Genomic DNA, 72,089 nt, shown 5'->3' on the forward strand with positions numbered 1-72,089 from the left:
TCAACCATGTTGTTGTGAAAGGCTGAATTTCATTTGTTTTGTGGCAGAGTAATATTCCACAGTGTATGTATACCACACTTTCCTTATCTATTTGTCCATCTATGTACATTTAGGTTGGACTCAACTCTTGAGTATTGTAAATAGAGCTCTGAGGAACATGGGAGTGCAGGTATCCTTTGGGTACGGTGATTTCCATTCCTTTAGGTATATACCTAGAAGTGGGATTGCTGGATTGTGTGGTAGATCTGTCTTTGTTTGAGAAACTTCCACACCATTTTTCCTAATGTTTGTACCAGTTTACATTCCCACCAACTGTATAGGAACTTTTCCTTCTCTCCACATCCTTGCCAGCATTTGTTATTCTCCATCTTTTTGATTATAGCCAGTCTAACTGGGTGAGGTGATATCTCAATGTGGTTTTAATTTGCATGTCCCTGATAATTTTTGACGTTGAGCATTTTCTTAAGTGGCTGTTGGCCATTTCTATGTTCTTCTTAGGAAAATGTCTATTCAGCTCGTTTACCCATTTTTTAACTGGGTTTTATATATATATATATATATATATGTTTTTTTTCCACTTTGTAGTTGCTAGAGTTCCTTGTACATTCTGCATTATCCCTTGTCAGATGTATAGCTTACAAATGTTTTATCTCCACTCTGTCAGTTGTCATTTCACTATTGATTGTTTCCTTTGCTGTACAGAAGCTTTTTAGTTTGATAGAATCCCATTTATTTGTTTCTTATTTTGTTGCTTGTGCTTTTGGGCCCTGTTCGTAAAGTCTGTGTCCAGTCCTACTTCCTGAAGTCTTTCCCCTATATTTTCCCATAGTAGTTTTATAGTTTCATGTCTTTAATACATTTGGAGTTGATATTGGTGTATGGTGAGAGGTGCAGGTCTAGTTTCATTCTTCTGCAAGTGGATAGCCAATTTTCCCAGCACCACTTATTGAAGAGACAGTGTTTTCCCCAATGTGTGTTTTCATTGCCTTTGTAAAAAATCCATTGGGTGTAAGTTTGTGGGCTGATTCTGGGTTCTCTGTTCTGCTCCACTGATCTGAATGTCTATTTTTATGCAAGTACCATGCCATTTTGGTTACTATAGCTTTATAGTATAATTTGAAGTCGCATACTGTTATGCCTCTGGCTTCATTTTTATTTTCATTTCTGCTCAGGATTTCTTTGGCTATTTGAGGTCTTTGCTTGGTCCATAGGAATGTTAGGATTTTTGGCTTTTGTATTTCTGTGAAGAATGTCATTGGTATTTGATAGGTATGGCATTGAATCTGTAGATGTTTTGGGTAGTATGGACATTTTCACAATGTTAATTCTTCCACTCTGAGAGCATGGAATGTCTTTCCACCTTTTCATGTGCTCTCTAATTTCTTTCAACAGTGTTTTGTAGTTCTCATTGTAGAGATTTTTTATGTCCTTGGTTAAATTTGTTCCTAGGTATTTTGGTACATTGTACTTGGACTTTCACTTTTTTCAATAAATTTTTTGATTTCCTGCTTTATTTCTTCTTTGATCCATTGGTCATTTAGAAATATATTGTCTAATTTCCATGAATTTGCATAGTTTCCAAGATATGTTGACTCCAGAGAGCATGCTTATAATGCTGTTTAAAATTTTAGCAAATCTGAGAAAAAAAAAAAAAAAAAACCCAGAATTCCAAGTATTATGTATTGGCTAGTTCCCTTAACTAACAATGTGAATGAAGTTCTCACCAGCTGATACATAGACGTTTTGAGGGATCACAAGGAATGGTGCAGGCTCACCATTCTAGTTTGGCAATGTTACCTAATTTTATCTACATACAGTATTTATACAAAGTATTTTATTATTTTAGCATACTTTTCATTTTATAAACAACAAATTATAAAAGAAAGGCAACATCAGCCTTGAGACTAGTAAAAATTTTATAATTAATTTAATGACTCAACACTCACTTCTTCTGTATATAACCAGTTTAAATGTTTTAATATGAATGAAAATAAATTAAAATATTAAAAGAAAGATGAAATATTTTTGTAAGAATCTGAAACGGTACACAGTGAGAATCAGAGTAAAATATTTTTGTGAATCTTGCAAATGTCATGATAATGAAATCAATTTTCATATAGATTTAAAAGTGACTCTTGCAGGAAAGTGTGTTCATTCTCTTTGATTTTAGGAGGTACTTTTTTGGTGTGGATAAAAAAGCTACTCTTGTATCTATTATATCTTTGATGAACTTTGGAAAGGACAATTCTAGTCATTGAAAAATTAGTGATGCTGAGACAGGCTAATTTGGAGAGTAAGAAGCCAGCATCAAACTATTCAGCAATAGGTAACCTCAGGATTTAAGACATATGAGAGGCTAGTCGTGACTTTCTGTGGCAATGCCACCTCAGCATACATGGTGATTGCAAAATTACTATTAACAAAGTTTTCGTGCTTAATGTATTCCCAGTATTGAAACCCATTTTGTTCAGGTTTAGAGTTGTGTATAATGAGAAAGCAATTCTTGTAAACATTTACTGTGTCATGGCAGATGCCAAAGTCTGATCAAATAATTCTCATTCAGTTTAAACTATAATATAGTTAAATTCCCTAATCCATTGCATTTTAAACTATGCTTCTTACATCACCTCTTTCTCAAACTTTCTTTCTCTTTTTCCTCTATCTCTCCTGAATTATTCTTACTATTATTTTATTTTCTCTTTCATCTTTGGCTCACTAAATAGTAACTCTTTTTGGGTTTTTTGGATAAATGGTTTTCAAGTTTTTTAAATTTCTAATTTACTAACTCTTATTTTAGTTTCATCATGTTCTTTCCCCAACGTTATTAGGCTGAATTTATTGTTCTTTCACTAGCACCTATTAATAACTACTTGACTTATTTATTTTTGCTACATGATAAATGATACTAGAATTTAATTATTTCCATTATTCATCTGAATTTCACTTTGCTTTTCACTTATATGTATTAATCTGGATTATTCCTATTCTGCTACATTATACAGACAGCATGAAGTTAATTTTTTTAACTTGTTTATTGAAAAATAACAAGTTTATGATTTTCATTTTATTTTTATGATTTTGAGTTAAAAGTCATTTTGTTGTTGATCTTTCATATCTCAGTTTTAAATTGTATTGCATCATGATCAGAATATATGATTCCTTTTAGTTAAGTTTCATAAATTTATTGCATTTTATTCATTACTTGTAACCAACTGGTGTAGACTCCTCCTAGATTCTGGGAAAGAAATACTCAAATGCTGATATGCAAGCCAGGCTTTATCATTTATGGCTTTTATAGATTATAAGTTCTCAGCAGAGGAAGGAAGAAAAATACAAAAACTAGTCATACAGTCACGTTACAAGGTAAAATGCACTACTAAAATAATAAAGTGGAAAACAGCACAGGCTATGAGGGTTCACTGCTGTGGGCATGTGGAATCAATGAAAGAGAATATGGTCAACAGAGACCTCAATTAAAAGTTGATAACTGAACAAATATTTGAAGGAGAGAAGAATCAGTGATTCAGGTCTATGGAAGGAAAGTGTTCCAGTCCAGGGGAACATCAGTGCAAAGGCCCTGTGCAGAGGATGGCCATGTAGCTTGAGGAATAACAAGGAGGACTACATAGTAAGAGTGTCATTCTGTGGTGGTGGTGGAGGGGACTGATGAGAGAAAAAACAATGAAGAATCTGTACTGATGGTGACAGGGCTGTGAGGAAAAACAGAGGAGACAGTGCATGGAGATATTTGAAGTTTCTCTCTTAAAAAAGAATGTTCAGGGAAGTCTTCAGTGAGAGGGTCACACAAAGAAGTAGAGAGCCATAAAAATACCTGTAGGAAGGGAGCTCCTGCAAATTGATTAATTACTTTCTCCTAATGTTTTGTATTACTTTAATTACTAAAAATTGTGTAAGCAATAAAATATACTAGATTTTGTATCTTGGTTCACCCTGATAATCTTTGGCTCTGTAGAGGAATTTATTACAATTAATAATTATAAGCAGTTATATTTTCTCTCTCATACTTCATAATACCAATATCAAAATACATTCTTTTTTGAAGTACATTTTCTTCTTTCTTATCTGTTGTCTTTAGCTATTTTTACATGTCTTTTCAACCCATCCTCCCTTTTCCCCCATATTTTGAAAGGCAAGTATCCTGTGCAAAATGCTCAGTTATCCTACACTACTTTCAATAATTAACAGACAATAATCTGCAATACATATTTTAATGACACTCTAATTTTATATATGAGTGTTAGAGTTTGTCTGAATCTATATGACATCAAAAATCAATTTTATTCAAATTATTTTATTTTCCGTGACTAATTTGTTTCTCCATAAGTTCCTGAAATACTTCTTAAAATAAAAGAAGTAGAGAAAAGTTACCTTATACGTTTTTTTTTTGTAGAAAATGTATCTTAAAGGGATGAAATAGAACAGAAACTCAAAGAATGCAGATGGTTAACAGGATCATTACAAGGGCACCACACATTTAATTAACTGAACAAAAATTAAATATCTTTATTTTGAGTCCTAATACATCGAATATGTTTAAGTGGTGTGTCTTTTCTCAGCATATTAAAAATAAAAGACAATATCTGGAAAATTTCACACATTTTGTCACTGCTGGGGACATACGCCCAAAGATGAAGGAGTTAATCATCTGGCATGAGAGAGACCAAGAACGCCGGGAGAGTGAGAGAGAGAGAATGACTGGAGAAAAGGAAAGATTCATTCTGGAAAGATGGAAAGATTGGTATGACAGCATCTAAAGCGAAGGTGCAGAGAGAGTGACTGACGTTCACAGTTAAATCTAGTTTGTTTAGGCAGGAACACTGTATTTGAGTAACTAAAGTAACTAGATATTTATGTTAAATTAACTTTTCTGGGGGGGGGGTCATTTTTCATGACCTGGCACTCAGCCAGTGAGTGCACCGGCCATTCCTATATAGGATCCGAACCCGCAGCGGGAGCGTCGCGGCGCTCTCTAGGGCCGCACTCTCCGGAGCGCGCCACGGGCTCGGCCCTTAAATTAACTGTTTTAGTGTGCCTCAAGTTCACAAGGTTCCTATTCATTCATTCATTCATTGAACAAGCATTTGTTCAAAGAAGGCATTTTGACTTGCCTGTCATTAAAGACACATTTCTTAAGGCCTACTGGAAGATGCAGACATAAAAAAAGAAAAAGTTTTTCAATGTGAGAAACACAAACACATTTAAAAAAAGAGTATAGAGGTATAGAGGTACAGAAAGAAGAGGATAATAAAGTAAGACTCATCTGGGATTCAGGGTATGATAATGAAATGTCATTAGAAAGCTGCTTGTCATATCCTATTGACTCCTTTCCTTTATTAGGCAGTATTTTTGCTTTTGAAAACTTGGCTATAATAATAATGGCGATTATTTATTTTTTATCAAATGCATGTGCTGTTATGGTGATACATGATTAAAATATTTGACAATTTGATTATTCTGGAAGAAACCATGTGCTGTACAGAAACAACAAAATAAAATTTGCTCTGACATGTTTAGTTACATATTTACATAAGTTTAATTGCTGAGCTGAGCAATAGGAAAAAAATCATAGACTTTTATAGATTTAACAGAGCAGATTTATTGCTAGGTGCTGTCATTCCACCTAGAATGATAGAAGCATTCTTTTCAGAAAACGAAAACCATTGTTCACTACATAATACAAAAGTGTCATTTAACAAAGGCTATGTTTGCTTTCTCAACAATTGTGGGAATAATGCTGGTGTTGGACTGAGAGTTTAATGCATGTCTAAGTGAGCAGAACTATAAGCACCATATGGATGATGTATGAAAATAAGCAGTATGGGGTTCTCAGCGCCCTTTTGTTAAAAAGAAAATATAGCATTTAGTACTTTCAAATGGGTATACTGTATCAGGGAAGTTTCCTAAAGGCTGATTTTTGATGAATTCCTTTGTACTCAAATATAATAGAATAGCTTTACACTGTAATTTTCTTATTTTTATTAATTGACAGAAGTGGAGTTGCCATAAAAAGAAACTCTTCTGTACCTGTGGAATTATTGTTTTCAAATCAAGATGACACGCAAAATACATACAGCATATTCTATTCATTAACGTAAAATGTGGAGGAGGCATATGTACAAGTGTTGGGGCTCAGAAAGCAATACCCCAAAGTATGGTGAAATTTAAGGGCCTTAGAGAGCCTCAGACCTAAGGACTTTATGACCTTGTACTGTTTCTCCTCCCAAATATACTCTAGAACTTCCTGAAATTCTATCTGAAGCTCCTCCAAATTAATTGCCTTTTGTCCCCTCTCTGAAATTCTATTAACCAAAAAGAATTAAACTCATATTGACAAAAGTCACCACACCTAGACACATTTTGTTACAAGCTATTTTCTGTTCTTCGGGTTCCATTCACTTTCCAAAGAGAATCACTTACTACTTATTATCAGTTCTTTCTGCTCATTCTGTTCCCTTGAAAACCGTTTTCTCCTCCTCAGAATTGCCTGTATTTTCTCATCATCCTCTCCCCCATGGAAAGGATGCTACTTAAGTTTCAGCCACCTGGCCCTTCTTTGGGTTCCATATTTTGCATGGTTCCTGGGCACACTTGCACGTTAATAAATTTGTATCCTTTTCCTCCTGTTTACTCTCAGTTCATTTCAGCAAACCTTCATAGGGCAGAAGGGAAGCTTTCTCTTCAACCAGCCGCAGGTATATGACTGTACGTGTGTTTGAACTTTAGCTCTCAAACACTGATGTTGTCTGATCTTGGGTAAGCTTTTAACTCCATTGAAGCTTGCTTTTCTCACCTGTGAAATGACTCTGCTCTCAGAAAGCTGTTAAGAGAGAGGAAGATTCTGTTTACTTTCTGTAACCAATTCTCCTCAAGAGAGGGGTGTGTGTGTGTGTGTGCCTGTAAGTGGGTGTGTGTATTTCCCCTTCATTTCACCTAGCAAAATAGGTATATAAACCCAGATCTTGATCTGTAATTATTGGATGAGCCGGTTTTATTGTGTGCTACCATGTGCTTGTGAATGAACTTTGTTTTGTACTCTGGTTAATATATCTTCTTTAAGCTTATTTTTTGGGGGGGGAGGGGAGAGTTATTAAATTTTTATTTCGAAAGCTTTGATAACTTCAAAATCCAACTCGTGGCAAAATCAGGACACGTGTAAAATACCTTACAATACATTAGATTCCCCAAAGGCACCAAAAAGTACAGTAAAATTAGCACTTCCATTACAGGAAATGTATGACACAAATAATATAAAATTAAAAGGTGAAAAAAGGTGACACTGGCTTCCTAAGATCAGTTTACTCTTTACAACCAGGGTCCACAGGTCCAGGCTGCAGAACGGCAGCAGGAAGCAGGCCCTCCAATCTGGTTCTGCGTAACCTGGTGATAAAATCAGCCCATAATGCCGCTCTGGCTTCTGAGACACCACACGCTGCCTAAAACAACTAGAGCTCAGGAAATAGTAAACAGGAGAGTGATTTCCAGGGGTGGGGGGGAATTTTAAATAAGATGCACATGGGACAGGCCATAGTAAGTTTGCTAAATTAAATTTGGTACATAATTGTGTTCACTCCATATCCAAACAAAGCGTGTGCGGTTGGTCAGTCGGTTGTTGCTCCTGCCGCCGCCTCAGTATGGCTTGTAGTTATTCTGATGGCCACCACGTCGCTGGCTTTTCCCATAATTTGTACTACCCTGACTGTAGTCGTAGCCGGGCCGTAGCCGTGATAGCCATAGGGCGAGTAGTCGTAGCCGCCATAGCCGGCCCGTAGCCCTGCTGGTAGCCGTAGCCCTGCATCCAGTAGTTGCCGTAGCCCTGGTTCCAACTCTGACCCTGACCTCCACCGCCACCACCGCCTCGGTTCCCTCGGCTGCGATTTCCACGGCCCCCAGAGCCACACTGCTGCTGCTGATAGACCTCTTTGGGCTGGGCCACCGTGATTTCACACTTGCTTCCACTAATAGTATGGAACTTTTTCTCCAGGACTTTCTTCACAGGTTCTTCTTCTTTCAAGGTGATAAACACAAAACCTCGTCTTTTGTTCGACTTTGGATCCATTGGAAGCTCAATGGCCTCGATCTCCCCAAACTCGCCGAAGTATTCCCTGATCTTTTCTTCAGTGGCTTCGGGATTCAGACCTCTCACAAAGATTTTCTTCACCGGGTCCTTCTTTATAGCCATGGCCTTTCTAGGGTCAATGACACGGCCATCCAGCCTGTGCTCCTTCTGGTCTAGGACCTTCTCCACACTTGCAGCATCTTTGAAAAGGATAAACCCAAATCCTCCTGACCGTCCAGTGCTGGGATCCATTTTTATTGTACAGTCACGACCTCTCCAAATTTTGTAAAGTAGTCCTTTCAGTCTTTTTTGCTGGTATCCCAGCTCAGGCCACCAACAAACATTTTTCCCGCATCCTCCTCGTTCTTGCTGGCGTTGATCTGGTCGCCTTCGGCGCCGTTTTGATTCCCGCTCGGGGGCGCCGCGGTCCCGCCTCCAGCCCCCGCCGCGACCCCGGTGCCGCCCCGGCCGGCGACTCGCCTTCGGGGGAGGCCTCATGTCCGTTCTCGGTGACGCCCGTCAACATGGGCTGCTCCTGACCCGCTTCCGACATGCTAGGCCAGGGCGCGGCGGCTCCTCGTCGCCGATGACGCCGCGGGGCCCGCTTGTCCCCACCCGCCGAGGAAGGCGCTGCGGACTCGGCCGCAGTCAAGCTCGCGCCGCGGGGGCCTCGCCTCCGTCCACCGCGTTCCCTCCTCAGCCGCTGCCGCCGAACCGACCCCACCAACCCGAAGCCCCGCTCTGGCCCGCGCGGTGCCGCCGCCTTATCTTCTTTAAGTTTAATTCAAAGGCCTCCCAACTAGTGAACCTAGGAGCATAAGGAAAAAGCTTTCCCTGTATTTATAGTGTGTGTTTGTGCATGGTGCATGTGTGTTTGTGTGTCCGTGCATGGGTGTGTGTGTTTCTAAAGCCCAACTATTAATGTATTTTTGAATATATGCTGCTTTGAGAATACCTCATTTTACCCCTCAAAGTCCCAGATACATTTAACAATGTATCTTCCTGCTGCATCAATAAATATCCCTTAAATATTTCTCCCTGAAAATTTATGTTCACTGAGAAAGTATTTTTCTCTTCATGAGTCTTTTCATGGATTCTTTGGCTTCCCTGTTTCTCACACTGTATTTTAGAAAATTTAATATTGGCAGAAAAATGGTATAAAACACAGACAGTATTTTGGCTCTGTCATGGGGATAGCTAGAGCTGATACCCATAAAGGAAATATTACAGTTGCATAGAACAGAGACATCACCATTAGGTGAGAGGCACACGTGGATAAGGCTTTATATCTGCATCTGTTAGAGTGTATCTTCAGGACAGTGAGAAGGATTCACAGATAGGAACAAGCTACTACAAAAAGGTAATCACAGATATTACTCCAGAGAGGACAATTAATAAAACCTCACTGTGTTGGGTATCAGAAGAGGAGAGTTGAAAGATCAATGGAATATCACAGAAATAATGGTTAATAATATTGGGCCCACAGAAAGATAGACTGAGCAAGCTGCTCAGGTGGGTGAGTGAGTTGGCACAACTGGGCAGATAGGAAGCAGTCAAGAGGTAGAGGCAGAATGTAGGGGTCATGAGAACTTTGTAGTGAAGTGAGCATCAAATGGCAAGATACCAGCCGTACACCACTGCAGGCAGGAGGAAGCATCCAGAAGTCAAGAACATGCTGATAAAGGAATACTGAAGAAGGCAACCATGATAGGAGATAACTTTCTGTCCTGCTGTGTAGTTCAACAACATTTTAGGAATGAAGACTGAGGAATAGCAGAAATCCAAGAAAGCCAACTATCTAAGGAAAAAGTACTTGGGAGAATGGAGCTGGACACTAGCCAGAATTATTGCGATAACCAAATGTTGCCCACCACAGTAATGAGATAGATCATGAGAAACAGCACGAAAAGGACAGTATTCAGTTCAGCGTAATCATTCAGCCTCCAGGGGATGAATTCAGTTTTCACACTGACATTTCTGTCAGCCATTTATGTGGGTCACCTATGAAAGACCTGTAGGCAACAAGAGGAATGAGAAAATAACCAAAGAGTACAGCTTGGATATATAAATTCAACGCACTAGCTTCTTAAGAAAATCACATGGTTGTAATTATCAATAATAATATTCCATCTCACCCCAGTTAGAATGGCTATTATCAACAAGACAGAAAATAATAAATGCTGGAGAGGATGTAGAGAAAAGTGAACCCTCCTACGTTGTTGGTTGGAATGTAAACTGGTACAGCCATTGTGGAAAACCATATGGAGATCCCTCAGAAAACTAAAAATAGATCTGCCTTACAATGCAACTCTCCTATTACTGGGTATATACCCCGAGGAAATGAAATCAGCATGTCAAAAAGACACCTGAACTCCCATGTTCATTGCGACCCTATTTACAATAATGAAGAGATGGAACCATCTTAAATGCCCGTCAATGGATGAACAGATAAAAGTACTGTGTATACATACACAATACCATTCAGCTAGGAAAAAGAATGATATTCTATCATTTGCATCAACACGGGTGGAGCTGAAAACCATCATGTTAAGTGAATCAAATCAGGAACAGAAAGACAAATATCACATGGTTCCAGAACAGAAAAGTGGTTTTCATAGAAGTAGAGAGTAGAATAATGGTTATTGGAGGCTGGGGGGTGGGAGGAGAAGGAGTGGAGTAATGGGTACAAAACTATGCTATGCACCCTAAGAGAATCATTGTGCAGTGCATACATGTATTGAAACAGCAAACTGTACCCCATAAAATACACATAAATAAAATTGAAAAAAAAAATATTCCATAGTAAACTCACATCTTGAAATTATAAAAAGATAGCATAAAATCAAACTTTAGTTGGATCTCACCAAGAAATATAAATTGGCATTATGCATCACATAAGAAACCATGAGAAACTAGAAGCCTCCTGGGGAGCCCTTATGGGAATATTTATTTAGCAGAAAGAGTTCTGGAGATGGATCCTGGGTAACAGTATATTCCAGATTCCAAAATTCAAGGCTGGAACCTCATCTTTTAAGGAAGAAAATCCTTTAACAAAAAACAAAGCAAATTAACAAAAACATTCTCAATATTTTGTTGCTTTGCCCCCTACGGATTTGTCACCCATTTTCCCCTGGGTGACAGAGCCATAAAGTATTACTCTAAGCCCATCTCTTCTGAGCAGTGAGAAGACCCAAAGTGGTTAATCTCCAAGAACCCTCAAAAGAGATGCATTCCTTCCTTGGGAAATTAACCACAAATTGGGGTTCCCTTCCTGTATTTATTCTCCTGCCCAGGAAGTTACAGCAAGAGACATAGATGGGGTTATAGTTTAACAATATAGGCTGGTAACTTTCAGTGAAACAAGCCAGATGACATTCTATTAGGCAATTAAGTGATCCACCAGCAAATGCTTGATCTTAGCAAACATTCCCTTCTTACAGCAATTTCCAAGTATCTTTACATATCAATCAGTAACCTGTCTGTCATTGAGCCAGCAACCTTACTGTGTTATAACTCTTCTTCTTCCAACAGAGACTCAACAGCCTGGGGAAAATTTCCTGGGTTTTGTAAGGTCAATATTTGAAACTGCAAGGCTTTGGAAAACCAGGCCCTGTGAATTACATATGCTTTATAATATACTCTACAATATTTAATAGGAAATTTTTGAGATATCTAACAAAATTATTGTGTATTATATTCAGACAATGAATACACATCACACATACATTAATCAATAAAACACTTAGAATATACTCATATGTTTGTGTGCTGAATATGAGTATATGAATTTATATATGTGTGTATACATATGCATACATATTAATATTGCCTAATAAAACTTACAGATTGCCAATAAAAAAAGGAGAAAGAGAATCAGGGATGCCTGGAATAAAAAATGATAAAAAATTAAACATTTTTTATCATAATAATATTATTTATTTTTTAAAACTCACTTCCTCCAGTAAGTCATTTTTTGCAATTCCAAATGATATTTGTCAATCCATTTTCTGATTTCCAATAGCATTTATTATCCAATGTCTTGAATCTGTGTAAATCAGGTTTTTTCATTATGTTTGGATTTTTTTCATTATTATTGATTCAGCAAACTTTTTCAATGCATGTAAGTTCCTGTAGTGAAAAGCTGAAATCTAATTTCGAGGCAATTCATATGCTTTCTGCACATTAGATCATGTTTAAATCTTTCTTTCTTTCTGTCTTTTTTTTTTTCTACAGCGAAAGTTAGATGATTGAATTAATTTTAATTTAGGCTTTGTCATAAGATGCAAAATACATGAAAATTAAGGTTCTGATATCTAATATATTTCTGAAACACTTGGTTAAATGATGTTTAGGGAAAACTTTCTTTACAGTGGGAGTTTTAGGAGTACATAATATGCTACTCTTGTTTGGAAGTTTTCAATAAGACAAAAAACTATAGAGCATTTTTCACATTAATTTGACAGCTGAATATATTTTCACTGAACATTTACGAATATGGTATTCCACAATCAATAATCCAAAATTATTTATGAATAAAACTTCCCTGATATCCAATAAAGAGTGATAAAGGCTTGAATTTCTGACCCTTACTATCAGTGAGATGTAAATAAAGTAAGCTACAAAGTAACAATTCAAATACTGGAAATGCCACCACGAGATAGCTTTGATTGTGTCCATATTACTGAAACTGCAAGAAATTTGAATAGAATGACCAGTCATTTTTTCACCACAGAAACCTGTCATTTAATGCCAAACTATTAGATTCATATATAAACCTTCCTCAACAGGCAGTTGTGACATTTAAATAAGAAAATATGTAAAAAATGCCTGGCATAGATAGCATAGTTACTCTCCAAATGTTTGTCGCCTATTCAAAGGAAATCAAGTAAAGAAAATAGACACTAAAAAAATAAAGACTATCTGTTTACATACTTCACAAAAAGCTTTTTGACTAAACTAACTTTTTGACTTTTCTTTTTGTATTAATATTGTTGCAGAAGCTTTGCCTTGATTGGTTTTCTTTTTAAACTAACCAAATTTACTTTGAATAAGAGTTTCTTGTTTCACTGATTTCATATTTGTTTTCTTAAAATTTTTATTTAATAAATTGTAATTTTTTTGTCTGAACTACTTTTCTTGTTGTTTCTCTTTTGCTATAAAACCAGCTACAAAACAATTCATTAATGTTTTAGTCTAAAAACTAGCCCTGGTAACAAAGCCAAAAAAAATTGCTGCTCTTTTCCTCATATTTAACAAAATTTAATGCTTTACATAATCAGTCAGAGATTTCAAAAACTATCTTTAAATACATTCTTTTTTGGCAACTTGCATGAATCATAGATATGAAGATTTAACTACAGCTACATGAGGGAATATAAAACAAACTCAAATTATTTCAAGAAAGCCAGCTGACATTGGCAATGGTCTATTTCTATTCCACTTATCTCGATAATTGGAATGTATATGAGACAGATTTTTTTTTCACATTTTATTTACAACATGTATTGAGAGTTACTCTTTTTGAAATCCAGATAAGGCATTTGTAATCCCTTTGTTGGAGCACATAAACATGATGCCGACCTAGTCCTGAAAGGAAGCCCTGGCTTTTTTCTCTGAATTTCCTGACTTTTGTGTTTATATTTGGCATAGGGCCTTTGGAGGATGAAATCCCCAGTGATTTTATGATTGCTAGGTTTCATTAAGACAGCTGAAGATAGGCCTGGGGAAAGTAAGGCCGTAGTATTCTTTCTAAAGTATAGCAATTCATGTATTTAGCCTTCTACAATTTTAGAGAAAAATTGTCGCACATAATTTTTTCTCACATATTTGAAGATTCACAAGGAAAAACCTGAAATATCATGTTATACCCTGTAAAATTGTACAACTAAAAATGGAATTTAAAAAATCAACACCACCAGTGTTTATAACCATAATTTACATGATTTAATTATACATACACATTATATGCAATATATTATATAAATTACTTTTAAAGAGCCCTAAATTCCATGTGCTAATGTTCATATGCTTCTATCTCTGTCCTACATATGTTTTACAAGAAATAAAAATATTTCTTTTTATTTACATATGAATAGTTCACACCTAGGCATGTAGTTTCATCTTTATAAGTGGGAAATCAATCGCATGAACTTTTTAGTAATATTTATGCTTATGTACAATACACATGTGTTTTTATTCTAATGAATTAGTTTTTCAAGGTAGATTGGCTACACAAATAATTTTATTTCATGATGGTGGACTAAAAAACCTATTCACTCTCTCTATGATGTAAACAAAGTCTCATAAATGATAAAAATGATGAAAATATACCAAAAGTAGGGAATTAGGGAACATTTATGGAGGAAGTATGTCTAGAGGACATGATAAATACATAAATTGCTACATATAATTCTACAACTTCATTAGAATATAGCATTGTCCGAATCATGGGTTTATCTCTTCTTTCTCCAATTAGACTTATCAAGCCAGTGTAGTCAAACAAATGGTCCTAATCAAAATATAAGAAACAGTCATATGAACCAAATTTGAGGAAAGCCAGCCTCACTGAAAAGGAGCAACGAAGCTTATTCATCATAGGCTTCTTATGCAAATATAGAAAAACAATTAAAACACGATTTTAAGCAATAATTATTCCAGTTTTCTGAGAAATAAGAAATAGTAACAATCAAGTAGGGAAAAAACAAACAAACAGAATTTGAAGAGGTCTGGCAAGTTAAGAGTGGTATGGTCAAGGAGGGAAAAGGGGAGGGGGAGGAGGAGCTAGCAAGAAATTCATAAAAGACCACAAAAAATGATTAAATTGCGTAATGATAAATATACTAATTATCCTGATTTGAGCATCACATATTGAACATATGTATTGATATTCAATGCTCTACCTCTCAGACGTATACAAGCAATGATGTTTCAACAACAAATTTTTAAAAAATCAGGTAGAGGAAAAAAACAAAACTCTGAAAGCTTTTATGACAGAGCTTAAGAAATGTATCTTTTAAAAAAATTCTGTATATTTAAGGTGTACACCATATTTGGTATACCTATACATAGTGGAATGGTCACTATAATCAAGCAAATTAGAATATTCATCATACCACTTAGGTAATCTTTTTTTTTTTGAGGTAAAAGCACCTAAAATATACATTCTTAGTAAGTCTCCAGTATACAAAACCATATTATAACTAATTTCCTTATGTTGTACATTAAATTTCTAGACTTATCCTACATGTATGCAATTTCCTACCCTGTGATCCACATCTTTCCATTTCTTGCTGGTCCCCACCCCCATCCCTGGTAATCACCATTTTATTCTCTGTTTCTATGTATTCAAACTTATTATCTGATATATATTTGTCTACATATATATATATATATATAATTTCACATACACGTGAGATCATGATGTATTTTATTTTTTATTTATTTCTTTTAATTTACTAATTGTAATTGTATATATTCATGGGGTATAATATGATATTTTTGTACATGTATATGCTGTGTAATAATTGGGTCAGGGTAGTTAATGTATCAATTACCTCATGTATTTATCATTTCTTTGTGGCTAAAACATTCAAAAGCCTGTCCTCTAGCTCCTCTGTAATAATCAAAACTTAACTGTTAACCACAGTCATCCATGTGCAATAGAACACCAGAACTGATTCCTCATATCTAATTGTAATTTTGTACCTGTTGGCCAGCCTCTCCCTCCCCTTGTCTTCTTTCTCCAGTCTCTGTTAACTACTACTCTATTCTCTGCCTCTATAATATCTACTTTGTTTTTTTTCATAGATTCGTGTGTCTGACTTATTTCACTTAGCATAATGTCCTTCTGGTTCTTCTGTGTTGTCTTAAATAACAGAATTTCCTTATTTTTTACAGCTGAATAGTATTTTTCTTTATATGTAGATATATAATAATTTTGTTATTCATATTTGATGGGCACAGGTTGTTTCACTGTCCTGTCTATTGTGAATGATGCTGCAATAAATACAGGAGTCTATGAGCTGCTGATTTCATATTCTGTGGGTATGCACTGAGCAGAGAGATTGCTGAGTCATGTGGTTGCTGTATTTTTAATTTCTTTGAAAAACCTCCATACTGTTTTTCATACTGGCTGCACCAGTGAAACTTATCTTAATTGTTATTTTCCCTGATATGGACAAATGAACTGACTTAGAAAAATGAAGAGGTTGCATTGATCCTGTGGGTTGCTAAATTGCCAAGCATATTAATTTGCTAGACTCTCTATGGTGTCTCTGTGAAAGTAACAGCATCAATAGGAAAAAAGAAGCACTATAACGTCCCCGTGTGGAATGTGAACATTTGAACAATTTCAGATGCCTGATCCTCAAATCATCACACTACAGTGAGCTTCCTTTACCACAATCAAGTTCAATTTTGACACACCTCATAGAAGACAATGAAGACTAAAATAGGAGGAATATGTTTACACAAAGCACATTCATATATAAAAACACCACATATAGACACATGAAAGTTTATTGTAATAGTTGAGAATAACACAAAAATCATTGTCACTCCATTTTATAACTAATCCTCTTCCTCACCTCACACGGATGCGCATTCTCCTTGCTTGCTCTCATGGTCTATAGTCAGCTCAACCAGTCAACTACATTATAATATTCCCTTAATTTTTATGTTGGTAATTTATCTCTCTCCATGATAGAAGGTAAATCTTTTAATTGTTATGATCATAAATGTGTATTCAGCATGTAGATTTCTGACTAATATGTAGAGGGAAATTTCTAAATATATGTAGAAACTATTTGTGCTTGCTATTCCTTCTAAAGGCAGACAGAGTAAAGTTTGATGCCTATAAAATAATTTATCACAATCACATTGTACATAAACTTTAATACAAAATATTGGATAGTTTTTTACAAATCCTTTGTAGGGCACATTTTACATCTTTGTTCCTCAAGCTATAGATCAAAGGATTCAATGTGGGTATAACCAGGGTGTAAAATACGGAAGCCAGTTTATCAGTGTCAGAAGAATGACTGGACTTGGGCTGCACATACATGTATATCAAAGTCCCATAGAATGCTATGACCACGGTCAGGTGGGATCCACAGGTGGAGAAAGCCTTTTGCCTGGATTCAGCAGAGTTCATCCTGATAATGGCTATGAGGATGAGCAGGTAAGACACAACAACTATACAAAGGGGTGAAATCAAATTAAAAGCTGAAAAGACCAGAATTATCAACTCAAGCTCATGGGTGTTAGAGCAGAGCAAAGATAATAAGGGGATACAGTCACAGTAGAAATGACGAAGGACATTGTACCCACAAAAGGATGAAGTAAAAATCTTTATTGTGACTAAAAGAGAAAGAAACACGCTGTAGAGATAGGGTATTGCCACCAGCACCCGGCAAACTCTCTGTGACATGATGACTGTGTAGAGCAGAGGGTTATATATGGCCACGTAGCGGTCGTAGGACATTGCTGACAGAATATAAAGTTCACTTACAATGAAAATGATGTAGAAAGCTCCCTGCATGGCACAGAGATGATAGGAGATTGCATTCTGATCTACAACAAAATTTACTAACATTTTGGGTCCCACAGTTGTTGAATAACCAAGATCAGAGACAGCCAGATACCTGAGAAAATAGTACATTGGGGTTTTCAGCCTGGAGTCCACCTTGGTGAGGATTATAATGCCCAAGTTGCCGATCACTGATATTATGTAGATGATGAGTAATAGCCCAAATAATGGAGCCTGCAGCTCAGGGCGATCAGTGACGCCCGTCAGAATGAATTCATTCACCACTGTTAAGTTGTGTTTTTCCATGCAGGTGTATCAGAAAACCTATTCTTGATAGAGACATCAGCATAATCAATAGCTTTCAAATAATATCATCTGGTAATGCTTCAGAATACAGACCTAGTATAAATAAATAAAATATATTCAAATTTCCAATTTAGAGTCTCTTAAAATAAATCAACACCCAACACGGAAAGCATACCTAAAAATAGATACAATCAGAGATGGCGATGGTGATAGACAAAGAAACACAGACAAAGGTAGAGATACAGTTGGTTTTCACTTGTGGAAGACTTGTCCTTCAAAAACATTTGAAGATGTTTGCAGGCATTTGGGGGGTCACAACTGGAGCCTGGGTGCTACTGGCTTCTAATTGTTAGAGCGCAAGGGTGCTGCTAAATGCCCTACCGTGTTAAGGAAACCATTCCACAACAAATTATTATTCAGCCAAAAATTTCAATATGGCCAAGGTTGACAAATCCTGATTTTACAGGTATAGATATAGAAACAGGTAAAGGTATAGGGAGGGAGGGAAGGAGAGAGAGAGAGAGAGAGAGAGAGAGAGAGAGAGAGAGAGAGAGAGAGAGAGAGAGAGAGAGAGAGAGAGAGAGAGAGAGAGAGAGAGAGAGATACAGCAAAAGCAAAAATATGGTAGTAACTTTAAGTGTTAGGTGTATAGATGATTATTCAAGTTTTCTGCTTCTCTTCTATGTAATGAAAATTACATAAGTACATTCACATAATTACAGTCACATAAGATAATATAATACATATGTTTATTGCTTAATAACATTTTAAAACTCATATTACAATAATGTGTGTAAATCTTTAGACCCCGTTCACATTAACACATAGTCCTATGAAATCCCTTATGCCTACAGGTGGTATAGGAGGAAACAATTACCACACTTGAGAGATATTGGACAGAAAATGATAAATAAGAAAATTCTAACAAATCATAGTAGAGATTATTTATTTTTGTTCAGGGAAACATGCCAGGAAATATACACATGTAGATATAGTTTCTGCTGTACCTACATTTGTGATATATTCAAAGGAGTATTGGGGCAAATTATGTAAATCATCTTAATCTCTTTATCTGCATCAACCAAATTAGCTCTTCACTGTAGTGTTCTTAAGAAACTTTAGATAAAGTGAAATGTTTTAATGTATTTGTGGTAACTAGAATTATTCCTTAAATATCAAGTACATGGTGAGCTTTCTGTTGTATTTTATTTTGTTTTGTTTTAATTGAAGACAATGTGTCACCTGAAATGGGTATTCTTTATTTAATACATATAAATTATTCGTGTGTGACTTAACTTCTTTGTGGGGGCTGTGGTAACTATTTGATAGAATAATGTGTTATCCAAGTAGCTGACCCCAGTACCTGACTTTCCCCAACTCCATGGCCATAATTGGATTGTCAACATGCTGATCTTTTGGATAAATTATCTCCTATCTTATTAAAAATATTTAATATAAATTTACCTAAAATCTAAAGTATATCCTCCCCCCCAGGCATTTTCATTATAATTAGCATATATACTAAATTGTTTGTAACACATCAGATATGTTTTGTAATGGAAGGATGCAGGAAACTGAGCAGATTGGGAGAAAGTGAGGTCACTGGAATTGGTTTTCTATAATGAATTTTCACAAAAATTCTTTTCAAATAAATATATCCATTACCTTAGAGAAAGAAATAGGTTTAAAATTGCTCTATGCATAATAACAATCTGACAAGATAAAATATACTGACAACTCTATATGTGTGTATAAGTGTGTGTGTGTGTGTATTATACATGCATATACATGGATTTTGAGATGCTATTTTAAGTTTGTCTGCAAATAAGGTCAAAATAACTCGTTCACACTATGATTTGTAATATTAGATAATGTTGAAAACTGAGGTATAAAATAATGTATATAAATATCCGTACTAAGCCACTATTTAAAGAAAAAAAAATAAGAGTAGAAAGAGGATGACAGGCAAAAAAAAAAAAAAAAAAAAAGGTTAGTAGTTACAAAAAATTGTGAACATCAATGAATGCTTCCTCAAAAAGAAAAAAAAAAATAGAATTGATCCTCAGTACAAGGAAAATATTACTTTTAGGATACTCTGAGTGATCTATTAGAAAGCAAAAAGAAGAAAAGGATTTTATAGCTCTAAGCTGTGAAAGTACTTCCAGGAAATCTAGCTTATTTAACATAAAGCACTGCTTATAAGGCTGTGAGCTTTTGACATCCTACCCTGTCACCATCCATGTATCTTTCTTATGTCAGAATCATTGAGTCACAATTGGGAAAAATATATATTTTAATTTTTGTAATAAGAACAATATAAGTCTTGTTTAGTAGCTATGATAAAAGGCTAAAGGAAAAATTTGCATTGGTAAGTGCTGGTTTTCCTATAAGACAAGGAAGGAAGAAGAACTTTTTCCCACCAGTTTTAGAGTTCTATGGAATGTATTAAATTAATCTTTCATAGTTTACTTTCTGGTTCATTACCTGGTTTGTATTTCCGTAAAGCTGTACTCTTTCAGAGAGTTCTGTCTGCTTTCTGTCAGAATCCACAGGAAATTGAACATGATGTTCATTGTACATCACTATGGAGGGTACTTAAAAGACTCCTAACCTCCAAATCTTGCTTTCAGTATCTCAGTGTGATGTATAACCACCCCCTTTTTTTCTCATCAAGATATCAGAAAAAAAAACCCACAATTATTCATTTCTTTAAATATTTATTAATTATTATGATATTTTTGAGAAGACTTCTTGAAGAGCCTTGAGTTACCAAAATGACTAAGAATTTGGAAAAATATCCAATTGGAGACTGAATACTTGCAAATTCATAATTCTACTAAATGTATATTTTTAGTTTCTGAATTTTTAGTTAGGTTTTATTTACTTTTATTTTGGCCTATTGTCCATGTAATTAAATGTTTATAAGAAACATAAATACTACATAAGCCATGTAATGATGACATATCAAAGTGCTTATTAGCATTTGTAAAAATATTTGAAAATTAATCTGAAGAAAAACAAGAGCAATCCTCTTCTGCTTGTGTATTATCAAGTTCTAGATCACACACAGACGTGAATCAGACATTCCGGTATCTTCCCATGGCTTTGCCATGGAATAAATGGGCTGTCTTGCCTATGCCACTGAAACTTTAGATATTTGGGTATTGGCAACATAAAGCATCATGTGAAACATAAATATTCTGTTTTTACCTGCAATGAAGCCTCTTTCTTGACTCGCCCATGTGCTCTTTAACATAAGATAGTGAGAGCAATTTATACATTTGTTCCCACCCTTTCAGACTCTCCCTCAGGAAATGCAAGCAATTTGTTGATCACCCCTGGAGCATTTGGAAACTTAACAAGAATGCAGGGGACTGCTTATTAATTGCCCAGGTTAATTTCTAGTCACCATAAATGAGATGTGTATGTTTGTTTGCTTATTGCATTCCTGCCTTTTATTCTTGATTAGTTTTTTTCTTCTTTTTTTTTCACTATGATGTTTAACTTTTTATGTATACATTTGGCTACGCTATGGTTTCCAGTTGTTTGGTCAATCATCAGTCTGGTTGTTACTGTGCAGGTATTTTTTAAGATGTGATAAAAGTTTAAATTGGTAGAATTTGAGTTCAGCTGATGACCGTTCAGAGCGTGAATGGGCTTCATCCAATGAGTTTAAGGGCTTGAGATCAAAGACTAAAGTCCCCCAAAGAAGAAGAGATTCTTCCTCCAGGTGTGATAATGAAATCCTTCCTGAGTTTCCCACCTTTGTACCCAGGATTCCAGCCTTAACTCTTGCCCGAATCTCCAGGCTGCCAGCCTGTCCCCAGGGTTTCTGTCCTGCCAGCCCCCATGATAGTATAAACCAAACCCTTAAATCTTATGTATTTATGTGACCACAGAAAGAGAAATTCGTTGCTCATATCTCTCTTCTCATTTCATAATGAATCGTCATCATCTGTCTGTTTAGGATTCTCTTTTGTTATTTGCCTTAGTTGTATTTCAATATTTCTTTTTTTCCCTAATGTGTAAAGCCCACTCCTCTTATTCATTGGTGCCCACCTGGATACATATTCTACTGTGCTTGATATAAACTCTGCATTCTTAGTATATCTGACTAAAATGTATGTTTATGTGCATTGTTGTACTATGCATTTGTTATTGTGCTGTAAATGTATTGTTGAATTTTAAATGACAGTATTTGTCATGTATTCATGTTGTGACCTTATAGGATGTGTTTTTCTATTATTGCCTTTTCTTTTGTTTTTGGTCTCATTTCTTGGCTTGTTTTGCAAATAAGTAAATTAACTTTACTGAGATATCATTGAAAATAATAAACTGCACATACAGAAAATGTAAAATGTGACAACTTTTGACATACATATGCACCTGTCAAACAGTGAAATACTCTTAATTAAGTGGTGTTCTAGGCTTCACTTGAGTTTGCCCTTTTTGCAATACAGTCTGGACACTCTCTTAAGACAGGAAGATGAGCATATCACAGGATTCACCTCATCTCTTTTCCATCTCTCAGAGAAACTGTCCTTGGTTGCCTACTGTCAGTATTTTGAAAGCTATTGTTTCACATATCTTCCTTTTTACCCTCCTTTTCTTGTTTTAATGGGAAGTTAAATACATTCTCTATTACTCCATACTAAATAGTAGCTAAAAGAATATCCAACATATAGTTAAGGTGAGCTCTGGAAATATTCTTTCTTTTCCTTATTTTAATAATTAACTTTTTAAGTGTCATCTCTAGTCTTTAATTTAAATGGTTTGGATGGAAATTACATTTTTACATAAGCCTGTGATCTTCCCTCAAAGGATATATAAATATTGTAATTATAAACTGATAACTTTTACGTTTTGTGTGGAATTTTATAATCTATAAGCACTGTACTTGTAAAAGGCATGACTGAATTGTTCACTTTTATTACCAGCTTCTAAAATAATACCCAGAAAAGAGTAGATATCTGACTGACTATCTGATGGAATAAAAGGATGAGTGAGTAAATGAATGAATATAATATTTATCTTAAATTTCTAAAATCAAATATGAATTTTTCATTCCCAGTGCTATATTCAATCTTTAATGTGATTTTAATTTTGGTAAAGAAATACTGACAAGTTTCCTATCATTCTCTAGAATCTTTACTACTATAGAGCAGAACACAACTGTTTCTTCTTCATCTTGTTGTTCCTAATATTTAACAAGCAGCTGGCATATTGTAGGATATGAAATAATACCTATTAAAATAATAAAGTAAGATACAAACTGTGGAAAATGAAATTTACCAAGATTTTTATCAACTTAAACATTTTTTTTGCAATAAATTAATTTAAATCCTTGAGATTCTTTTTCCAGAGTTAAAATACCCATGTGGTGGTAATGTTGCATCCTCTGTATTGTAGTTTCTATCTTGTCATTCTTGTGGACAAAGACAAAGTCTGCACCACATAAGGTACAAGCTCAGTTCATAATAATGTCATTCTTTCACTAGCTCTGCCAAATCCCTGTCTTTTTGGCATTCCATTAGCATTGCAGAGATATTTTAAAAACTATTGCTTTTAAGCTTTCTATTGTCGTCATTGCCTTCTGTGATAGCTAGAACTCTTATTTGAAGTTTGTGCATTTTACAAGAGGTATTGTCCACATCCTAAGTCATAAATGTGCTCTGTAGTAAACTTGGTCAAGCAGACAACACTGTAAGACTAGGGGCATCACTGGATCACAAAATCTTACTTTAAAAATATTTGTAAGACACACAGAAAAGTTATATTCTAGACACCATATTTCTATCACCCACATTAAGCAACGTGAGTAGTTTTATGTTACATGCTTTATTTTTTTAAAGTAATATATCATTAAACATAAAGTAGATTTTTATTTATCCAAAGTACCCCCATCCCATTCCCTCCACCCTTTCTAGAGTCAAACATAATTGACTATCACAACAGTTTCCTCTCTTTCCAATTTTTTTTTTGTGTCTGTATATATGTTCGGAACACCTTACATGAGATATATCAGCTGAAAATGATTTTAAGTGTACAATACAGTAATCATAACTATAGAGGAAATAATTTACAACACATCTCTATAATTTAATCATCTTGCATAAATGAAATGACACATCCTTTGAACAGCAACTCCCATTTGCCCCTTTCTCAATCTCTGGCAACCACTGTTGTCCTCTCTGTTTCTACGTGATTGGCTATTTTATATACTTCACATGGGTGGTAAAATACAGTATTGGTCTTTCTGTAACTGGCTTAGTTTATGTAATTTCATGTCTTCAAGGTTAGCAGATACTGTATATTTTTTAATAAAATCCATTTACTGTTATATTGTTTGGCATATACATGATATATATTATTGCTAGTTAAGTGGTTTGATTTTCATAACTGAATTTATGAAGTTTACATCATTTTGTGATTGACTTACTATTTTCCTCTTAACCATAAGTGTTCAGATTAAATACCTTGATTGCTATCAATTTGGTTAATGTATTTAAACTAGATGAGAATTTTCGTTGTGTCTGAGTCTTTTCTTTTACAAACAATAGTATAATTCACATATTTTTTCTCATTTTTCTTATGTAGAAGAATATAATAAGTCTGCATACATGGATGATACTTGGAAATTATTAGGTTATATAGTATCAATATATTCAAATCCAGGAAATGCAACAAATGTGTTTTGATATTTCTATTTATAATATACTTTAACATCTATGGTAATAAATATTTAGTATTTATACATTCAGAAAGAACTTAGGAGCATTTTTCTATTGTGGGAGTTTTAATAATTCCAGGAATCTCATATTTTGCAAAATGAAAGGATACAATAAAATATTATTGAGGTTTTACTTTGATCACTGATTAAAATTAAATTTAGTGTACTGGGGAAACTGGACATACAAATATAAAATAATACAGTTGGACCCAAACCTCAAAATAAATAAACATTAAAATTAATCAACACCCTAATTATGAGTTAAACTGTTAAACTCTTAGAAGAAAATATAGATGTAAATCTTCCTGACCTCAGACTTGACAATGAAGTCTTATGCATGACTTCAAAAGAGCAAACAACAAATAAAACAAAAAAGTGAATTTAACTTCATGAAAATTAAAAATGCTTGTGAAACAAGGACATTCTCAATATAGGGAACAAATGACATACGTAATTGAAGAAAATATTTTCAAATAATATATTTGATGAGCATTGAACATCTAGAACTTATAAAAAACTTCTATAACTCGACAACTGATCTTTGACAAGGGTGCCAATAATATACAATAGGGAAAGAATACTCCCTTCAACAAATGGTGCTGAGAAAATCAGCTGTCAACATACAAAAGAAAGAAACTGAACATTATTGTACAATCTCCAAAAAATTAGCTCAAAAGGGATTACAAATGTAAACATAAGATGTGAAACTTCAAAATTCCTAGAAAAAAAGATAGGGGAAACCTTTATCATAATAATCTTGGAAATGATTTCTTGGATATGACACCAAAAGTGCAGGCATGAAAAGCAAAAAATAAACAAGTGGGACAACATCAAAATAAAAAAGTTTCAGCAAAGTGAAGGAAACAATAACAGAGTAAATACACAATATAGAGAATGGAGAAAATTATTTGCAAATCAAGATAAATAATCAATACATGCTACGGCAGGCTTTAAACTTGAAAACATTATCCTAAGTTAAAGCAGCCAGGCTTCAAAACTCACCCTTACTATGATTCCATTATATGAAATATTCAGATTACAAAAATATATAGAAATTGAACATGGATTGCCAGGGGCTGGAGGAGGTAAGGAATGGGAAGAAAGTGCCAGGATAGCTCAAAAAGTTCATAGAAAGATTCATATATCCTTTTAATTCTATTTTTCCAAGAACTTCTTGAAATAAGCTTATTATACTTAATGGATATTTTGCAGTGATGACAAATTTTTGGAACTACAAAAAAGGGTCAATGTAAGAATTGCCACTGAATCATTCCATTCAAAATAGTTATTTTTATGACTTGTGTATGATACATCAATAAATTATTTTTAAATGAGTTTTGAGATATTTTTACACTTTTGTTATTTGTGTGTCTTTTTAGTGAAGTGCCTAAATTTATATTTTGCCCATATAATTTTTATGCATTCTTTGTAATGTATGTGTCTACTACATGTCATAAAATAGTTGTCCTTTTAGTTAGCTGATGGCACCTTTTAGTTTAGGAAAGTTTGTTTGAAATTTGGTATAGTCACAATACTTTGTATTTGCAAATTACCAAACTTTACAAAAAGTATAATTAACTAAGGAGATTCCATCAACCTTAGGAGATGTGGTAAATATTAACAATGTAACTATGTACTTTCCTAAAATAAAATGTACTTGTTCTTCATAGTGGATATTACATATGAGTACAATTGACTTTACATATTCATATTAGTTAGGCTTTATTTTTACCATGCAAATCATATTTCATAAAATTGAAATTTTATACACCCCTTCCCCTTCCTATTAATCCTGGTCCTGATCCTATCAGGTTTTCTTTTACCACAGGTAAACCCTATCATTTGTCATTCACATGCTGATTGTCATTGTTTCATTATATATTTATGTACTCATAAGTAAAAAATACTCAAAGCTTGAAGATATTTTAAATATATTTGAAAGATATATTCCTGAATATCTTATTCTGAATTTTTTTTAACTTGGATGTTTATTTTTTGCCTCATCAATATTAATTCACTTAGTTATATATTATTCTCTGATTCTGCTGAATGTATACACTTATTAGATATTTGCAAATTGTTTCCCAAAGTGCTTGTAACTTTTACATGCCACACCAGCACAGTAAAAATGTTTCCTTTACACTATCACATAACTTTCACATTGAAGTTAACAACTTGTAAATCTGTCTCAGTTTTATGTGTATAAAAAGATTTTATTTCATGCTACAATTATATTTCGCAAACCATTATTAAAGCATATGGGTTGTTCATAATAGGTTTCTTCCTTTGTGAATTGTCTGTATGTGTAGTACCTTGCTCATGGTCCTATGGATTTTTCATCTATTATTTTTTAATTCAATAATTATATCAATTTTCTCAAGTATATTGTTTCTTATTTTACTGTATTTTGTACTATTTTCATGATGCACACTTTAAAAAATTTTAAACATAAAATGCATTATTCTTTATGATTTTGAATGGTGTTTAAGGATCTCTCTTTCATGCTTAATTATATAAACCCATATAAACACACACATACACAGAGTTGGTCCTTATCTGTATGATTTCAATATGCACAGATAATGAATATCTATGACCATGACTTAGTTTTCTTTTTCTTTGAAGGAACAATACATGTGATATCAAAAGGGAAGGACTGCTAGACAAATGAAACAAATTCTTAGGTTTTGTGTAGAAATGTATTGTGGTAGGAGATGCTCTGCTTTGTACTGCAGAGGTGTTATCTAAATTTATTAATCTAAATTTAGGAAAATATCCATTGTTTGTATTCTCTTTTCTAAGGATATTGTCTTCGTGTGATTAGTGCACAAAGGGAACTCTTGAGAAAGAGATGTGTTCCCAAAATCATAATTTAAAGTATTGAATAAAGATGAAGGAAAGAAAAGAAAATACCACTACTAAAACTTATCTTGGAAGGAGACAGATTATTATGATGAAAATAAAGTCTGCTGGAAGGAGAGTTAAACGTGAATGTAGTCTAGATCTTTTATATGCCTTCCTTCCTGGGCCTGGACAATGAGGAATGCTGGCATCTGTAAGAGCTTCAAAGAGTGGTAGGAACCAAAGGTAAACAGAGCCAAAAGCTGAGTAGTTGCCAGGCCTATAGGAAATCCCGCAAAGATGGGAGGGAGCTTAGTTCTGGGAAGAGCCAAATCTGCCAGCCTGTTGTACTTTACTCTGAATTATGATTTTCTTTTGTTATTCTTGTATTTAAGTATAATCTTGATAAGTAAACTGTCTAGTATCTATCTTCTGTGAAAAAGGACAGAGTTGAATTTCTGTCCATGCTCTGGATAATACACTAAAAGAAGCAGCAGCACACCCTCACCGATCAGCCCAGGAATGACACCTAGGAATTTGAGCACATTATCTATGGTATCTGAAACATAGACAGTGATTAGATAGCTGCAAATGCAGAGACCTAAGGATGGAACAGAATGCTTTGAATTGGGGTCATATGCAAATGACTCCATGGACAATGATCTGAGATTATGTGAGCAATGGCTTTTTTTTTTTGTGGACTAGGCCATATTTAATCAAGTTAGTCAGACATAGCTATAATATTATTTATAATTTCAACTTAGAGATTGTATGTAATTTGAGTTATACAGAAATAAAATAAAATGATATAAAGAATTTTAAAGTAAAAATTACATACACATAAGCCTGTGTGTTTCAATTTTGCATATATCAACCAGTCTTATCTATGTACATATATGTGTAAATATGTATATATACACATATATTGTGTATATTTATGAATATCCCTAGGAACATAGTAAAAGAAAAATGGATGACACAGTTTTTTATGCATTTAAAAATAGTAACAGTATAGGTAGAGGGTTGCCAATGATCTTTGTTTTAAAATGTACAAGAAGAACATATTAAACTATTTAACTAAAACAAACATCTCACCATACTCTCTTAATGTTGAGGTGCAGAATATCATTCTCAATTTCTTTCAATTTAAGTTTCAGTGTGAATACATACTTTATTGATAAACCAATTTTTCTCAGACACTTTTTGCATTGCCACTTTTACATCTTTGTTCCTTAAACTGTAGATGATGGGATTCAGCATGGGACTAACAATGGTGTAGAATATTGACACTATCATGTCATCTTCCAAAGTGTAGCTGGAAGTTGGTCTCACATACATGAAGAGAAGTGTTCCATGAAAAACTGACACTCCTGTTAGGTGAGAGCCACATGTAGAGAACACTTTTCGTCTCCCTTCAGCAGAGTGCATCCTCAGAACGGCCACCAGAATGAAACCATAGGAGACCAGGACTATTAGGATAGTGAATATCTCAATAAAGCCAGCAAAGTAGAAGAGTAAAAGCTGGTTTGTGTGAGTGTCAGAACAAGAAATAGCGAGGAGAGGAGGGATATCACAAAAGATGTGTCTAATTTCATTGGATCCACAGAAGGACAGGCTGAATGTGGCCACCGTGTGTATAGTAGCATGTAAAATGCCACCACCATAAGAAGCAATGATGAGTGGCACATAGACTCTGGGTGACATGCTCAATGAATACAGAAGTGGGTTGTAGATGGCCACATAGCGATAATAAGCCATTGCAGCCAAGAGAAAGCATTCTGTGGTTCCCAAAGAAACAGCAAGAAACATTTGTGCTGCACATCCAGGGAATGAAATGACTTTATCTTCTGACATAAAGTCTACTAACATATTTGGTGTAATAACTGAGGAATAGTAGGCATCCACAGAAGACAACACACTGAGAAAATAGTACATGGGGGTGTGAAGCCGGGAATCCCCAATGACCAATACAGTCAGTCCTAAATTTCCCACGAGAGTAAAGAGGTAAATTTCTAGAAACAAGAAGAAAAAGATGATCTGCAGTTCAACATTGTCTGTGAGGCCCTTCAGTACAAATGTGGTAACTTCAGTGACATTCTCCATGTTGAAATCTCAAAGAACAAAATTGAAGGTATTTATAAAATTATAGTTCACATAACTGTAAACAATTAAAAATATTGTGACTCAAGAGGACATGAATGGTCTTTGTGTAAACACATTCTTGCAATCACGAGTTTCTAGGTGCATATCAGAAGACAGCGACTAATATTAATGTCATTCTCTACAGAATTAAATCAAAGACAGAGTTCATCACTCACTAGTTGAATTCTCGCCATTACAAATACCATCAGGTCAATTTACCACTGAATTCTCTTAGTTGTTTTCATGTTAAATGATATTAAAACACCGAGTGACTAAAAACAATTCTTGCTGATATCCAAACACATGAGATAGTGTATCAGTGGACAGAGAATTGGAATAGACACCAGATTTCAGCAATTGGGTTTAATGATTTTCTATACTCTGTAAAACTATAGACTCTATTAGGAGTACATTTATTTACCTCTACAAACATAAACATAATATGTATTTTTATTTATTTTTTCTGTTTTCCAGTATGTGTTGATTTTTAATTCTTAGGCAGACTCTGAATAAATTAAATTTTGATGAGTATATTGGATTCACATATATAATAGACAAGAACTAGATTGGTAGTACTTGGTGTTTACTAGGTAAAAGGCTTACTACAAAACAAAATAGTGGCACTTGACATATTCCCTTCCTTTCTCAAAATATTTTTTTTTTGAATACTTGAAAATGTCTCTTACCTGTGGAATGGCACATAATGGTTTAGGTATACTGTGAACAAGGTTAATTTAGATTGTTTATATGCTCTTACTCAACTGTTGATGAAACCCACAGGAGATGTCCTGAGGGGAATATACCCCTATTATCATCTGGTTCAAAATAACAATATAATGATGTACTTGATAATAAAAATGTAAATGTTTCTTTAATAAGGCACTACATGCTGAAACTCATTGAATGAATCGAGTTCTTTGGACTCATTTAAAATGCTTTAGATTTGCATTCAACTTATGATTAGTGATACTGAAAATCTTTGCGCACATCTGTTGGCACATCTCAAATTATTATTTTTGTTGTTGTTACTGATATAGAGTTGTAGGAGTTCTTTATATACTTTTGATATTAATCCCTTGTTAGATACATGGTGTACAAACATTTTTCTGATTTTGTAGGTTTTCTTTTCATTCTGGTGATTGTTTTCTTTGCCCTGCAGTGGTTTTCAGTATGATGCACTGCCATTCATCTAATTTTGTTTTTGTTCCTTGGCTTTTGGTGTCATATCTATAAAATCATTGCCAAGCCCAAAGTTCTGAAGCTTTTTCCTCATAATTTCTTCTAAAAATTTTAGTTTCATGACTTACATTTAAATCTTTATTCCATTCTGAGTTGTTTTTCTATATGGTATATAACAAATATCTGTCTTCTTTATTTTGCATACATGTGTTAAGTTTTCCCAGTCCCAACTGTTGAAGAGGCTACCCTGTCCTGATTCTTGGCACCTTTGTTTAAGATCAGTTGCCATGTATTTGTGGAACTGTTTCTGGGATCTCCATTTTGCTTCATTGCTCAACATGTCTGTTCTTATTTCAGGACCACAGCACTGCATTATCACAGCTTTGCAATACACATATTTTTTAAATTTTATTTTCATATTCCAGTATTTACTTATTTCCCTTTCCTTTTCTTTTTATTATTATTTTTGATTGTACATATTTATGGGTTACAGAGTGATATTTTGATGATGTATACAATGTGTGGATGCTTAAATTGAAGTCATCACAAACATTTATCATGTCTTTTATTGAGAACATTTGAACTCCTCTCTTCTAGCCATTTGAAAATATACAGTAAATTATTATTAATTGTACATACCTAGGACAACTGTAGAACACTAGAACTTATTCTTTCAATCTAGCTGTAATTTTGAATACATTAACAGCCCACATTGACAACTTTTAGTGAAATCTATTTCTATTCAAAATAACTTTGTTGAAAGGACATCTTAAATTTCATGAAGGAGGGATTTGGAAAAGACTCTTTGGAAAGCAGAGATGACAGGTGTGGCCTATGACAGTAGAGACAACTGGAATGAAGGCCTGTGGACTTCCAGGGAGATGGCAATAGCTGCTCAAACCAAACATTTGCAGACTGTAAGGTTAATAAAACTCCACTAGAGACCTTAAAATTCCTAAATGGTGCTTTTGAATTTAAAAAATTGTATATGTTCTCGAGTGTGATCATTTTTTTGGTTCTTGACATAATGAAAAATCTTTAATACTAGAAAGCCTTGGGATCTACACAAAATATTGAGCTATATAACCACAGTCCTTAGAAATAAAATGGATTTCTAGGTAAATAACATGATCCTTCCATCAGTTTTGTGTGTTTTAATTTGTAAAATGTCTTTTACTATACTTCTGAATTGAGGGAAGTTTGATGATTTGACTAATACTCAAGTTCACAAAGGGATTCAGTGTGTGCCCTGCCCAAAATTTACACACTTGCAATGTTTTCTGTCCAGCACAGCCCTGGATTATGGAACTGGGTCAGAGCTATTGCCATCTCTGCAGCTACAGAATGAAGGGCCTTTGTGGTTGCTTTTTGAGGTCTTTACTAGTTTCACAGGAATCCTCACAGAGGGCATTGCTCCACCACTGTGTCCTGCACCTCCTCTGTCCCCTAAGCCCAGCAAGATTTTGTTGTTAATATTTGAATACAATATACCATGAACCTCCTGGGAACCCAGGTAGGCATGACCTGGAAGAGCAGGTGAGTTAATGCCCCATGGGGTGAACTTTGACCTATACAAGATGAGGGTTGAGAAATTAGTTTTCCTATCTTGCTGTATTGAAAACTTGTGCTTGGCAGTGGTGTCTGGTCAGTTGATTGAGCTGATTCATACATCTGAATAAATGTGTGATGAGTGTGGTATGAGTGGGTGTGTATGCATGCTCACACTTTTGGAACTTTTGAAATGAATGGTTTTGTTTCTCTTTTATTCAAAGACAGTTCTGTGTATACTTTGTTTAGCACAAACTTTCAGCTAGATAATGTAAAAAGGGTATACAGTGTTTAAACTTTATTAAATTACATTATTGAGCTCTGGTATATAAGAAAGTTGCAAGATTGTTCAGTTTCACAAAATATGCCAGAAGAGATGCAATAGGCAGAATAATGATGCCCTCAGACAATGCCCATGTTCTTACTCAGAAATAGTGAACATGTTACTTTCCATAGAAAAAGAAATTTGCTGATGTAATTAAGGACTTGAGATGTCAAGAGTCTCATGTATTAGGAAACTAATACAAGAGACAACATAATTATTTTTAGAAAATTTAAATGTGTAAACCAAATTAGAAGATAAAAAGTACTGTTCTCACTATTGGTCTTAGTTTATCTAACAATATATATAGGATTGCTATACAGACAAGTGTGAGTTTAGTCCTGTTACTCCAATTCTGTTCACTTAGCCAGACCCTAAAAGAATCATTTTCTGCTGGGAAAGATACTTCTCCATTTGGAAGTATATCAGCTGGTAAAGCTAAATACACCCAGAATAAAGTGACATTTTTAAAAAATCATAAATAAATAAAATGAAAATCTTAGAGGTTGATGCTATCAAACTATTGCCAAAGATTCCCTTAAGACTGTACATATTCACGATATAGTGCGATTTTCTTGTTGCTTTTAGCGATTCTTCTGCTTTAAGAGTGAAGTTAGAAGTTGACTCACTGATCTAAATAACACAGCCTCTAAATTTTGGTCATTTCCAACCTTACTGAAAAACATTATAAATGCGGTTTCTTTTCAAACACTGAGTTTTCCTCACTTTAGTCCCAGTTTTTCTTATTCCACTGTATGTTAGTAGCATTTTACATGTATAGAGATGTGGCACATAATAACTGTTAAACTTTTTATTTTACTTCGGCAAGGAATGCCCTTAGAATTGGTGATACTTTTAGAACAATGACTTTGGGGGGGGGGGGACTAATATATTTCACTCAAAATCACACTAAATAAAAATGCTAGAAATATTGATGTTTGATGTTATGGTTTCATAACAAAGACAATTAACTCTACATAACGTTTGAGAACCCTAAAGACTTCACAAAAAAATTTAGTAGAACTAGGAAATAAATTCAGTGAAGTGGCAGGAAACAAAGTCAACACACAAAATTCAAGACTTCCTATATGCCAATAATGAAATAGCCAAAGAAGAAATCAAGAATGCAATCACATTCATTATAGTTCCCCAAAAATGAAATACCTAGGAGTAAACTTAACCAAGGTGGTGAAAGCCTCTACAATGAAAACTATAAAACATTGGTGGAAAAAAAAAAAAAAAAGAAAAGGTCAAAAATGAATCGAAAGCTATCTCATTTTCATGGGTGAGAAGAATTAATCATCAAAATGTTCACATTACCTACAGCAAATTATACATTCAGTGCAATCTCTGTCAAAATACCAATGACATTCTAAACAGAAATAGAAAAAAAATCTTAAAATTTGTGTATAATCACAAAAAACCTGAACAGCTTAAGCAATTTTGAACAAAAATAACAAACTTGGAGATATCACGCAACCTGACTTCAAAATACAAGTTGTAGTAACAAAACAACGTGATACTGGCATAATAGCAGACAAATTGACCAATGGAATATAATAGATAATCCCCAAATAAACCCACACATTTATAGCCAACTGATTTTCAACAAAGGTTCTGAGAACATGCAGTGGGGAAAGCATGGCCTCTTCAATAAATGGTGCTGGGAAAACTGGATAGCCACACTTAAAAAATTGAAACTAGGTCCCTATCTCTCACCATACACAGGAATCAACTCCAAATGGATTAAAGACCTAAATTTAAGAACCCAAACTATGAAACTATTAGAAGGAAACTTAGGGAAACACTACAGGAAACGGGAGTGTGCAGTGTTTTTTGAGGGAGACTACAAAGGCACAGGCAACTAAAGCAAACATTTAAATTGGACAACTTCAAACTAAAAAGCTTCTGCACAGCAAGTGACACTATCAAGAAAGATACAACCTACAGAATGGGAGAAAGTGTTTGCAAACTACACATCAGACAAGGGGCTAATATCCAGAACATAGAAGGAACCTAAATGACTGAAGAGCAAAAAAATTTTAAAAAGCTAATAATCCAATGAACAAATGGGTAAAGGACCTTAACAAGCATTTCTTGAAGACATACAAATGCCCAAAGAAGCACATGAAAACATGCTTGACATCACTAATCATCAGAGAAATGTAAATAAAATGAAATATCATTTCACTCCAGTTAACATGGCTATTGTTAACAATACAGAAAATAGAAAATTCTGAAGAAGGTGCAGAGATTTAGGAACTCTCCTACATATGTAGCTGGTAGGAATGCAAATTGGTACAATGTGGAAAACAGTATGGAGGTTCCTCAGAGAACTAAAAATAGATCTACACTTAGACCTAGGTATCCCACTGCTGGGTGTATACCAAAAGGAAATTAAATTACTTATGAAAAAGACACTTGTACTCCTTTGTTCATCACAGCACTATTCACAGTAACTAAGAGATGGAATCAACCAAAATGCCCATCAATGGATGAATGTATAAAAATCTTTGGTATATATAGATATAAAATGGAATACTACTTGACTATAATAAAAATGATATCCTATCACTTGCATCAACATGGATGGAATTTGAAACCATCATATTTATTGAACTAAGTCAAAACCAAAAAGACACATACCACATGACATCACCTGTATGCATAATCTAAAAACAAATAAACAAACAAACAAAGAGAAAGTGGTTCTTTTAGAAGTAGAGAGTAGAATGATGGTTACCAGTGGCCAGGGAGGGGAGGGGAGCAGAGAGAAAGAGGAGGAAAAGTTGTAGACTAATGGGCACAACATTATGGTATCCACCCTAAGTGAATCATGTATGTATTGAAACAAAACAGTGTACCCGACAAACATGTACAAGTAAATGCTAAAATATATGAAATTTTAAAAAACCAACTAATTATATATCCACATTCTGGTTTGTGTGCAGGCACCAAGTGAGAAGGTTGAAAAAGGAAAATTTTCTTCAATATTCATTTACCATTTTCCAGCATGTCATATTTCCACATGTATTGACCACTTGTTTAATTTTTATTTTCCCCTAAAAGTTTATTTTTGTCTCATGATATAAAATTATTTACCAATACAAAATAAAGATGATTCCACAGAAGTTGAGGATTTCGTTTATATCATACTATAAAAATAAATGTATAATATTTAATAGTTGAACAAAAGATGTCTGTTTCAAGGAAGATGATCTGTGTCTTGAGGACTTTCCAAGAAATGATCCCTTCACACAGCTCTACCATCTGCTATCATGATTCATCTTCCTTCACTAGAAATTATACAAACCCTGTAGTAACTTATATTTTATTTATAAAATGTGCACCTTTTCAAGTTATTATTCATTGTTTCCCTATGTTATATTCTTGTTTGGAATTATGAGGTTGTGATAAAAAAAAATAAAAATTACTCCACTGAAATTAATGAAGTGTCTAACCATTTATGTCTACTTCTTTTAGCAGCAGTGCTTTCAGGAGGAAATGAAAATTCTTAAGTGAGGATAGTTTTAGTTTTAAATGTACATTAGTTTAAAGGGTCGCAGTGGGTTATCCAGGAATCTCTTCAATGCAGGCTTCACATCCTTGTTACTTGGGCTGTAAATCATAGGGTTCAGCACTGGTATTACTAGGGTGTAGAGAACCGAGGCTATTTTGTCAGTATCTAAAGCATGGTTGGTCCTTGGTTGCAAATACATGAAAAGAAGAGTCCCGTAGTACACAGAGACATCCATCATGTGAGAAGCGCAGGTGGAGAAGGCATTTTGTCATCCCTCTGAGGAACTTATCCTCAGAATGGCAAGGACAATGTTGAAGTAGGATATGAGAACAAAAATAATGGAGAAACGTAAGTTGGTCCCCGAGAAGGTAAATACTGCTGTTTCTGGAAGGTAAGTATCATACCAGGCCAAGGCTAACAAAGGAACATCATCACAGTAGAAATGGTTGATTATGTTGGAAGAGCAGAATGAGAAGGAGAACACACAGGAAGTGACAGTCGCTGCTGTGGTCAGACTTTGGAGGTATGTCAGGAAAACCACCAGATGGCAGATCTGCAGAGACACCACCATCATGTACAGCAGGGGGTTGCAAATAGCCTCATAGCGGTCATAGGCCATTGCTGACAGCATGAAAATCTCAGCCACAGTGAACACTATGAATCCACCCAGCTGGGCTACACAGCCATAGTAAGATATGGTTTTCTTGGTAACCAAGAAGTTAACCAACATTTTAGGGGCAATGGTGGTAGAATTGCCAAGATTGATGATAGCCAAGTGACAGAGGAAAAAGTATATGGGGGTTTGAAGTTGGGAGTCAACACTGGTGAGGGTGATGATGCACAGGTTTCCTGTCACAGTCAGTCCATAGATCCCCAGAAAGACCAGGAAGAGGGCAATCTGGAGCTCTGGATGGTCCGAGACACCCAAGACAATGAACTCAGTCACCCGGGTGAGATTGCCAGAAGGCATTTACTCTGTTGAGTTCAGCTTTGAATGGGAAAAATGGAAACAAAACATAGGTAATAAATTGTTTTTTCTTCCCTTAGATGCTAGGATGTTAAATATTTCATTTAGAATCAGATTATTTTGGCTGACAAACCATTAAAAGTTTCAGTTCTTAATTGTTTTTCTAACCATCTTTTGAAAAATTTAAAAATACACACTCACCAGAAACGAGGCTTGAGAAATATTTATACAAACTTTTTATTCATTTTTTCATGGTTGGATATAGTATATGTAGAGTGAATATTATTATACATGCATAAATTATATTAACATATGGTATTGGATGGATATGTATGCATTCATATATGTGTATATATGCATATATATACATATACATGAACGCACAAGTACACACATTTGTGGGGTGTGTGTGTGTGTTTACAATGACTAAGGACAGCAGGTTTTAGGAAGTTGATGTGCTACGGGGATCTCAAGTTATCTTTTTCTTAGCTTCCATAAGTGTCTTCTCCAGCCCATTCCTTGTCATCAGTCGATTTGGGGATATTCTTTTCTTTTTTTCTTTATTTTATTGTTACTGTATATCCAATGCTTATTACACTGGCATATTCCCATACACTTTACAAACCACAATTTATGCAAGTTCAATGTAAGTCCTACATTGTGGTGCTTTCTCTCACTTAGTTACATTTAATTCTTTATTTTATTCATTTATATTATTTATTATTTATTTATTTTTTATTGGAATATAGTTGACTGTACATATCTGTGGAGTACAGCATTGAATATAAATACTTGTTTGCAATACAGGAATTTCAATATTTCTGGTGGAAACACTTTCAGTACCCTGGAATTTTCCTTATCAATTTTTATCATGCCATTCTGCATCAGCAGCCCATAAAGAGGCCTATATGCCCCCATACTATTCCTCTGATGCATCGTTCTGAAACTAAATACTCTTTATTTAATCACACTTCGTTTCTTGTACCAAATAAGCCAGTTCTATCCTATCTCTGACTTCTGGTTACTCAGACTCCTCTAATGCTTTTGCCAGCAGCTCTTACTGACGTTCACTTTCCAGCTTATACCTTTACTTCTTTATTTGATTAAAGCCTTTTCTTTTTTTATTATTGGTTATTAATGTTCATGAAATACAAAGCTGATTGTCACCCCTCCTGACCAAGATGTGAAGGCCAGATCCATACTGGCAGTATGCACATTACCACAAATGTGTTTTTACCCCATGTCCCCCACTTAATTATCCCCAACTCCCCTGTCCCCCCCCAACTCTGTTCCCAAGGTATGTTCTCTCCCTCTGCAAGTCCAACACACCACTGTGGTATTTCTTTCCTTCTGATTTATTAAAAGTTTTCATTGCTTACATGTTTATTTGGTAAAGTTTGATTTCTTTGGTTTTCTTGTATAGAAAAATGAGTGGGAGAGAATGCTGATATTTATTTTACAAGTAATATGTGCCCAGAATTATAGTAAGCATTTTAAAGTAATTATCTTATCATTTTGTAGGTATGCCCTAGAATATGGATATAATTATTTTCATGTTGGATGAGACATTTGAGGCTCAATGAGGTAAAGTGATTCCAAGAGTCTGTGTAAGATGTTGGTTAACGGTATGGTCTAAACGTCCTTGTTTTACGGCTTTGTTTTCTCTGATTTTGTTTATGTGTTTGTTTGCTCAGTTGTTAGTCAAACAATTACTAGCTGTGTGTGACTTTTTTCAAGTGCTTATATTTTTGTATTATGCAAATTAAATGGGATAATGAACACATTTAAGTTTTTTTGCACAGAGCCTGGAACCAAGCAGATGTGAAATTGATGTTACCTTAATTTATTGTTATTAGTATGTTTTGAAAGATTTTTATTGAAATTTATTATTTCCATCTCAGTAACACATTCCACCCTACTGGAGGCTTTTACAATTGAAATGGAAATATAGAATCACATTTTGAATATACAAAAACTGGGACACACAACATCTACCTGTATATTTCACAAAACAGAACATGCTCTCCTAAAAACAGATTCTCTCAAGTCTTCAGTGTTTGTTTTAATGTAAGTATACTTTATTCAGTGCATGAAAATGAGTCTGCTGAGATGATGGGATTGTGTTGCACCAACCATCTCACTGCACATAAAAAGAATTGCATGTTTTATAAGCAGTTTGGCTTACGATAGAAAACACAGTGGGAATGCTTCAGTCAAAATATTTCCTGTCTGATTGCTACATATAAAGCAACTCAGTGCATCGTTCACTCTACGTATGTTTCATCATCTTATCCTTAATTTAACAACAAAAAAGAAAATGATCAACAATGGCATTTATTGATTGTCTACTATAAATTTGTTCAATTAGCTTTGGGAAGGGAGAGTATTTGCAATTATTTAATATCTTTATCTATTATTATTTCCCTCCTATACTAATGTATGACTGACAGCAGAGCTAGGTTTGCTTTTAATTTCAGTAAATATATATCACTAAAGTTGAGTTTCTGTAGAGAAGCCTCATTTTATTTTCCTTTTTTTTTTCAGAGTCTAATTTGAGTTCACATTATTTCCTGTTAAGAGCAATTATAATTTCTTAAAAATATTTTTTCAAATTAGTTTTTGAATAGAAATAATTTATATGTCAACCAATACAGTAAATTATTGGTAAATAAAAATTAAAAAAACAAATAAAATTAAACATTGAATGTATTTATGTTACGTAGAAGTATCCCTCAAATATCAAGTACGTAGTGGGATTTTGGTTATTGTATTTTGTTTTGTTTCATTTAATTGGAGACAATCTGGTCACTGACATGGGTATTCTTCATGCACTACATGTAAATTCTTCTTGTGTGACTTAATTTCTTATTCTCGCTAAGACAGCAAATAGAATAATGTGCCATCCACATCTCTGACCCCACTACTCACCTTCCCCCCTCTCCATGACTATAATTGGACTATCAATGTGCTTTTTGTATGGATAACTTATCTTCTATCTTAAAATGGTTAATACAACTTCACCTAAAATCTAAAATATATCCTCCCTCCAGGGTATTTTCACTATAACTGACATGTACAAATTTATTTATAATACGTCAGATTTGTTTGGTAGTAGAAGAACTAGGGATATTGAGTTAATTGGAGAAAGAGAGGACATTGGAATAGATTTTATATAATAAATTTTTATAAAAATTCTTATTAAATAAAGAGATCCACCACCTTCAAGAAAAAAAAAATTTTAAAATTGCTCTATACACAAGAACATACTGGCAAGATAAAATACACCGATAATTATATATGTGTGTGTGCATGTGTATAGGTGTATGTGCATATGTGCATATGTGTGTGTGTTTGTATAAATATAAATATATATGGATACTGAGATCGTATTTTAAGTCTGTCTGCATGTTAAGGCCAATGGAACTCATTCATACTATGAGTTAGCGTATAATGGTGAAAAACAACATAAGTATAGAAAAGGTGTATATCAGTATCCCTACTAAGCCACTATTTAAAAAAAAAGTTTAAAAACTTACCAGAGTAGTATAAGGATAGCAGGCCTAGAAAAAAAAAATTAGTAGCTTAAAAAATTTGTGATCATCAGTGAATCCTTCTGTAAAAAAAGAAAAGAAAAACAAATAGAATTGATCTGGTTACAAAGAAAGTATTACTTTCATAAGTCTGTAAGCTATGTGAAAGCAAATAGAAGAAAATAATTTTATAACTCTGAATTATAAAAGTGTTTATTGGAAATCCACTCTTAATTCATGTAAAGCATTGCTTATTAGGTCGTGAGCTTCTATCCTACCCTGTCCCCATGCACATGTCTTTCTCATATCAGAAACACTAAGTTATAATCAGAGGAAAAAATGTTTTAATGGATGGAAAGAGAATCAATATAAATCTTGTTTAGTTTTCATGATAAAAGGCTAAAGGAAGAAATTACATTGGTAAGTGATGATTTTAATATAAGACAAGGGAAGGAAGAAGAGCATTTTCTAACCAGTTTTAGAGTTCTATGGAGAAAGTATTACATTCATTTTTCTTAGTTTACTTTCTTGGTTTATTATCTGATTTGTATTTCTGTAAAGCTACACTCATTCAGAAAGTTCTGTCTGCTTTCTATCAGAATCCACTGGAAACTGAACACGCTGTTCATTGTACCATCACTATCAAGTGGGTACTTAAAAGTCTCCTAACCTCCAAAACATGCTTTTAGTATCTCAGTGTGATGTAGACCACCACCCCCACTGCCTTGTTTTCTTAAAAACAGATCAGAAAAAAACATTTATATATTTATATATACTTATATATATTCTAGAAATGAAGTGGAGGAATTTTAACCATTGTACATTGTTTTTGAGAATGTAAAATGACACATCTACTATGACTTACTCAATAAACTAAACATAGGATTACCGTTATGACCCAGCAATTTTACACGTAGGTATATACACAAAAATTTGAAAAGAAAGGTGTTCATACAAAAACTAATACAAGAAAGTTAATAGCAGCATTATGCACAATAGTCAAAAAGTAAAAATAGCTCAACTGTCGATTTACAGATGAATGGATAAGCAAGTATGGTACATCCATACACTGGAATATTAAACAGTATTAGAAAGGAGCAGCATATTGATCCTTACTACAACTTGGATGAACCTTGAAATCATTGTGCTAAGAGAAAAAAGACACGCATAAAGGCCACATATTTGACAATTCAATTTATATGAAATATCCAGAATATGAAATCCACAGAGACAGAAAGTAGATTAGCAGTTTCCAAAGGCCATGGAAGTTGGGGTGTAGGACTGCCTAATGAGTATAAAATGTTCAGATACTAGATAGTGGTAATGGTTGTACAACATTTGAATGTTCTAAATGACACTGGATTTAAGCTTTTAAATGGTTAAAATGTTGAATTTTATGTTATGCATATTTTATTACAATAAAAAAAAATCCAACCTCATTAGTATTACTTTGCTTAAATTTACTTTTACATTATCAGACTTGATAGCATATATGTTATGATTTATTTTTTTGACCGGTAAGGGTATCATAAACCTTGGCTCAGTGTCATCCACACGACGTTCAGCCAGTGAGCACACCATCCATCCCTATATAGGATCCAAATCCACGGCTTCAGTGTCACCAGCGCCACACTCTCCCAAGTGAGCGACAGGGCCAGCCTCAATAAGTTTTGATTATTAATCACAACCAAATTATACCTGTTTTGTCTATATTGGATTTTAGTTTTTAAAAATCATCAAATAATGTATATGATTATGTGTTACCATTCACCACTTCTTTGAGTAATGTAACATATATATTTTTTCTTTTTGCACACCTAATTTATTTTTTTCATCTAATTAAATGAAATTTCATGGCCACTGTGATATTACAGTACTTTTGTAGCATCATAGCATCAGCATTCTTTGAATGATTTGACAGACCCAGCAAATAAAACATAGTTTGATGAGAAATTTATGAAAATAATAACCAAACTACCAACATCTCATATCAAAAATGGCTTATAAAAAATGACCTTCTGATATCCTTTCCTGTCCACAATGGACACATCTTTGGCATATTCAAAAACACTGAATTGATTTTTCAAGAGAAGATATGGTTTGAATTTTAGTGGATATAAAAAGCAATATAAGCTGTATCTGACTAAATAAATGAGAGGTTGAAAAAGTACAGTCTTCTCTAAATCCAAGCTAGTAAATACTAGTTTCCCTATTGGTGAGAAAATGTATGAGGTATTTCTCCAACCATCTCTAGATTTCTAAGTACTAATCTCTTTTTACATGATTTTGATTATATTTACACTATTTTATATAAATATTGGAGATAACCTGATTCTGGATTTTTAAACTTTTTTCTCTCCCCAAGACTTTTTAAAAAAGCAAACAAACAAAACAAAACAAACAAACAAAAAAAGTTAGTGGAGCTTACCATTGGACCTTCACTATACAACTAGACCAGGTAGACAGGTCAGAGACGTTAACACATTTCCCATTCTGTTTGCTCCCCCATCACGCCCCTGCCTTCAACACAAAAATATTTCACAGTATGTTCTATTTAGACAGATCAAGAAATATGCATATATATGTATAAATACACACACACGCATATATACACATTCACTTAAACATCAAAATATTTGAGTGGAACAACAACAACAACAACAACAACAAAAGTCGTAGAAAGAGCCAGTAAATAAATGAGTGGAAAAGATACCTCAGTTGTAAGCATAATGCCTATTTCTGTTTTGTAATTTTGAAAAGACTGTTTTTTGCTTAAACCTATATCTGTGCAGATTTTAATCTTAGTTCTGATCTTTACTAAATGCATATTTAATCATTCAAGGCACAATCTGATGGCATTTCAAAGACTCTTCTCAGTCTTGTAGGTAAAAAGGAGGAGCAGATCTCTTACTAATCAGATATTATGGTGTGATTAAAATACTATGTAACAAAATAGATGATTTAGCATTTTGCTTTGGCCTCAACTTCGATTGAAACTGATGCCTTCCAAATGCCATTGATTCCTTGAATAATACCACTAAATTCGGGAAACATGAAATATACATGGCATGTTTTGAACAGAAAATGCATAGATCATAAAAATACTGATATAATTCCTTTAATTTAGAGGTAATTGGAAGGCATTATGGAAATTTATTATTTGAGGTTAACATTCTGAAACAAATTCGATTAACTACAAATCAAAATATCCTATTTGATATTTTAGCTGAGGATCAAAGTGAAAGAAAATAATCATAAAAATTCTAAGAAATAGAGGGTGGTGTTTCCTAACAACATTACTTGGCTTTTCAGAAGTTGAGTTTTTGCTCTTGTTTTTACTTTTCAAATAATATCAACTAACTACATAGAAGCCAATGTCTAGCTTTCACCAAAGATTATGATAAAGACAGATAGAACATTGTACTAACCCCAAAACTTCAGTTATCAAAACACATTGGTCAAGCTGTGCCTAAATTGCATAGATCAGGTGTTAGGAATGATATGGTAAAGGAAGACAGGTCCATGAAGAGTCACTGGAATGCTGAGATGGTAGTTACAGAAACAGGTGAAATCTACTCACCTCTAATGAGGAATTTTTCTGTGCTTCTCATGTGTTCCTAACATAACCCGATACAAATAATTTATGGATTTCTTTCCTCCTTAAAGACTGTCCCTGAGGAGAAGGTATGCAACTTATTAATTATACCTAAAGCATTTGAAACTTCAAACAAATCCAATGGGATATCTGCTAATTGTACAGAGGACCATTATATTCCCATACAGGTGAAGTTGTCACATACCTTTCCACAGCTCCTCTTAGTTAATTTAATTCTTCTCTACTGAAACCCAGAGATCTGGATATAAAACATTTTGCAGTACTTTCAGAGTCTTCTGTTTTAAGTTCTTTATAACTTGTAACAGTCCTTTTTTAATATGGTGGCTATTTACAACTTTATAGCTGAGGTCACATTGGAGGAATGCTTTAATGCTGACTATCGCACTGTTTTAAAAATTGCAAGAGAAAATAATATTTTTTTGGAGCTGTTTTCTCCCAGTTTTGTGGTGTTTTTAAATTTATGATCAAAGTATAATGTCTGTATGTACAAATGCACACATCATAAATAATTTTTACAAGCTTAGCACACCTATGTAACCAAAATCCAGATGAAACAGCAACATTAACAACAAAATAAAACATTATCAGGACTCCAGAATAATCCTTCATTCTCATTTCTAACATGAACTGCACCCCATACAGACACAAATGTACAACCACTATTCTGACTTCTAACACCATAACTTCAGCTATTTTTGTTGCTTTATCTGAATGAATTCTATACATTATTTATGTGCATGTATCTGGGTTCCTGTGCTTAATATATTGTTACACATAGTTCTAGATTGTTCATTCTTATTTCTGTGTACAATTAAATTTATGAATATACCACAAATTAGTTATCCGCCAAACTATTAAATATTAGAATAGGTTCTAATTTGGTGATTTTATGAATAGTGATATTACTGAATGTTTTGATGAAGATAAATCTGCACTCCTATTTGGATGTATTTTTTAGATTAAAATTACTAAGTCATAGGGTATGCATATTCAGCATTTGTAAATACTGCCAAGTGGGTTTCCAAAGTAGTTACATCAATGTGTGTTCTCACCAGCAGGGCATGATAGTTATGACTGCTTAGTATCCTTCTTGTGATAATATTTTTTGCTGTTTTCTTTTAACTCATTCTGGAAGACATTGGTGTCATGGTTATTTTAATGTTTATTATATTAATGCTGAAAGAAATTGAGGACTTTTAAATTATTTAATGGCTATTGATATATTTTCTATTGGTAAGTGCTCATTTCTGTCTTCTTTCCATCTCTCTTTTGGGTTTTATGACAGTTATTCATTGTTTTGTTGGAATTATTTTTATATGTTCATCATAATTAATCTATCAAATATATATGTCTGATTATGTAGGTTTGATAAAAATATCCTCTCCCACTGTAAGTGTTGCCATTTTGATACTGTTAATTTTGATAAACAAAACTTTCTAAAATATTCCAACTAATCTCCAATCTTATCTGGCTAATTCTATGCATATTCTGTTTAAAATTCTGTGCATACATCAATATCACAAAAACATCTCCTACATTTGTATTTCATGTTTAGGTTTCCAAGGAATTGATTCTGAAAAGGGTGTAAGGTAGGTGTCCAGATTATTTTTTTCTTTTCCAAAGAGATATACAAATTATTTAATACAATTTAGCAAAGAGATCACCTTTTCTTTCTTGGAAAACTGGGATGCCTTTTTATAAATCACATGATACTATGTGCATGGATATATTTCTTTAATCATTACTCAGTTCCATCGATCAGTCTGTTTGTCCTTAGGAAATTACCATGTTTTCTTTCTTACTAGAGCTTCATAATAGCTCATAGCAACTGAGAGTGTAACTCCTTCAACTCTTGTTTTCCTTCATAATTATCTTTGCTACTTTTCTGAATAAAATTTATAATCAGCTTTCAAAGTTCCAAAAGGAAAAAGAGAGACTTAGACTGGGATTGCATCTATAGATCAATTTGGGAATAACTGACATCTTGACAATATTGAGTCTTCCTATCCATGGACATGGAATATCAATGGCATTCTACCCAGAAATAGAAACATAAGAATATTTAGGGAGAACCAACCTCTTTGCATTCATTTCTTCTTACCCATGGATCTTCAGATTCAATGCAATCCCCATCAGAATATCAATGACATTCTACACAGAAACATAAAAAAACAATCCTAACATTCACATGGAACAAAAAAGACCATGAGTAACCACAGCAATCCTGAGCAACAAAAAATAAGGCCAGAGGTGTAACACTACCTGACTTCAAATTATACTATGAAGCTCTAGTGACCAACACAGCATGGTACTGGCATAAAAGCAGACACTCAGACAAGTGCAACAGAACAGAGAATCCAGAAATCAACCCAAAAACTTAACAGCCAACTGATCTTTGACAAAAGCAATAAGAACATCCATTGAGTAGAAGACTACATCCTCAATAAATGGTGCTGGGAAAATTGGACACCCATACAGAGAAGAATGAAACCAGAACTACACCTTCAACATATGCCAAATCAACTCAAAATGGATTAAAGAAATAAATATTAAAGACCAGAAATTATAAAACTATTGAAGGAAAAGATCGGGGAAACACTTCAGGAAATAGGACTGGGCAAAGATTTTATGAATACGACCCCTCTTTAATAATTAACTAATATTTTTATAGTTCATTGAAGTGAAGCCATGCATGTTGCTCATTAGATTTTTCACTTAATGATTTACAGTTTTGGTTGATAGTATAAGTGATATTTTTAAATTTTATTTTCCCTTGTTTTTGGATATTATAAAGAGGTAGAGAAGGATTAATATCATATTTTAACAGAAATCTGAGATGCCACCTGCCACAAGGGAGATAGAGTTAAAGTGTTATTAAGGCAGTTATTTGTTGCATTATTTTTGTCCAATACATAAAACAATAACTGCCATTCTTCTATACGTCAGCATTCTAGTGGGATTTAAACAGTAAGTAAGACACAAAGAAAAAAATATTTCGAATGATACAAGAATGTCTTTAATGAAAAAAAAAATGAAGATACAAGAATGTCTTTAATAAAAGATGGATAACAAAAGGCTTCCCTTTGATTTTAACATTAGTGTGGGGAATGTAAGAACAGTGATCCAGAATTCAGGCACTTACACGGAACTTGGGGACAAATCTAAGTGGAGATCAAAAGGATGATTAGCACTTGACCATCTTTATACTGAAAACAAGGAAAACATTTCTAGTTTCCCATGCCTTTTACACATTAATGCTTCCTAAAGTCTTACCATGTATAATAAACGATGGTCTATAACCTAATTTATTGTACATACATTCTACATTGAACTTCAAATAGGAAGTTTGAACAGATTTTTCTGTATCCTGTTCAGGGCACCTTTGACCTCTTTGTTCCTCAAGCTGTAGATCATGGGATTGAGCATGGGTATTACCAGAGTGTAAAATAAATAGGCCATTTTACCAGTATCAAAGGAGTGACTGGACTGGGGCTGCACATACATAAAGAATAGAGTCCCGTATAATATAACAGTCAGGTGAGATAAACAGGTGGAGAAGGCCTTGCACCTTCCCTCTGCAGAGTTCATCCTGAAGATGGCCACAAGGTTCAGTATGTAGGATACAAGGAATATCAGAAGAGATGAAACCAAGTTAAATGTGGAAAAGATCAGTATCATCAGCTCAATTTCATGTGTGCTTGAGCACAGCAAAGTCAGCAAAGGCAGACTGTCACAGTAGAAATGACTAATGACATTATAGCCACAGAAGGATGAAATAAAAATTTTTATGGTGGTTATCAGTGAGAGAAAGGCAGTGTAGAGACAGTGGACTGCTACCAGAACCCAGCATAGTCTTCGTGACATGACAACTGTGTAAAGCAGAGGGTTACAGATGGCCACATACCGGTCATAGGCCATTGCTGACAGAACAAAAAGTTCACTAATGATGAACATGATGAAGAAAGCTAGCTGTGCAGCACACCAATTATAGGGGATTGTATTGAGATTTGCTACAAAATTTACCAACATTTTGGGTCCCACAGCTGTTGAATAGCCAAGATCAATGAAAGCCAGATGTCTGAGAAAAAAGTACATGGGTGTCTGGAGCCTGTCGTCAATCTTAGTGAGGATGATCATGCCCAAGTTGCCCACCATTGCAGTTACATAGATGATGAGGAACAGCCCAAAGAAGGGAGCCTGCAGCTCAGGACGGTCTGTGATTCCCATGAGAATGAATTCTTTCAGCAGTGTTGTATTGTGTTCATCTATCCAGGCCATTAATTAAACTTACTCTGAGAAGAATACAAAGTCATCGGTCTTCAGGAGATAACACCTATTAAAATTGTAGTATTCAAACCATTATATTTTAGATAAATCTTTTTTTTTTCAGATAAAGCAATTTAAATTAAGACTTCCCTTGCCATTGAACCTAAACCGAATTTAGAAACCATTACAACATGAACTATATAACAGCCATTTTATTTTTGAGTCATATAAAGGTTATTATTACAAGGTGTATAGAGTTTCTTTACTATTCTGTCAGCAATATGCCATTAGAAAAAGTTTGGTCTAGAGTACAAATCCTTATAAATTTTCAATTTTTTTCATTGAAGACTACATTTAATTAGGTAAACCATGTCCAATTCTTAGAGGAAATTATAATGGAAAGCAATAGACCTAAGCTTCTCACTGCTGAAGCTTCATTCTCAATCCCTTAAGGAAACCACTACTAATTCATTTAACAGACTTTTACTTATTTCTTCTCATTATAACTCTGTTTGTCTGAATGTTGTTCTCATTCTACTATCCATTTGATCTTTAGTATTGTATTCTCACTCCACTGCGCTTTTATATGTTTTAAACATCGTTTAATGGTGTTTTGTGATGATAGGAAGTCTTTTAGCTTGGTTGTAGGAGTTCCCAACATCCCCACTCTACATACCACATTATTCTTTTCCCCTAGAGCCGCGTATCCAAACTTTAACATTTCGGTGCAAACTTTATGATTTTTTTACGTGTTAAAGATCAAGTAAGTCACGTGTCTATAGGATATTCAGTCTGCAGTCTGACAACAAATGACTAGCAGGTGTTCCCACATTTGGTTTGACCTTAGCAATAATATCTCTAAAGCGATGTGTTTAATGTGCATTTAAATGATGTGTTTTTCCGGCACATTTTAAGGTAAGTAAACATATTTATTTAAACATATTTTTTAATTTACCACCTCAAGTGATCAGGTAAACTAATACAAATATACCTATCCTACATCAGAAATATAACTCTAAAGTAAGAAATGCTAAAAGGAGTAGGGAAACTATTAATTTTTGAAGTATATAGATGAAATAAAAGGGAAGTAATTGGGAGCAATAGAACTAGGTATTATATGATTAATCTGATGTACGCAAATTTTTCTTATTTAAGAAAATACGATATGAACAAGGCACATAATTATGTGATCCAAATAAAGCCAATTGGACATGGCATTTACAGGAATGGAGTACATTTACTATTTTTTTTATTCTTATATATTTATTTCACTTTCAATCAAGTATACCTCAAATATTTTGAATTAACATCTCTGATTTGAAGATTGCATTTTCTCTACTTCTACTTTTCCAACTCTTTTCCTCTTCAAATTCTTTTAAAGGCATGTACTTGCAAGCTTTTTTGAAAAATGATTATCTACATTCTGCACAAAATGTTCCAGAGTATTAAAAAAATGATTACTAAAATGCGATTCACTCTAGCAGACCAGAAAACACTGATTTAAAAAAAAAAAAAAGATATAATAAAAAAATCCTACTTTAGAGCCACCATTACATGTATATAGATATAAAATCCTAAACAATACTAATACGTCATTGATATCAATTTTTAAATAGTTTAAGAATTATAATGCACTGCATTCAAGTTGTTTTAATCTCATGTTTGTCTGAGAAATTTAATTCTGGAAAATCTATAAATACAATTTACCATATTATCTGATTGAATTGAAAAAAATGGATATTTGAATAGATGAAGAAATAACACCATTAAGAATGGCCAAATCAATAAAAATTTAGAATAGAGGGAAAATTTCATAATTTGATAGACTATTATTAAAATTAGACTGGACCGATTCCTAAGAGAAGAAAATTAGAACTTTATTGGAAAATATTATGGTAGTCATAAATAAACTAGCAGAAATACTATGTTTCTGAATTGCATAGCTCAGTGTTATTAAACTGCCAATTTTGCCCAAATTGATCTATTTTCTTTGTGCTTTTCCAATCAATATCTTATTATGGGATTTTGTAGAATTTGATGCTGATTCTAATAAGGATATGGAAAATGTAAGTGATAAAAAATAAGCACGACACTCTTGATAATAACCTGAGCTACCACATATTAAGAATAATAAAGCTAGAGTTATTGACACACTGTGAAATTGACACAAAAATGGACAAATAATCAATGGAACAGAATAGGGAAATCAAAAAAGACACATGATGGTATAGATCCATGGTTTAGACAGGGGTAGCATGTATGGCAAAAGTCTATTGAATAAGAAAAGCTGGAGAGAATTATCCCAATAGAAGATCATGAAATTGGATGTTCAGTTAATCCATATAAAAATCAATCCTAGATAGATCAGAGCTTAAAAAAAAAAAACTTTAAAACTTTTGTAGCCTTAATAACGTGAACCTCTGCATGTTCCTAAATAAAAATAAACAAACAAACAAAAAAATAGAATAGACATTCTAGATTAATTAGGCAGAATACACCTGCCCAGAAAATCTGCTCTACACAAACATTTACTCACAATGTTAACAAAATACTTACAAAAGGTAAAAATAAACATTCACTAGCAACAACAGAACAACAACAACAACAACAAAAATTGAAAAGACTGATATCTTAAGTTACAAATAATTATGTCAAAAGAAAGAAATTGTCCACAGAAGTTTGAACAGTTTGGCAAATCTTTTCATCCCAGGTCTGTCAAACTGAGAACATTGTGCTGCCACTCAAAAGAGGGGGAGGAATCTTGAATAACTCTAAAAAATACATTGAGTTCAGCCCTCTCTGGGTGAGTTGGCATCAGTGGAAATACACACACATATTAATTACTATAAAATTACAAAGCAAAAGAAGAAACACCCATATATTTCTGGTGTAACACAGCTGATGCTAATTTCAATGAACTCCTGTTTATATTTCCAATCTTTATTATGAAAAACATACCACATTGTCTCAATAGAGAAATAGTAACTGCAGTAAAGGGGCATTTATGAAAGACAAAAAATCAGTACAAATCTTTCCAAATTACAACTTTGGAATCCAAAAAAATGTGCAAGTTGGCAAATCCTTCTAAGCAAATACTAAATTTATGTAACTTCATAAAAGATGTACAGTGTTATACTCATAAGCATGGGATTCAAGGTCAATCCCAAAGCCACTATATGTGGTTTGTGATAATTCTTGCCGATTTTACTTAAGCTGTATTTCTTCAATATAATTATATCACATTATGCTAGATTCTCTAATACCCGGGCAAAATCCCATGGGTTGAGATATATGATTTGTGGGTGCCTGTCATGTGACTGAGACCTGGGAAGAGATATGGGAAATTCTCCTACTCTCTTCTTTCCATCCTCCCAAAATACTTTTCTCTATTCACTTGTGATTTGTGTAATTTATAACATGAAAATCAGGATGGAAAATGTTCTTAATGCATATGGGTACATTATGAGACAGGAAAGGGAACGTAGAAGAGCAAAACTACAAAGTGTTTAAGGTGTGTGAGAGACAAAATAACAAACGGACTTGAATATTTGCTCTCTTCCTTCAGTTCCTGGCACAGAACACTTAAAATCCCATAACTTCCTGGGTAATTGGTGTTGTAGCAGAATCTTTTTTTTTAAATTGTTTGGTCCTTGACCCAAGTTTCTGATCCAGGGCTACTGAATCCCTTGTTGAAAAGTGAGTTGTGATAAAACATTGGTTAAGGCTTTTACATACATTATATGAACAGAAAGAGAACACCTAAGCTTAGAATGATACATTGTGTAACGAGTAGCAAGTTCATCAATATTGGAACAGAATACATATATCTAATTTATAATTCTTCCAAGGATTAAATCTCCCTGGTCTTTTAATTGTACTGAATTTAAGCTCAGTTTTACCCCCATTAGAGGTATGTTAGAAGTTACTTCCAAACCTTGAGCCTCACCATCAAAATGAAAACAAGTGTAAATTTAATACAAAAATAGTAGGGACAAAGGCATCCAATTATTGTGGTGTGGTAAACATGTTAGCCATGTTCAAAATATCTAGTATTTTACTTGAGCTTTGCCATTACTTGCTACTGCAAATATCACCATAGCAAACCATCTGTCTCCTCATCTCTTATCATTTTGGCCCACCTATGACATGGTCTGCAGACATGGTAGAGTTCTGCTGGTATGCTATCTGCTTTGCACATCAAGTGTTTTCTTAATTTTCCTGAAGGCAAAGTGTCTAGAGAGCTTACTCAAACCTTATGCAAGGCAAGTGAGAAGTGCATGGGACTTAATATGTCAAGGAGCAATATTCAAACAACAAGGGAGAGGAACCAATGAATAAATATTAAAGTTCCCCTGGTTTTTCTTGGAGAACTCCAAGAAGATTTCTGCAGGACATCTCAACACATCTTAAGGTATTGGGTCCCAGTGCTTACAGCAGTGACCTATTCTTTGCTGCCCACTTTACTAAGCATCATACTTACTTTGTCTCACATTCCCCATTTCCTCATTCATCCTTCCTGAAATCACCTACCAAATAACATTATTTACCCAAAATTCATGCATCAGGGACTGCTCTTGAGGGAATTTCCACTCTGCCAAGCACAGTCTTGGATGGTTTTAGTAAAGCAAGGCCACAAATGGCTTCAAATGAAACTCTATGGATGCACAATAATAAGAGACAATGATAATATGACATTGCTAAATTACTGGAATCTCTTCCAGAAAAACTACTAGTATTTGAGACATAGACACTCACTTAGCATCAGAACCTCACACATTGGAGTTTTTTTAGACAGCTTTCCAGGTGGACCTTTTGAATGCTCATTACCTCTTCAGAATGTTTATTGGTTAGAATCCCAGTATAGTGTAGAAACAATAACAAATAGAAACAGGGTCTCTTATAACTGTCAAAGAACATAAAAATTGTATTTATAACAGATGATAATTGTATAAAACATAGTTATGAAAAGAGATTACTGATGTGCATGGTATAGTGTACTAAGTCTAGCGTTAGTGACTATGCTCATAACACCTTAATCTAAAGATGAGGGTGAAGAATAGTCACTGGGGTTTATCTAATAATCATGATGACCAGTGCCAAATACTCACCTATAGTGAGGAGTTGGTTCTAGTTTTCTCACATGATTACTAACCTGTCTGCAGTCAAAAGTATTTATGAGCATCTCTTCTTTTAAAAACACTCTCCTGGGAGGTTGAAGGCAATTTTGTGCTTATTCTAAAAGCATCCGAGAAAAGGAAACAACATCACTGGGTGATTTTTAATTATTCACGGCACCTCTAATTCCCCTATTGAGAAAATGTTCTTTTACATGCAATTCAGCTGCTTTTATTTGTTACTAATTTGTCCTGTCCCCACTGAGATATCTGGGTTTAAGTATATTATTTGTTGGATGCATGCTTTAATCACTTGTAAATTGCTTCAACATACGATATTTTCCACAGTGGTTTTGGCCAAGCTTTATATCTATGGACAGCGATAGAACTCTTTAAACACGTCCTATAGTGTTTTTAAAGATTCAGAAAGGATAGAATAATGAATATGAGTGTAATTCTTATTTTTGTTTCTTTTTTTGTCTTAAAGAACTAAAAGTTAATAATACCTTAATTCCATATCCCATAATTATCATCAGTCCTCGTCTTCCACCCTCACTTCAAGTCTCCTTTTCTACTTATATTCCTCCTATACAAAGTTGATATGTTGCTTAAAAGGGAATACATCCTTCTAAAGAACATGCTATTCATGCTTTCAGGTGTGTAAATATGTTGTTACACGTCTCTTTTTGATATGTAACCCTCTCTATCAACTATATGTATCTAAATGATATTTATTTTACCACATACACACCAATATTTTCTTGAATTCTACTGTATGAAATTTCTCTAATCTGGATCTGCCATCATTTAATATATTTGTTCCCACAGTTGCCATTTCCTGAATTCTACATGTATAAGAACAATTAACAGGTTTGTGTGTGTCTCCACGTTGCTCCATAAATGAAAAATTTTGTAAAATGTCTCCTGAAGTAATTCCTGATTCAGGTAAAACAAGCAAGTTTAATTTATTTAAATAAGAATGGATCTACTGAAAGAATATATTTATTAATATACATTCCACTACCAGTGAAAGAGACTATCATACTCCTGACATCCAACTTATAATTATGTTCTGTATATGCATATTGCAAGGCAGTGCAATAAATAATTATAAAAGATTAAATTTTGTAAAGCTAAAATAATTTTACTTGCTTCAATATATTATTTTATTAATTAATTCAATACTGGCCTGGATTAGAAACAGAAAGATTTTTAAGCACAATCCATGTCAACAACAACAAAAACTAAAAAAATAAATAAATAAAGATTATAACATAAACAAGTAAATAAATATTTTTAATATAGTTTTAGTATGTATGTCTGTAAAGATGAAAAGATGGAAACTTTTGAATAATGCTGATAAAGTAGTTGTTAAAATGACAAAAAATAATTGAAACACACACTGTAGCACAGATGGGATGGCTGATTACCAATTTTTTTTCTTTTCTTTTCCTCAGGGCACATGGATGAATTATTTATCATCCTCTTTGCGGTTGGCTGTGGCAAAATGGCTGAGTTCTAGCCTGACTCTTGTGGGATCAGCATCACACTCAGTGGAAGCCGCTCTTTCCATGTCTTTGTGCTTGTCCAGAATGACTTTCCTCAGGACATTTCTGTTTCACTGAAAATCTAAAATGCATAAAAACATCCTTTAACTTAACACCAAGAATTTAACCCAATTGAAAAATGGGCCAAGGGTGTTGATAGGAATTTCTTCAGAGAGATATACAAATGGTAAATAAGCACATACAAAATTGCTCAATATTAGGCATTATGAAAATGTAAATCATAACTACAGTGATATACCACAAACAGCAACAGCAAGTATTTGTGAGAATGTAGATAACTTGGTACCCTCCTGTATTCCTGGTGAGAATATAAAATGTAAAATCATTCAGCTGCTATAGAAAACAGTTTAGAAATTCCTCAAACAGTCAAACATACAATTAACATATGACCCCACAATTCCAATCCTAGGTATATACCTAGGTGAATTGAAACCAGGTAATGAAACAAGGACATGTACATGAAACACGATTCACAACATCCAAAGGTAGAAATAGCACCAAATATCCATTAAAACATAAATGGCTATACAAATTGTGGTATGTGCATAAAGGGATATTATTTATTCATAAAAGAGAATGATTATAGTAAAAAATGAATATAGTAAAAATAATAAAATATTTAGAAACAAACTTAACCAAGGAGAGGAAAGACTTTGACACTAAAAACTACAAAACACTGGTGAAAGAAGTTAAACAATGCAACAAACAAATGAAAAGGATTCCCATATTCACGAACTGGAATACTTAATATTGCTACAATGTTCATTCTACCTAAAGCAGTCTACAAATTCAATGCAAGCCCTACCAAAATCCTAATGGTGTTTTTGTTTGTTTGCTTTTTAAAAAAAAAAAAAATTGAAAAAAAGCACTAAAATTCATTTGAATTAACAGAATACCATGAATAGCCAAAACAATCTAAACAAAGACAAACAAAGCTGGTGACATCCTATTTCCTGATTCCAAACTATATCACAAATCTACAGCAAATAAAAACTGTATGTTACTAGCACAAAACAGAAATATAGACAAATGGAATAGAGAGAGATTCCAGGAATCAATGCATGCATACACAGTCAACTGATCTTTGACAAGGTTGCCAATAATACACAATAGGGAAAGAATAATCTTTTCAACAAATGGTGCTGAGAAAATTGGCTGTCCATGTAGAGAATATTGAAATTGAACCCTTATCTCACACTGTACTAAAAATTTAGCTCAAATTTGATTACAGACTTAAACATAAGGCCTGAAATTTCAAAACTCCCGGTAGAAAAGATAAGGGAAAATCTTTATTATATTAGTCTTCAAAATGACTTCAAGAAACCAAAAGTGAAGGCATGAAAAGAAAAAATCAGCAGGTTGGACTACATCAAAATAAAAAAAGCTACAGCAAAGTGAAGGAAACAATCAGAGTGAATACATAATATAGAGATTTGCAAATCTGCAGATCATATATTTAATAGGCTATTTTCCAGAATATGTAAGGAACTCCTACAATTCAATAGCAAAACAAAACAGAACAAAAACAAACAAAAAGCAACGTGATTAAAAACAGTAATAAATAGACTAAAGATCTGGATTGACATTTCTCCAGAAAAAAGATATAGAAATGGCCATCTGACATTTGAAAATGTGTTCAACACCAATATCAAAAAAATGCAAATCAAAACCACAATGAGCTATCACCTCACATTTGCTAGAAAGGCTATTATCGAGAGAGAGAGAGAGAGAGAGAGAGAGAGAGAGAGAGAGAGAGAGAGAAATACACAGTATAGGGAAGAGAGAGAGAAATTAGAATTCTTGTTAATAATTGATGAGAATGGAAAATGGAGCAGGCATTATGTAGAACACTATGGTACTTCCTGAAAAAATTAAAGATAGAACTACTATGTGATCCAGCAGTGTTCTCTTTTGTATTTATTCAAAGGAATTTGTATTAGGATCTCAAAGAGATGTTAGTAAGCTTGTGCTGATTGCAGCTTTTTTCCAAATAGAGAAGATGTGTAAACAACATAGACATTGATGAAGAAAATGTTGTATATAAATACAATGGAATGTTTTTCAGCTAAAAAAGGATATCCTGCAATATACAACCAATATACGACAATATGAATAAACCTGAAGGACACAACTCTTAGTAAAATAAGCTAGTCACAGAAGGACAAATACCACATGATTCCAGGTTTATGAGTTATCTGAAATAGTCATAGTTACATAATCAGAAAGTAGAATGGTGGTTGCAAAGGGCTGGTGGTTGGGAGAAATGAGTAGTTGCTGATCAATGGCCATGGAGTCTTAGTTTTGCAAGATAAATAATCAATACATGCTACAGCAGGCATTCATCTTGAAAACATTATGCTAAGTTAAAGCAGCCAGGCCACAAAGATCGCCTTTGCTGTGATTCCTTCATATGAAATATTCAGATTACAAAAATATGTATAAATTGAACACAGATTTCCAGGGGCTGGAGGAAGTAAAAAATGCGGAGAAAGTACAAGGGTAGCTCATTTATATGTCATTTTGAGTGGAGTGCCTAATTTTATATTTTGCATATATAATTTTTATGCATACTTTGTAATGTATGTGTCTATAGCATGCAATAAAATAATTGTCTTCATAACTAATTTATGATAGCTTTTGGTTTATAGAAGTTTCAAATTTGGGGTAGTCACTTTACTTTGTGCTTGCCAACTACCAAATTTTAAAAAAGTATGTAATTAACTAAGGGGATTCTACCAATCTTAAGGGTTCTGGTAAAAATTAACAATGTAACTATGTATTTTTCTAAAATTAAACGTACTTGTTTTTCACTATGGATATTACATAGGCGTACAATTGATGTTACAAATTCATATTAGTCAATCTTCATTTTTTACCTAATAAATCATATTTTATAGAATGGAAACTCTTTGTACAGCCCTTCCTCTTTCTACTAATCCTCGCCATCCTATCACATTTTCTCCTTTAGCATAGGTAAATCCTATCTATCATTTGTCATGCACATGCAGATTGTCATTGTTTAACTATATATATTTATATTCATAAACAAAATATACTCTAAGCTTGAAGATGTTTAAATACATTTGCATGATATACTCCTGAATATCTTATTCTGAAAAATTATTTTTTTAACTTGGGTGTTTGCTTTTGAACTCATCCACATTAATTCACTTAGCTACATATTATTCTCTGATTTGCCTGAATATATACACTTATTAGATATTTACAAATTGTTTTTCAAAGTGTCTGTTACTTTTACACCCCACACCAGCACAGTAAGAATGTTTCCTTTACACTATCACCTCACTTTCACATTGAAGTTAGTAACTTTGAAATTTGTGTCAATTTTATGAGTATAAGATGGTTTTATATCATGTTACATTTACATATTCCAAATCATTATTAAAGTATATGCATTGTCCATAATAGGTTTCTTCCTTTGTAAACTGCATGTGTAGTAAGTACTTTGTTTGTGGTTCTATGGATTTTTCATCTATTATTTATTAATTCAAAAGATTCATAATTGTATCTATTTTCTCAAGTGTATGGTTTATTCTCTATCCTATAAACATTTTAAGCATAACTTTTATCATTCCTTTTGATTTTGAGTTCTGTTTTAGGATCCTTTCCATGCTTAATTATTAGCACACATACATACACACACATTCACAGGGTTGGTCCTTATTGGAATTATTTGAATATGCACAGATCATTGGATATCAATGATTATGACTTTGTTTTGACATTTGAAGGAAGGATTCCTGTGATATCAAAACAGAGAGACCTTTATTTAGATGGAAAAAATAAATTCTTAGTTTTTGTGCAGAAATATATTGTGGTAGGAGATGCTCTGTTTTGTACTGCTGAAGGGTTGGTTATTTAAGCTTTTAAATCTCATTTTAGGAAATCACACTTCAGTTTTACTCTGTGTTCTAAGGATAATGTCTTGTGATTAATGAACAAAGGGAACTCTTGAGGAAGAGATGAGTTCACAAAATAATAATTAAAATTTATGAAAGGGGATGAAGGAAGGAGAAGAAAACACTACCACTAAAACTTATCTGTAAGGAAGACAGGTCATTGTGATTAATATAAGGTCTGTTTAAGCAGGGTTAAATGTGAGTGCAGTACAGATCTTTTGTACACTTTCCTTCTTGGGCCTGGGCAGTGAGGAATGCCGGCATCTGTAAGAGCATCACAGAGTGGTAGGAAACAAAGGAAAACAGAGCCAAAAGCTGAGTAGGAGCAAGGCCTACTGGGAGTCCCGCAAATATGAAAGGGGCCTTAGTTCTGGGAAGAGTCGTATCTGCCAACCTGTTATATCTTACTCTGAATTGTGATTTTCTTCTGTTTTTCTTGAGTTTACTATAATCTTGATAAGTAAAATGTCTATTCTTTTTTCTGTGAAAGAATGACCGAATTGGTTTCATGTCCATGCTCTGTATAATATAGTAAAAGACACTCACCAATCAGCCCAAAAATGACACCTAGGAATTTGAGCACATTATCTGTAGTGTCTGAACCATAGGCTGTGATTAGATTGCTGTGAATACAGAGACCTAAGGATGGAGTTTACTTTGAACTGGAGTCACATACAAACAATTCCATAGAAAATGATCTGAACTTATGTGAGCAGTGGCTTTTCTGTGGATTAGGTACTGTTTGATCAAGTTAATCAGATATAACTGTAATATTATTTATGACTACAGCTATGAGAGTCTATACAATTGTAGTTATATGGAGATAAAAGAAAATGATAGGCAGCATTTTAAAGTAAAGATTACATATACAAAAGCTTGTGTGCTTGTCTTTCATGTATATCAGTCAGTCTTAGGACCTATGTATATATATGGGTAAGTATATGTTTAAAAATAAATACATGTGTATACACGAATATCAGAATGAACATAGAAAAAGAAAACTGGATGATACAGTTTTTCAGCATGTAAAATTGGTAACAGTATAGGTATAGGGTTGCCAATGACACTTTCTTAAAAATGTCCAAGAACAGAATTAAACTAATAAAATAAAACCAACATTTCCTCATACCTTCTTGATACTGAGGTACAGAATATCACTCTCAATTGTTTTCTGTTAGTTTTCACCATGAAAATACACTTTATTGATAAATCAATTTTCCCCAAACACTTTTAGCATTGCCACTTTTACATCTTTGTTCCTTAAACTGTAGATGATGGGATTCAGCATGGGAATCACAATGGTGTAGAATATTGACACTATCATGTCATGCTCCAAAGTGTAGCTGGAAGTTGGTCTCACATACATGAAGAGAACAGTTCCATGACAAATGGACACTCCGGTTAGGTGAGAGCCACATGTAGAGAACACTTTTCGTCTCCCTTCAGCAGAGTGCATCCTCAGAACCACCACCAGAATGAAACCATAGGAGACCAGGACTATTAGGATAGTGGATATCTCAATAGAGCCAGCAAAGTAGAAGAGTAGAAGCTGGTTTGTGTGAGTGTCAGAACAAGAAATAGCGAGGAGAGGAGGGATATCACAAAAGATGTGTCTAATTTCATTGGATCCACAGAAGGACAGGCTGAATGTGGCCACTGTGTGTGTAATAGCATGTAAAATGCCACCGACATAGGAAGCAATGATGAGTGGCAGGTAGACTCTGGGTGACATGCTCACTGAATACAGAAGTGGGTTGTAGATGGCCACATAGCGATCATAAGCCATTGCAGCCAAGAGAAAGCATTCCGTGGTTCCAAAAGAAACAGCGAGAAACATCTGTGCTGCACATCCAGGGAATGAAATGACTTTATCTTCTGACATAAAGTCTACTAACATATTTGGTGTAATAACTGAGGAATAGCAGGCATCCACAGAAGACAACACACTCAGAAAATAGTACATGGGGGTGTGAAGCCTGGAATCCCCAATGACTAGTGCAATCAGTCCTAAATTTCCCATGAGAGTAAAGAGGTAAATTGCTAGAAACAAGAAGAAAAAGGTGATCTGCAGTTCAACATTATCCGTGAGGCCCTTCAGAACAAATATGGTAACTTCAGTGATATTCTCCATGTTGAAATCTCATAGAACAAACTTGAAGGTATTTGTAAAATTACAGTTCACCTCACTATAAACAATAAGCAATATTTTCATTCAAGGGAACATGAAAAATACCTTCACACATATATATTCTTGTACACATGATTTTCTAGCAGCACATCAGAAGACAGTGACAAGTGTTCACGCCATTCACTGCAGAATAAAATATAAGACAGACATGTTCACTGATGCACTGAACTCTTACCAATGCAAAAGCCAGCAGGTCAACTGGTTAATTTACCACTTACTTCTATTAGCTCTTGCATTATTAAACAACATTAAAACAAAAAGTGAATGTGTAAAAAAAATTTTAGCTGACATCCAAACACATGAAACAGATTTCAGTGGACAGAGCATTAGAATACAATACCAGAATTTTAGATATTTTAGCAAGTGTGTGTAATGATTTGCTATAATGTATAAAAACATACACTGTATTAGCAGTACATTTATCTACGTCTATAAACATAAATTTAATATATATATGTTTTTCTGGGTTCCCAGACATGTTAATTTTTAATCCTTAGGCAGATTCTGTACAAGTCAGATTTTGATTAATATATCTGATTCACACATGTAACAGGCAAGAAATATATTATTTAGTACTTGGTGGTTAGTAGCTAAAATGTTTAATAAAAAAACAACATGATTGTTCTTGACATATTCTGTTCTATCTTCCAAAATATTTTTTCAAATATTTGAAATTTTCTCTTACCTGTGGAACAGCAAATACTGGTTTAGGTACACTATGAATAAGGATAATTTATACTGCTTACATGCACTTATTCAACTGTTCATGAAATCCACAAGAGATGCCGCAAGGGGGATATGCCCTAATTATCTTCTGGTTCAAAATAGTAATATAATGATTTACTACATAATAAAACAGTAATTGATTTTTAATTAGGCCCTAAATGCTGTTACTTACTGAATGGAGTTTTTTGGTTAATTTCAAATGCTTTAGATTTGCACTTCCTTTATAATTAATGAGATCACATCTTTTCATACATCTGTTGGCTAATTGCATATCTTCTTCAGATAAAAGTATATTCAAGCCCTTGCTCAGTTTTAATTCAGATGCTTATATATTGTTTTTCTACATAATTATTGCTATTGAGTTACAGGAGTTCTTTAGTTTGTTTGTTTGTTTGTTTGTTTATTTGTTTGTTTGTTTTTCAATGTCAATTCCTAATTAGATACATGGTTTGCAAATAATTTCTTTGGTTTTTTAGGTTTGTTCACTCTACTGATAGTTTTCTTTACTGTACAGAAGATTTTCAGTACGATGCAGTCCTACTCATCTAATTTTGTTTTTGTTGATTGACTTTTGGTGTCATATCCCCCAAATCATTGCCAAGCCCAAAGATCTGAAGCTTTTCCCCTATACTCTCTTCTAAAAATTTTAGTTTCCTGACTATGTTTAAATCTTTAAACCATTTTGAGTTCTTTTATGTCTATGGTATAAAACAATGGTCCTACTTCTTTATTTTGCACTTGTATAGTCAGTTTTCCCAGTACCAGTTGTTGAAGAGGCTATCCTTTCCCCATGTGTATTCTTGGCACCTATGTTGAAGACCATTTGAACATATATTTGTCAAATTGTTTCTGGGGTCTCTATTCTTTTCATTGGTCTATATATCTGTCCTTATTTCAGTACCATGCTGTTGAATTATCGTGGCTTTGTGATATACATAATTTTTAATTTTCATATTCCAGCATTTAATTATTTAATTTTCTTTTTTTATTAAACATGTTTATGTGTTACAGAGTGATATTTTGATGCATGTATACAATATGTGATGTTTAAAGCAGAATTATTAACACATTCATCATAACAAACATTTTTCACATCTTTGTGTTGAGAATAGTTGACCTCCTCTCTTCTAGCTATTTGAAAATATACAGTAAATTATTCTTAATTATAGATAACTAGGACAACTGTAGAACACTAGACCTTAGTCTCTCTATCTAGCTATAAGTTTGTATACATTAAACACCCATATCAACAATTTTTAGTAAAATCTACTTCTACATAATTTCATTGAAATGACATTTTAATTTTCATGAAGGTGCCTGTGGAGGTAGCTCTTTGGAAAGTACAGATCACAGGAGTTTCATGTGACAGTAGACATAACTGGAGTGAAGGCCAGTGGACTTCCTGGGAGAGGGTTTTAGCTGATCAAAACAAACTAGTGTAGACCATAAAGGGCAATAAAACTTCACTGAAGACCTTTAAATTCCTCAAATTTGAGTTTGAATTTCAAAAATAAAGAATGATCTTGTGTGCAATCATTTCTTTGTTATTGATGTAATGGAAAAGTCACTAAAACCAGAGAACCTTGGAAACTACACAAAATATTGGAATATATAATCACAATCCTTGAAATCTAAATGGATTTCTAGGAAAATATCATGATCCTTCAGTGTGTTTGGGGGTTTCAATTTGTAAAATGGCATTTATTACTCTTCTGGATTCAGGGAATTTTGATGACTTTTCTAATATTCAAGCTCTCAAAGGGATTCAGTGTGTGGCCCATGCAATATCTGCACACTTGTAATTTTTTTTGATCAGGTCATCCCAAGATTATGGAATTAGGTCAAGCTACTGTACCTGCTGTAGCTGCAGAATGAAAGGACCCTCGTGGTTTCTTTTTAACATCTTTCCTAATTTCACAGGTATGCTCACACAGTGCCTTGCTCCATGACTGTGTCCAGCATCTCTTCTGTCCCTGAATCCCCCAAAAGATTTTGCTGTTCCTATTTGAACACAAGATGCCATGGAACCTCCTGGGCATTGAGGTGGGCATAAACTGGAAGAATAGTTGAGTTCATGCCCCATGGGGTGAACTTTGGCCAGTAGCCAAGAGAGATGACAAATTTGTTTTCTTATATTCAGAAAAAAACTCTTAGCAGAGGTGTTTGTTGATTGAGTTGATGCATCACAACTGAATAAAAGTGTGATGAGTATGGTGCAAGTGATTGTGTATGAATGTTCACACTTTGGAAACTTTTGAACTGAATGATTTTTTGTTTGTCCTTCATTCAAATACAGCTCTTTGTACAGTTTGTTCAGCATAAATTTTCAGCTAAATAATGAAGAAAATGTGTGCAGTGTGTAAACTTTTGTGAAATTATAGTTTTGAGCTCTGAATAAGACAGGGGCAAGATGGCTCAGTTTCACAAAATATGCCTGAAGAGATGCAGGAGGCAGAATGATGATCCCCTAAAAAGTGCCCATGTCCTCATCCACAGAACCTATAAACATGTAACTTGTACAGAAAAATAAATTTACTGATATGATTAAGGGCCTTGAGATATCAAGGCTGTCATGGATAACCTGGGTGTGTCTAACATAATCACAAGGGGAAAGGAAGGGAAGAAGAATAGAGTCAGTGGAGAAGTGGCAGTGGGAGCTGAAGTCAGAGTGATGAGATTGCTGGCTGAAAGTGGAATACCAGCCAAGAATTATGGGCAACCTCTAGAAGATGGGAAAAGCAAGGAAACTGATTTCCCTCTGGAGATTCCAGAAAGAACATAGACTCACTACAACTTGACATTAGCCCAGTAAGACCCATTTTTGAACTTTTGACCTCTAGAACTCTGGAATGATATATTTGTTTTTTTTTTTCAAGCTACTATGTTTGTAGTGATTCCTACAGCAGCAATAGGAAACTAATACAAGAGACAAAATAATTATTTTTAGAAAATTCTCACGTGTAAACTAAATTAGAATTAAATAATACTATTCTCTTTATTTGACTTAGTTCATTTGACTATATATATAGGATTGGTATAAACCCAAATGTGAGTTTAGCCCTGTCACTTCAATTCTGTTCACCTAGTCAGACCAAAGAAGAATGATTATTACTGGGAAGGATACTTCTCCAATTGCAAGTATATCAGCTGGTGAAGACAAATACACCCATAATAAAGTAAAATTTAAAAAACACACATGTAAATAAATAAAACAAAAATCTTAAAGGCTAAAGCTATCAAACTATTGCCAATGTTGTACCTTGAGACTGTATATGTTCAGCATATAGTGTGACTTTTTGTTGTTTTTAGTCTTCTTTAAGACTGAAGTTAGAAGTTGACCAATCAATCTAAATACCACAGACTCTAAATTTGGTTATTTCTGACCTCCTTGAAAAACATCATAAATGTAGTTTCTTTCCAGACATTGACTTTTCCTCACTTTATTCTCACTTTTTCACATTCCATTGTATGTTTGTAGTATTTTACGTGTATAGATGTGGCAAATAATAACTGTTAACTAGTTTATCTTAATTTGGCAAGGAGAGCTGTTGAGAATTGGAGATACTTTTAGGACAATTTCTTTTTTTGCAGGGGGCCAATTAATATTTCAGTCAAAATCAGACTAAATAAAAATGTTAAAAAACTTGATGCTTGATATTATGGTCTCATGGCAAAGACAATTCCTATATGCCAAACACAAAATAGCCAAAGAAGAAATCAGGAATGTAATCCCATTCATAGTCACTACCAATAAAATAAAATACCAGAAGTAAATTTAATGAAGAAGGTGAAAGACTTTTACAATGAAAACAATAAAACATTGGTGAAAAATTGAAAAAGACACAAATGAATGGAACGATATCTCATTTTCATGGGTTGGAAGAATTAATCATCAAAATGTCTGTATTACAAAAAGCAATCTACACATTGAACACAATCTCTTTTTTAATACCATTGACATTCTTCACAGAAATGGGAAAAAAAAATGATCTTACAATTTGTGTGGAATCACAAAAAACCCTGCATAGCTTAAGTCATCTTAAACAGAAAGAACGAATTTGGAGGCACCACAAGTCATGACTTCAAAATACACTGGAAGCTGTAGTAACCAAAACAACATGGTAATGGCATAAAAACAGATAAACTGACCAACATAGTATAACAGAGAAACAAACAAACAAACAAACAAAACAAAACAAACAAACAAACAAACAAACAAAAAACCTCATGCACTTATAGCCTACTTATTTTCAACAATGGTGCCAAGAACATACAGTGGGGAAAGGACAGCCTCTTCAATCAATGGTCCATGGAAAAGTGGATATCCACATGCAGAATGTTGGGAAAATAGGATAATTTAATCAGGTCCCATCACCTTATGTCTGGTTGGGGTTGGTGTGGCACATTCTTTGTAAGCAAATTGTGTCTATGAGGGTGGAGTTAGTGCTCATGCACCACAACTAAGCTGGCGACTGCCTCTGGTGTCCACCCCATGTGGCCTTGCTTTCTAATCTACCAGGTCAAAGGACCTGGTTGCCAGTTACCTAGTTCATAGAACTGTGTATGAGGTGTCTGGTGACCCAGCCTGGCGTGTGAAGGGCTTGTGAACCAGTCTGGACAATGGGTTTGAGGGGTCTGTGGGCTTCAGACTCAGCCCTAGCTCGACAGCTGGCTCAGTTGGCAGGATTAATGGCAGGTAAAAGAGCACAACAGAAAAGATTGAAATTAGATCGCTATCTCTCACCATCCACAAGAATCAACTCAAAATAGATTAAATACCTAAATTTGAGACCCACAACTATAACACTACTAGAAGAAAACAGGAGAAACACTACAGGATATTGGAGTGGGTGAAACTTTTATGATGGAGACCACTAAAGCACAGGCAACTAAAGTAAACATATGGAAATGGGACTACATTGAACTAAAAAGCTTCTGTATAGCAAGGACTGTCAACAAAGTGAAGAGACAACCTAGAGAATGGGAGGAAGTGTTTTCTAACCACACAACAGGCAAGGGGCTAATATCCAAACATATAAGGAACTTAAACAACCAAATATCAAAAATAAATATATAAACAAACAAACAAACAAACAAATAAATAAATAAAAAATAACAACCTAGTGATCAAATGGCCAAAAGACCTGAACAGATATGTCTCAAAGGAAGGCATACAAATGAGCAAAAACACATGAAAAAAATGCTTAACATCACTAATCATTGGAGAAATGTAAACTAAACACACAATGAGATATCATTTCACTCCAGTTAGAATGGCTATTAATAACAAGACAGAAAATACCAAACACTGGTGTGGATGTGGAGAAAAAGGAACTCTCTTACATTATTGGTGGGTTGTCAACTGGTACAGCCACTACGGGAAACAGTATGGAGGTTCCTCAAGGAACTCAAAATAGATCTACCCTGTGACCCAGCTATCCCACTACTGGGTATATATCCAAAGGAAATGAAATCAATTTATAAAAAAGTTACCTGCACTTCCGTGTTCATCACAACACTATTCACAGTAGCCAAAAGATAGAATCAACCTAAATGTCCATCAACAGATGAAAGGATTAATAAACTATACTATGTATATACACAATGGAATACTACTTGGCTATTAAAAAATGATATCCTTTCATACATTGTTGGTGGGACTGCAAAATGGTGCAGCCTCTATGGAAAATGGTATGGATTTTCCTCAAACAATTGCAGATAGATCTACCATACGACCCAGCTATCCCACTGCTGGGAATATACCCAGAGGAATGGAAATCATCAAGTCGAAGGTATACCTGTTCCCCAATGTTCATCACAGCACTCTTTACAATAGCCAAGAGTTGGAACCATCCCAAATGTCCATCATCGGATGAGTGGATACGGAAAATGTGGTACATCTACACAATGGAATACTACTCAGCTATAAAAACGAATGAAATACTGCCATTTGCAACAACATGGATGGACCTCGAGAGAATTATATTAAGTGAAACAAGTCAGGCACAGAAAGAGAAATACCACATGTTCTCACTTATTGGTGGGAGCTAAAAATTAATATATAAATTCACACACACACACACACACACACACACACACACACACACACACACACACACACACACACAAAACCGGGTTGGGGGGTAGAAGATATAACAACCACAATTACTTGAAGTTGATATGACAAGAAAACAGAAAGGACATTGTTGGGGGGGAGGGAGAAGGGAGGGAGATTTTGGTGAGGGGCAACAATAATCAGCCACAATGTAGATTGACAAAATAAAATTAAAAAATAAAAATAAAAATAAAAAATAAAAATAAAAGAAATTTAAATTCTAAGAAATGTATTCAAAAAAATAAAATAAAATAAAGTAAAATAAAATTTCCTAGGAAACCTTTCAGAAAAAAAAAATGATATCCTATCATTTGCAGGAACGCAGATGGAACTTGAAACCATCATGTCAAGTAACTGAGCACAAAAACACACACACCACATGATATCACTCATAAGGGAGTCTAAAAAAATAAAAATAAGAAGTGGTTCTTATAGAAGCGGAGAATGGAATAATGGTTACCGGAAACCAGCAGGGAGAGGTTGGTAGAGACAGAATGAGGAGGAAAAGCTATAGACAAATGGGTGCAAATCTATGCCATCTACCCTGAGTGAATTCTTGTCGAGTATATGCATGTACTGAAACAACACGCTTTACCCCACAAATATGTATAAGTTAAAATATTTTGAATTAAAAAATTGATAATATGTCAAAATTTGGTTTGTGTAAAGGCATCAAGAGAGAAGGATGAAAAAGGAAAATTCCCTTTTCTTATTTGTTTAGCCTGTTTTCCCACATATTATATTTCCATATGTATTGAGCAGTTTTTAATATTTACCTTCCCCTGAAAATTTACTTTTTATATGATACAAACATATTTTTCAGTACAAGATAAAAATATTTTCAGGAAAGTTGTGGATTTCGTGGATAAAATGCTGCTAAAATAAATATATAACATTTACAGTTAATCAAATATGTCTGTTGCAAGGAGGACGATCTGTGTCTTGAGAACTTTCCAAGAAATGGTCTGTACATACCTACCTCCATCATCTGCTTTCAGGCGTGATCTTCCTTGAATAGCAGTTAAAAAAACATGTAGTAACTTACATTTTATTTTGAAAATATACTTCTTTACAAATTATTATTTATTACTTATTTGTGTTTTCTTGTTTGGATATATGAGATTGTGATAAAAACAACTTATAATTTTTCCAGTGAAAATAATGGAGTTGCTAACCATGAATTGCCACTTCTTTTAATAGCAGCAATTTTAGGAAGAAATGACAATTCTTAAATGAACATAGTTTTAGTTTTAAATTTGCATTAGTTTCAAGGATTGTAATGGGTTATCCAAGAATCTCTTCAATGCATGTTTCACATCCTTGTTACTTGGGCTGTAAATCATGGGGTTCAGCACTGGTATTACTAGGGTTCAGAAGACCGAGAATATTTTGTCAGTATCTAAGGTGTGGTTGGTCCTTGGTTGCAAATGAAGTCCCATAGAACACAGAGACAGCCATCATGTGAGAAGCGCAGGTGGAAAAGGCTTTTTGTCGTCCCTCTAAGGAACGTGTCCTCAGAATGGCAAGGACAATGCTGAAGTAGGATATGAGAACAATAATCATGGAGAAACATAAGTTGGTCCCCGAGAAGGTAAATACCGCATTTCTGGAAGGTATCAGACCAGGACAAGGCTAACAAAGGAACGTCATCACAGTTAAAATGGTTGATTATCTTGGCAGAGCAGAATGAGAAGGAGAACACACAGGAAGTGACAGTCACTACTGTGGTCAGACTTTGGAGGTATATAAGGACAACCAGCAGAGAGCAGATCTGCAGAGACACCAGCACCATATACAGCAGGGGGGTGCAAATAGCCACATAGCAGTCATAGTCCATTACTGAGAGCATGAAAATCTCAGCCACAATGAAAACTAAGAATCCACCCAGCTGGGCTGCACAGCCATAGTAAGATATGGTTTTCTTAGTAACTAAAAAGTTAACCAGCATTTTATGGGTAATGATGGTAGAATTGCCAAGACTGATGACAGCCAAGTGACAGAGGAAAAAGTACATGGGGGTTTGAAGTTGGGAGTCAACACTGGTGAGGGTGATGATGCACAGGTTTCCTGTCACAGTCAGTCCATAGATCCCCAGGAAGACCAGGAAGAGGGGAATCTGGAGCTCTAGACGGTCCGAGACACACAAGACAATGAACTCAGTGACCCGGGTGAGATTGCCAGAAGCCATTTATTCTGTTGTGCTCATCTTTGAATGGGAGAAATGGAAAGAAATTAATAGATGGTAAATTTGCTTTTCCTCTTAGGTGCTAGGTTGTTAAATGTTTCATTTAAAATCAGATTGTTTTGATTGACAAACCATTAAAAGTGTCAAATCACAATTTTTTCCCCCATCTTTTCACATATTTAGAAATACACACTCACCAGAAACAAAGTTTGAGTAGTTTTTAACGAACTATGAACTTATTTATTTGCTGTTGGATATAGTATATGGAGAGTGAATATTGTTATACATGTAAAAATTATATTAACTTCTGGTATTGGATGGATATGTATGCATTCATATATGTGTGCATATACATATTTATACATACACATGAATGCACAAGCACACATCTGTTTGTGTGTGTGTTTACAATGATGAAAGAGAGCAGTTTTTTAGGAGTTGATCTACCAGATGTACTTCCAGTTATCAATCTTAGGTTCTATATGTGTCCTTTCTAGCCATTGTCATCAGTCATCTTTTTTTTTTTATTACCCTGTATCCAATGCTTATTATACTGGCGTTTTCCCATACACTTTGCAAACCAGAATTTCTTCAAGTTAAATGTGAATCCTACATTGTGGTGCTTTCTCTCACTGAGTTGTATTTAATTCTTTCTTTCTTTCTTTTCATTGGAACATACTTGATTGAACATATCTGTGGGATATAGCATTGAATATCAATCCCTGTGTGCTGTATGAGAATTTCAATATTCCTGTGGGAAAAACTTTCAGTACCCTGGAAATTTTTAGCAATTTCTACCACACCATTCTGCATCATTAGCCCAGAAACAGGCCTATACCTCAATAATGTTCCTCTGAAGTGTCATTCTGAACCTAAATCCCCTTTATTTAATCACACTTCATTTCTTCTGCAAAATAAGCCAGTTCTGTCATGTCACTCTGGCTTCTGATTACTCAGACTCCTCTACTAGTTTGTACTGGCAACTCAGTTCTTCTTGCCCTTAACTTTCCATCTTATACCTCTTCTACTTTACTTGTTTAAAACTTGTTTTGATTATTTAAAAATTTTTATTGCCTAAATTTTCTTTGTCGTTAAGTTTTGATTTCTTTGATTTTCTTGTATAGAGAAATGAGTGGGATAGAATGATAATATTTATTTGGCAAGTAGTACATGCCCAGAGTTATAGTAAGGGTTTTGAAGTAATGATGTAATTATTTTTCAGGAGTGCCCTAGATTATGGATATAATTATTTTCATGTTTGTTGAGACATTTGAGGATCAATGAAGTAAATTTACTCTAAGAGTCTATGTAAGGTATTGGTTAAAAGTATGGTGGAAACAACCTTTTTTATGGTTTTGTTTTCTATGATTTTGTTTATGTATTTGGTTGTTTGGTTGGCTGTCAGTCAAACAATTACCAGCTGTGTGACTTTTTCCTCAAGAACATAAATTCTTGAATTGTGCAAACTAAATGAGATAATGAACATATTTAGGTTTGTTTGAATTTTTTGTTTTTAGTGTGCTTTGAATGATTTTTATTGTAATTTCTTATTTCAATGTTAGTAACTCATCCCAGCTTACCAAGGCTTTTACAGTCGAAAGAGAAATAGCAAGTGAATTACAAGTTTATATATTAAAAAGCTGGACACAGGATATCTAACTATATATTTAACAAAGCAAAACATGCTCTCCTGCAAACAGACT

At 34.0% G+C, this 72,089-nt stretch overlaps 4 protein-coding genes and 4 pseudogenes across 4 annotated transcripts; all 8 read right to left on the reverse strand.

The window, feature by feature from the left end:
- Nucleotides 1-7,541: 7,541 nt before the first annotated feature.
- LOC134375791 (heterogeneous nuclear ribonucleoprotein A/B-like) lies at nucleotides 7,542-8,630 on the reverse strand (annotated as a pseudogene).
- Nucleotides 8,631-9,129: 499 nt separating this feature from the next.
- On the reverse strand, nucleotides 9,130-10,065 carry LOC134374867 (olfactory receptor 5J3-like; annotated as a pseudogene).
- Nucleotides 10,066-16,967: 6,902 nt separating this feature from the next.
- Nucleotides 16,968-17,909, reverse strand: LOC134375499 (olfactory receptor 8K3-like). Its single transcript, XM_063093974.1, has one exon. The coding sequence runs from the start codon at nucleotides 17,907-17,909 to the stop codon at nucleotides 16,968-16,970; it is 942 nt and encodes a 313-aa protein (XP_062950044.1).
- An 8,328-nt stretch (nucleotides 17,910-26,237) lies between these two features.
- On the reverse strand, nucleotides 26,238-29,583 carry LOC134376519 (olfactory receptor 5T7-like). The gene is made up of 2 exons (XM_063095036.1): nucleotides 28,679-29,583; nucleotides 26,238-26,280 (listed from the first exon to the last, which is right to left on the reverse strand). Exons 1-2 carry the CDS (start codon nucleotides 29,581-29,583, stop codon nucleotides 26,238-26,240), a joined length of 948 nt encoding a protein of 315 aa, XP_062951106.1.
- A 6,624-nt stretch (nucleotides 29,584-36,207) lies between these two features.
- Nucleotides 36,208-37,161, reverse strand: LOC134376520 (olfactory receptor 8J2-like; annotated as a pseudogene).
- Nucleotides 37,162-47,637: 10,476 nt separating this feature from the next.
- Nucleotides 47,638-48,582, reverse strand: LOC134376521 (olfactory receptor 8K3-like). Its single transcript, XM_063095037.1, has one exon. It carries the CDS (start codon nucleotides 48,580-48,582, stop codon nucleotides 47,638-47,640), a length of 945 nt encoding a protein of 314 aa, XP_062951107.1.
- Nucleotides 48,583-60,382: 11,800 nt separating this feature from the next.
- On the reverse strand, nucleotides 60,383-61,303 carry LOC134376789 (olfactory receptor 5T2-like). The gene has a single exon (XM_063095314.1). The coding sequence runs from the start codon at nucleotides 61,301-61,303 to the stop codon at nucleotides 60,383-60,385; it is 921 nt and encodes a 306-aa protein (XP_062951384.1).
- Nucleotides 61,304-69,451: 8,148 nt separating this feature from the next.
- On the reverse strand, nucleotides 69,452-70,389 carry LOC134376522 (olfactory receptor 8J2-like; annotated as a pseudogene).
- Between the last annotated feature and the right edge of the window lie 1,700 nt (nucleotides 70,390-72,089).

Source organism: Cynocephalus volans, chromosome 4, assembly GCF_027409185.1.
Source record: "Cynocephalus volans isolate mCynVol1 chromosome 4, mCynVol1.pri, whole genome shotgun sequence".
NCBI lineage: Eukaryota > Metazoa > Chordata > Mammalia > Dermoptera > Cynocephalidae > Cynocephalus > Cynocephalus volans.

Excerpts from the sequence above, each read along its gene's own strand:
- LOC134375499 (XM_063093974.1), bottom strand. The coding sequence starts at position 17,909 with ATGGAAAAACACAACTTAACAGTGGTGAATGAATTCATTCTGACGGGC.
- LOC134376519 (XM_063095036.1), bottom strand. The coding sequence starts at position 29,583 with ATGGAGAATGTCACTGAAGTTACCACATTTGTACTGAAGGGCCTCACA. Across the intron at positions 26,281-28,678 it reads AAAGTGGCAATGCAAAAAGT|GAAAGTACATAGTTACATTG; the intron begins GTCTGAGAAAAA and ends ATTTTATTTTAG.
- LOC134376521 (XM_063095037.1), bottom strand. The coding sequence starts at position 48,582 with ATGGCCTGGATAGATGAACACAATACAACACTGCTGAAAGAATTCATT.
- LOC134376789 (XM_063095314.1), bottom strand. The coding sequence starts at position 61,303 with ATGGAGAATATCACTGAAGTTACCATATTTGTTCTGAAGGGCCTCACG.